Below are 60,948 nucleotides of genomic sequence, written 5' to 3'. Positions count from 1 at the left end.
ACCGACAATATACGTCATTATTTTAATAACAGTATAGATTTTATTATGCACATTAACTGTCGATCAAATTAATTTTTAATCGTTTTATGTTATCTCTCTCGTGTTATTACGCGTAATATAATCCACAATATATACGAATTCGAGGGTTTCCTGACTTTTTAGACGTGCGTTCGAAATGTATCCGGTCGTGTGTGTAAAATACAAAACGCGCGAAACCTCGGTCGTTTTGAGTATCTGCGATCAAAAAAAAAAAAAATAAAGCAAAATTTCTCGCGTCGGGCGAAGTTTCAGTGTGCTATTTAAACGGGTTCACGCGTCACTGGGGCAGTTCAACCCCTTCTATATGTTTTTTCTGCCGTCGGTACGTGTGCATAATATAATATTATCGTACGCAGCAGCAGTCATGATAACGATTTATTTAAGAACTAACGCAGTCGCTGTTTTTTTATTTATAATAAAATAATTAGATTTATAATTATTACGTTTGGGCAATCGAAAAACGCGTTGCGGTCAATCTCTGCCGTGTTATTACTCGTATTAGCAATTAGTAATTATATTGTTATCCGGATCGATCGACCACTCGGTATATATATATATACATAATTACTGTTCTCTGGTTCTGCGTTTGGTAGCTGTATGCGATTAAATTTGATTATACGTTTCGGTGCGAAGGAAAAAAGTACTTAAACTCCGCGCTTAGGCTGAGGATATATACACGGCGGTATTCGCTGCGAATATCGTTCCGTCCGGCTATACACAACGAATTTGCGTGACGAATTCGTTCAATATATTCGCCGCGATTTTCCAATGATGTTACCATGATTTTGATACAATAGGTTCCGAAACAGTTAAAATTTTATAAAATAACTCGCGGGGGTGAGTTCGAAAACATTCAAATTACATGGACATGCACGTGCAGTACTTACTCATTCTTCAGTCACTTTTGTTGTGTCTATCGCTCCAGTACAACCACCAGTTAAACCACCGAAAATATGACGTCTGATGAATTCGGTACAGCTGAACTTGTAGCTATTGCGTTAGCATTGGAAGAAGAGGAGGAAATAAAAAAAACTACCAAAAAAAAATATGCTGTACGTCCACTGAACGAGGAAAGAAGAACAAAAGGACAATTTCAACAAATTTACGGTGATTTACGTAAATTCCCAGAAAAGTTTTTTTCTTTCTATCGGATGTCTACGCGAACATTTGATGAAACGTTGAGTCTCGTCGAACCAAACTTATCAAAGTTAGATAATATAAAAAATGATACGATAACACCTGAAGAACGTTTGACGGTTACTTTGAAGTGAGTAGTATAGGTGTTTGTGTTATGTATTATATTTTAATTAGTAGTTATAATTTACTTTATTAATAGTAATAAAAAATAAAAATAAATTTTACACCTTGTAAGATCTGTTATCAAAAAATTATGATTATTACAAAAGAAATAAAAAATAACAATAAGTACCTAACCTAAACATTACACCTTGTAATCAAAATAGTACATATCGTAAACAAACAAAAAAAAAAAAAATACAAAAACATTCTTGAAATGTAATATAATTTTTTATAAATTAATGGTATACTCAAGACTATATATAGTTGGTATCGGTTCATTTTGTGTTGTAGATGACGGTGAAATATTTAAATAATTTGGTTGTAGATTTCGACTTGAAATATCTACTTGTGGTGGTGGAATAGCGTTTTGATATTGATACGGTAAAGAGTATAATTCACTAGGAACTTGATGATACGGTCTTTCTGATTGTGGAATGATGGAGGGCGCTGGGTAAGCGGTTTGAGGTTGACTAGCTGGTGTCTTATATTTTTTCATACATTCCATGACTTCAGTTCGAAATTGAAAATTTTTTTCGGTGTCCATCTTTATCATTGATGATAACAAGGAAAGTAAAAAATGTTTGTTTTCATCAAATTCTTCTCGTCTTGTTGTTTGAGTTCGATTTTTTTCGATGACGTTTAGTAAATTTTCTTGAAAAAATAAAGGTTTTCGTTTATTTTGTTTTGGCGTTACTTTAGTAGCATTTGTTATTGGTACTGTTTCTTGGCCTTCTGCAGAACCCGAGGAATCGATAACATTGATGTCCTCAATTTCGTTATAATTATCACGCAGTTATTATACGGTCGTGTATTTGCGCCTCCTTAGAGCGTCCTTACATTATAATATTACTGTGGATAACTGCAACGTGCTACACCTGTTGCTCGTACGACGATTTTATTATTTCGTCGCGCGTTGTATACGTATATTATTGCTCTGGCACAGTATATTTTAGTATCAATAGTATCATGTATACGACATGTATAAGTTAAACGTACGAATCGTACGATTCAATTTCGCTTTTATCTTCTCCGCGCGTCAATACGAATAATCACTTTATTACTATATTGCGGTGCACATATTATGTTAATACCGTAATTTTTTTTTTTTTTTTGTAATACTCAAGTGCGTTTTTTTCGCGTTAATATCTCGCGAGCGAAACGTCTGATAGTTTGTATTATTTATGCAAACTCTCTTGTAATAATAATATTTTAAGCTGACTGCGTACTGCGGTCAACTCACTGTAATATCAGACATATGATTATCCCCTGCAATAATGAGTAGGTACATAAGTTTGCACCGATAACCATAATACATCGTTATTTTCGTTCGTGTTTGATTCGTCTGTATACACACCGCTAATAAACGCGCACGTTCGTCCGAGACAGAACTCTATGTACCTGTTAAATATTATTATAAACACCGAAAACCGTAATAATATTATAGCGTGCACGCATGCGCATTACGGTGTAGGTACATTAAATTATGACGGATGCTAAATAAATCGTCTGGACGACAATATTCTGTTTGAAGATGTGCGTACAATACGATTGTGTGAAATAACTATTAAATCAAACGCGGACGAAGTGAGATTTGGAACGGGCCACGACCACGGGGTATCCTAAATGTAAGGGCTCGTTAGAAAATCACCAAACTATTTGTGTACCGAGTTGTCGTTTTTACTTTTTTTAGTATAGAAATACCTTAGTATAGAAAATTATAGTTTTTCGTGAGTCAAATATATTATTCGCTATTAATTAAGGTTTTCATAAAAAAAAAAAAAAATCGAAGTCTTTAAGTAGACAATTACTCAAAAATCAAAATTTGAATAAATTAATTTTATTAAAGGATAAAATGGAAATTATCATCATGCAGTATAGCCATTTACATTTCATGCACACTTTTACTTTTTCTGTATGCGTATTTATTTACATGTTTATATTTTAATATATTATATTATATGATATAATACGAATATTATAATATTATTGCATTTAATGGTGTTTTAAAATATTGTTATTGAATTTTGTAACCAAAATGCAAAATTTAAATGTCCGTTTGTACATAACTATTATATTATTGATTAAATCACGAGATTGAGTCAATTTTATTTTTTTTTAAATTTTTATTATATTATTTTATATTACGTAGCAACACTCTACCTATTATATATGCGTTTATTTGTTATAGTTAACGGGCTTTTATGAGTTCGTTTTGCAAGAGACGGACGTTCGGTGGTTTCTTGTGTTTCGATAAATTGTTTAATAATGTTTTAGACCGGCGGTTTCCAAACTTTTTTAGTTCACGCCACCCTAAAAATTAAAAAAAATAATTGCGCCTCCCATAAAAAATTTAATTACAAATTTATAGTATTTAAATATATAAACATTTTTATTTTTATGCCAATATAAGTTAACAGTAAATATTTACCACGTGGCTCGCGCCTCCCCTGCCAGAAGATCGCGCCTCCCTTGGGAGGCCCGCCTCACAGTTTGGGAACCGCTGTTTTAGACTATATCTAAGATATCGTCGTAATACACACACACACGCACACACTCAATTTGATATTTATTATTTGTAATCTTTTTTACTGACGTATTGATCATAATATTTTCTCTTTTTCTTAAGTGTTTACGTATATTAATACTAATATAGACTATACACATCCGATTGACGAGCATAACTAATAGGTACACATACAGATAATATAGTGAATATACTTCTAATAATCGAATATTTTTAGATTACCTACAACAGTTGTAATGGCGCAGTAGTCTCCGTTGTCATGATGAGTTTCGTAACGACGATACCCGATAACCACACGTAAACTTTCTTAATTCCTGTGCTTAATTTTTTTTATAGTATTTACTATTTACTTATAAAATGTATGTACTAATTGGAATTTAAGTACTCCGATAAATATTAAGTTATTAGTGTTACCTTTATAGGGTTATGCACGCACGTCTGTATTGTTATTGCACATAGGTCTATGCACGATATCGATGATAATAATAATAATACTAAGTTATTTCTTCGTTAAAATATACATTATATTCTTTTCAAATAATTTTTATTTTGTAATAATATGTAATCTGTACAATATTTGTACAATACGCATGTGTGAGATTATAAAGGTTTATGGCATGATTATCTATAAAAAGAAGATTAGTATACCTATTATTTTTCCATGAATGTTGTAGTTAATTTATTTAAATAGTGTAAGGATGTCATTGTCATTCCATTAGCGAATAAGCAGATAATTATTATAAGCGCGCGTGCGTGCGTGTGTGTGTGTGTATGTGTAATAACTTTAACTTATAAGGTGTTTTTTCTTTACGATGTACTTACATTATAACTGTGGTTAATAAAGAAATCCAAGTGACAAAGTCGTGATCTTTGATTAAAATTCAATTATACCTACAAAAAAATTGATTAGGATTGAATTAAGATCTGGATATACTTGGTGGTGTTTGGAAGTATTGTAGTTTGTGAGTATTATGACGATTCTAAGTACAAGAGTTTCTTGTAAATCACTTTAAATCAAAAGATTATTAACACAAGCCACGAACCTTTAATGAATTGAAATAAAGTTTCACGTGTATGTTGAGAACAGTTCCAATTCAGAAGCTGATCGCAGCAATGGGCTCGTTTTACGAGCACCTGGACTCCTGCATTGTAGCTTAAAGGTGCTATGCAACTGACATTATTTTTAGAAACTAATTTTATAATTTATTAAAATACTGCGTAAGATTTGAATTTCTTGGTATAATAAAACGTTGAGACCAGCGCGGTTGGGCCATGTTAAGTGATTGCTCATAAAAATCGAAATTAGTTCAAAAATAAAATTATAATATCAAAAAAGTCAACAAAAACGCTTTCTGCACGAAATTTTATATTTTTTTCAAAAAAATGTAATTTGTAAACAAACATCAAGATAATGAGAAAAATATTTAAAAAAAATATTAAAGTGAAAATCTATTGATTAAGGGTTAGTTTGGGTACAAAATTAGTTTATGAAATATTTCAATAAAATATATTATACTTAAATATCTATACACATTTTTAAAATATTCCGGACAAAATGTACTATATGCAAGGTAGTATTTTTTTTTTACCTAAGATCGATAGTATCATTAGTATTAAATTTTCATTGAGTTAATAACATAAAGTGGGTAGTTTTTCACTTTGCACAACAATAATATTTTCAATTGTTTATTTGTAAATTTTTTAGCACAAAAATTCAAGGAGCTGTGAAAATATTGGTTAAAACCTTTATTAAAACAATATTACAACAGCCACAGAATCTTTATGATTAGATTGAAGGTTTTATAGATGTGTCTATCTCTGCAGAATTAACTGCGGAGAAAATAAAGACTTTTATGCGGTAAATATATCAACGAGATTTTTATATATTAGAATGTAGTTGATTATCGTTCTGAATACCTGACAATTGTTATCTGTTATTAATAATTGTTTTATTTATTGTATTTAAAAAAAATGCAAATTGCTAGAAAGCCAACGGCACATTTTGTCAATGATAATATCGCAGTAAGTATTCATAAATAAATATATATGAATTGTACATAACTCAGTGAATAATAATAATAATGTTAGATGGACACTGAAAAACCTTGTTCAGAACATAACGGTCGAGAATGATAAATGATAATGATAACGTGGACGACAAAGTGGAAAAAAATCCACCAAAATAGATAAAGCACAAAAAATATTGATTTAAACTGTTTTAAAATTGTCTATTTAGCGGTGGCGGTTTTGGGGGTGAGGCAAGTGAGGCGGCGCCTCACCTAAAACTTTGTGGTAGACAATACTCAAAATGTGAACTTCTTGATCCACTAATAGCACATATTTGGCTAATGATTTTTAACGTATTTATGACTTTATTTGAGAAAAAATGCTTCTTCGTCTCACTTCAATTTGAATTATTATCTATTATTTTATTGTACCTATCGTTCCGTGTATATTATCAGAAATATCGATAAACCGATAGGGAATGCACGTACGTAAACGTCGTAAACGAACGCCGGTATTTCAGCGTATTTCCAATGACGTCAGAGAGGCACCGTTTTACGCCGCCTCTGATTTTGTACTTGTGTACACAAATTACACACACAACGCGTATGTACGCGATTGGTTAATTAAGTAGAATTACGCATGCTCAACAATCATAGTGAGGCACGTTTTGTCATCGCCTCTGCGTACTGAAAATAGATTTACTATTATAGTCGGCCCGCAGCCACGGGTAAGGGCACTGCGGCAGTACGGCACGTTCAACAAAAAAATGAACAATCAATTGTTATTATTGTAATATATATAATTAAAATTATATTATATTATAACTATTTTTATATTTTTAAATTTCATTCGTACTGTTTAGTTTTTGTTATGATAGGGGTGGGGGTGGGGGGTACATGATTCGCCTCACTAAAAAAATACAACCAAAACCGCCACTGCTATTTAGAAAAGAAATATACATAGGTAACATAAAAATAATTGAACTATTTTTCTTCTTATAAACTGACATTACAATAACTAATTTTGTAAAAAATAAGTTTGGTACAAAATCTAAACTTATACTGACGAAAATTTGGTATGTTATTTGCAATCGGACCAACGACAGTCGTGTTATAAATATTAGAGCCAATACCTTTATCTTCTTAACAACAACAAACAAAATTCAATATGATAACTAATAAGTCTTTTAGCCGGTTTTTTATTTATTATTTTTTTTTTTTTACTTATACGATTGCGGATATTGATAAGCTTAATTTTGTATTTACACTTTAACTTTTTAAATTATTTTTATTAATACCCAGCTCTGTGATAAGAAAAAAAAATAGGTAGGAATAAAATGGATTTAAAATTTAAATCTACTTTAGTACCTTGATAGTAATCTTTAAACACAAAGCAACAATTTAAATAATAAAATTGTATACCTATTTAATTTTTAAAATAAAAAATAAAAGTAATATTAATACAAATGTTTAATACAATTTATATCGACAGATCGAAAATCGTTTAATTTTAAACATATTCGACATGCAATCACGCGGACAGCGGTATGTGTATTATGTTTACTAACATGCACGTTCAAAACGGAAGACCACCAACACGAAAAAAAACCTACGCACCTTTTCACGGTAGCCAAATATGATATAAGTGATGCTGTGGCTTAATGTAGCAGACATGACGGGATTTACTGATAATTGATGGCAAAAATAATGATGTAATGTATAAACAACATATTATGTATCAAAACATTCAAAACCGTGGTTTGTATAAATATATATTAATCTATTATACAGGGTAATTTATTCGACAAGTACGCAATGTGCTCGCCCACGTTTATGTATCCTGTCAAATGTGAATTTATATAAGCTCTAATTTAAGGATTTTTTTTTTTTTAATATGCTATTAATGATAATATTGATTTTTTATCACGACTTTTTCGTGTGTCGTGAAAATGTTAATGTGTACCCAAATCAAAATTCGAACGAGTATCTAAGTATAGGAATTTGTTGAGCATTTAATATAATAATATTATGTGATAATAGGCTTAGGATGACAATAATATATGATAATTTTAAGTTTTAGGGCCGGGAAACTAAATAATCAACAATAATAATAATAATGATAGAAACAGTAATAATAATAGCAATAATAATTCCATCCATTGTACATCGTAGGTATTTAAAAAAATTATAATATCCTATTGTGCAAAAAGATAAAAAAAAACCTACACAGATGCCATTGGTGGTGGTGAAGCACCGTTGTTGACTGGACGGTTTAAGTTTATTATAGGTATCATCGTGGCCAGCATACTATGCTAGTTGTCATATTACCTGCGTTTTCGGAGTGCTAAGATAGGATTCAGGTTTTTAATTAAATTACATCGAGAGCCGCAACCGAGAAAAATTAAATGTACTTACTTTGTTTGTTTTTCCATAACAATCGTTTTACTTATTCTTTTAGCTGGGTAGCTGTATTACTTACTTACTCAACATATCTCACGATAGAAAAAAAATGTTGATACGAGAACAAAACCGAGGGAAGTAGCTATAGTAGTATATGATATAATTTAATATTTTAATCGCAACATTGAGTCACAGTCTACATTTTGGGAAATACAGATCTACATCATATGATAGAAAAATTATTTTCAAAATCTCGAAATTTACCTATCAATAATGTCGTACGTTTATACCAGCAACACGTACTGGCGGGGCGACGACTTAAACTCAAAGGGTTACTATTTCTCATCTGCTGCGGAGCACCTTCGACAATGAAACTGTCGGGAAATGTTCGCCAACGCACACGCCAATAATAATATACGACCATTATTGATATGTGCGCGTTGTGTGCGTATATCGAAACCAAAAGCGAACACATTTTCGACGTTCAGTTGTCTCGGAAAACATTAATCGTAACAATAACGGGAGCGGCGGCCTGAGAACCAGGAGAACAGAGACGTAAATACAACTAGTCGTATTATGTGTAATGCGGCGTGTTTAATATTATAAAATAATAGTATTACACAATGTCATATATTTACCTATAACCGGAGTCGAGCCGATGAAATCCGGCAGCGAACCGCGGGCCGCGGGGGCAAGGGTTTTGAATCAAATAGATATTATGGTGTATTTGGCTTTATTACAATGTGCGTGCTGGTGGGTACCTGCAATAATATGTTCGCGTTTAACAAAATGATATTATGATGTGATATTGACGGGGGGCAATTAAAATTTGATCCAATTTTTCGGTCAGTGCTTTCTGCCGGGGAAAGCTATTACGACACTACGCCGAGTGGCCGAGTCTGTGCGAACGGATGATACAATCGATACAACAAAGAGGAAAAAAAAAACATTAAAAACCACACAACACAATCGCAGGATATTGAGTAGGTTTACGACCCGTCGACGGCGTCCCTCATCGGGCAGCGCGCGCGCAGTACCTTATAATCACTAGAGGTAATCGGTTTTTTTCTGGTTTTAAAAAAAAAATTAAATATAATATATTGTATATACGCACACGTCGAAGAACAGGTGGCAAAAGTTCTCACGAAAAACGTGAGTACCAGCTACTCTGTGATCGCATTTCGCACGCTTATATTTTTATATAAAAATTAAGAACCCAACCGTGTATAAACTATAAAATATCGTACACTATTACTTAACTCTATAATATTTATAATTAATGCATTCGATAGAACGGGTTAATATTCGATATTGAACCTTTTGGTATGTAATCTTCAGAAATCGCGTGATGTCATCCGTGACGGAAAATTGTCGTCTTAGGGGGTTCCACCGCAGTTTCATGAACAATACATAATTTGTTTCTGTTTTACAGGTGAAACACGCGCATATGCACTAAACCACTAAAATACGAGACACAGTATATGTAATAGGTACTGTTTTTCTACCGGACAGTGTTAAATTTGCTTACGCCGTGGCGTTGTAAAAACTAAAAACGCTCGTTTTTTTTTTCTCTCATGAATATTGTAAAAGTGTTAAACCGTATACCGCAGGGACGATTTAAATTTTTTGCTCTCCTTCGACGTGTAACGGGAGAGTATCTCGCCAACAGAGAGGTTAGGTCTACCGACATTATATGTAACAAACGGATCGGTTATCCGCCCATAATGAAACAGTATATTATTATATGTCGCGCACAATGGAAACGTCGAAACGTATAGGTAAAACGCAGGTATGCGCGCGTGAGTCACAACAATAAAATATCTAATAATAATTATTGCCGTTTTGTCGGTGCAGCGATATTATAATAACATTATTAGCATATTATTATTATACAGCATTAAACGCCGCGGTGGCGGTTTACGACCCGGCCAGTTATTTCTTCAATATTTTTATTGCGATATGTGAATCGCGTGGAGGCTGCAGCAGTATTGACGCGGCGCACTGCAGACGAGAGACGATGCGATAATAACAGCGTACGATATTACACGACATATCGTGGACCGCGGGTAGACCATATTATTATATCTGATGCTGTGAACACTCCAATAAAATATGATGTTCTAGCCCAATGTTTATTCGTTGTGATATCTCTCATTCGCCGTTAAAACGATTAATACACTACGATAGTTATTGTGAACGCACTATAGCGTGTAACAGAGATAACTGAAAAACACGCAATCATTTGAAGACTTTAATAAAAACAAATAAAAAATTGCGGAATACATAAATATTTACTCAAAACCTGCCTTTTTCGACAACATTGACCTTGTTTTCTCATAATATACGTATATTGTGTTATTATGGTGCTGAGCGCAGTAATTTTTAAATGGCCGATTTCGTGACGTCATCTAAATTCGATATATTTAGACGACATGCACTGTAATTATTTTTTTTGATCGAAATTCTCGTAAAGCTTACCTAGAAACACCTAGAATATAATTACTATTATATTTAATCATAATTTTAATAACATAACATATGATATAATATACAATATACATGCATGATTCAATGTTTTTGCGAACGGTGGAGAAAGCCTCATATTATTTTTGTTTTAATTCATAAATTAACAATAATTCAATTAATTTAACTCAATTTAAAACTTACACTTGGAGCTGTATGCACTATTTAAAGACATTTAACTTTTTTGTATTTAAGTAAAACATTTTTAAAAATGTCTAAAAGGTTATTACCATTTTTTTAAATATTAAAATTACCTTAGCACAATTTTCTTTTACAGTTGTTTGAAATTTAAAAGTCTATCACACGCTGTAACATGATATATTATATTATATTATACATAAAGAAACGACTAAAATACATAACAAGTGCAACGTAGATAATTAGATACATACATAGTCAATTGATTATAGACATACATAAAAAAAAATTATAAAGTATCAAATACATAAATAAATTGTTAGTTCACGTGAATGTGCTATATTATATTTACATTAAAATACACAATCGAGATATTTATTTAATTTAAAAAACCTTTGAAAATACATTACTTATACTTTGTACGGATCACAATCAGTAGTCACCTAGGAAAACCATGAGATCTCCGAACTTTTGTTTAATATTCAAAACGATTGAAAAATAACCGATAGATACCTATAATATTACAATAACATATTGCAATATATTCAAATAAAATTTAAATCATTACAGATTTATTATTAACTAATAATGGTATAGGTACTCGTAATTTTATAACAATTTGATAACATTTCATATAGTAATGTAAAAATTTAAACTTATAATTCACATTAGCATATATAATAAAAATAAAAATTAGTACACCGTACACCGTTTTATTTATATCGTACTTTCTCGACTATTTCGAGATCTGCATGAAAAATAATATCATATACTAAAATTGCCATAATCAATTATTATGATATTAATAGATAATATAATATATCGATAAATAATAGTGTTCAGAAAAATAAACAGTCCCGCAGAATGTCGACCGCGATCAGAATTGATGAATATACAGGTATTTGCTGGCTTGTAATAAACAACGCTGTTCTCGTCGTCAGGGCGATTTTGCCATGGTGGTGACCGACGATATTCTAAACAAGTTATAAAATCAATCATAACCCCAAGACGTGTATACACAACTGCACATTTGCTCATTAAAAATGGATTCTCAAACAACCAATATCAACGCGGTCACACTGCTATTGGACTACATGTTCCAGGACCTACAAACAATCCTGAACCGGATAATACAAATCGAGAACATCATAATTGAAGCCGATAAGTCCACTAACGAGTCCGTTGATGAATCAGCCGTTAAGTCCACTAACGAGTCCGTTGATGAATCAGCCGTTAAGTCCACTAACGAGTCCGTTGATGAATCAGCCGTTAAGTCCACTAACGAGTCCGTTGATGAATCTGCCGACAAATCCGCCGACGAGTCCGCCGACGAGTCCGCCGACGAGTCCGCCGACGAGTCCGCCGACGAGTCCGCCGACGAGTCCGTTGATGAATCTGCCGAAAAATCCGCCGACGAGTCCGCCGACGAGTCCGCCGACAAGGCCACAGATTTATTGATTGACAATTTATTGTATATTGACAATATCATCGAAAATTTGTTGTCGTTGGTGAATGAACCGTCGGCCGGTGGTGACGCGCCGCCCGATGTCGCGCTGCTGCAGGACGTCGTCGATACCTCCTGCACACCAGGAACGCCTGCTGCCGTCGACGACGGGAAACTCGCGGAGGACCGCCCAGTGATCTCGGAGCCGGCCAAAGGACCGGAAGTGGAAAGCGAGATCGTGGCATGCCTTGGCCTGGATGAGTCGCCGCCCCCACAAAGCGTTCCGCGCCGTCCGCGCCGTTTCGCCACGGCGTGGCGGAGCGTCAAGCGCTTTGTGTTGGGAGCGTGCTGCATCCGGCGTAGATAGCGTCCCGGAAAAATTGCCCCCTAGGCTGGATACATCGGTCGCAGGATGACGGCGATGAAGGATTTGGGGGGGTGGGATGGTACGAGAAAGTGCACGGACGGTGCTGGCGGTATGTCGCCCGAGCACATTCTTCGCGGTCACCTGCGGGCGCGGCGGTTTCGCGGTGGTCGTGCGTTCGCGGTTGCTGTGATGCGGTTGACCCTCTGGCGGTTGTGCGGGCGCCCGGACGCTCGGGACGCGCGGAACGACGGACGACGGCGACGTGGTGGCTAGTGGTGGTACCGACGACGGCGGCGGCGGCGGTGATGATGACGACTCGGTTCACGGGGTGAGTTTATACAGAGGGGTTAGGAATGAGGACGTCAGCGGCGCCGGACCCGCGGAAATCAATGTGGTTTCAGGGTTCGGCGGCGCGTGTGACTCCGACGGCGGCGATCGCCGGACGCGGCCGACGAGATCCTGCAGGAGGAAATCTGAGGAGAGTATCGGGTCTGCGGCGCAGTCCACCGGCTCTCCTTTTCGTCCTGCGGAGCGATCCCGTCGGCCGAGTCCCGCCGCCGGTTCCGTAAACGCCGACTTATAAGCTCGCCCCGTGTTCCGGTCGCCGGAATCGTCATTCATCGCCACTGCAGTGTATGTCGTAGCGCACGACATCGCGCACTTCCACCATAATCGCCGTTAACCGTCGCTCTCGCGCGCCCTGAGCAGCCGAGCCTCGCCCTCCGCAATGGTTGACGCACCGCACGCCCGAGCAAACGATCCCGCGACACTTGCCGTTTTCCCGCAGGACCGGTCGCGAGAATGTGCAGAGGCGACCAGTGGCCTTCAACTCGTGACTTTTTGCACCGATTACGCCATCTCGTACCCTCCCCCCCCCAAAATCCTCGTTTTTTTGTGTCGTTCAGTCGTCCGATGTGTTTTTTTTTATTGCTTTTTTGTTGTGTTTCTTTAAGCTATTAGCGACTTTTTTCTGATTCATGTGTTTATATTTTGTTTGTTTTGTTCATTTTTTGTAATAAGCCACTTTTATTGGCGACTTTTTTCAACATTCACTTTATATTTTTCTACACCTTTAAATTGTTTTTTTTTTCTTAAAGCTTAGCTTTATCAATTTTTTCCGATTTAAATGCCTATATTTTCTTTTTTTTTCTTTTTTTGTACTAAATTTTGTGCCACTTTGAGCCGCCTGGTGTTTTTTCATTTATATAATTATTTTGAAATTTAAAATGTATTTATCTGCGTGAGTCAATTGACCACATTTATTCTATTTATTAAAAATGTTAATAAAATTTCTCTGTTGATATAAAAATTATCGTTTCTTCTTTTTTATATAGTCAAGGATATAATATTATATTTTATCTAATTAACGAAATAATGGCTAATAAAATCGTTCATATTTATTTATACTTAACTATGTTCATGGTTGATGTATGGAACTGCATGCGATATAAATACGTATTAAATAATATTTCAAAAATAGTTGATACACCGTAAACATTAAACACACGCAGTGAATTGTAAATACAACACCGACAGATACAGCAAGTATAGGTATATAAACTAGGTATAACTGTATATGGATTGTAAATTTGTTATATGTGTTACGTGGAAAATTAATTTCGTTAGTCAGATCTTACATAATATGATTAATAAAACAAATTAAAAATTGTATTTTACTTTTACATATAGCTATGTCGAAAAATATATATTGTTTGAAAGCATTTCGTAAGAGGTTTGAATCCTCAAACCTTCGTGTATACGTGCCTGTAATAATACTATATTTTCTAAAATTATTTTCAGTTATATTCTAATCAGAAAAAAATGTATAAAAAGTTTTGTACTTGGGAATCGCTTTTTATCGAGATGCGAATTGCGACAGTGTGACACATGTTATAGTCCGTAGGTATGTATACTATATAGGACTTGGGTAAATACTTCTATGCCAAGTGAAAAAAGTAATAAATTTGTGTAGCGTTCACAAATTATTATCGTACATTCTGTGGAGTCTGTGGACTGGACGGTTCGTTTACCTCGACATTTTGGTATTCTACGTGTACTAGCTATGTGTGTGTGTTATCATATGTTTGAATTTTTTTTTAGAAATAATAAATAAAATTGAAACGCACTGCTACGCGAACGCCATGCGGCGTGTGCACATAATTATTTGTGTCACTACTCGAATGAAATTGTTATAAGGCTTTGGACATCAAAAGAGAGATGGCCGGCGATAACATACTAAGCGGCGGCAGCAGCAGCAGCAACGACGGCAGCTCGCAGCTATAAAACGTATACGTATTATATTATATTGTAGCTGGTCTGTACAATGTTTATTATAGTCTGATCCAGACTTACTCATCTCGTCTTATCATCTTTCACATTTTTACACTCTCCGGTGTCACACACGCGTTGCTGTATCTTTATTCATTCCGTGTATTAATATATCATAATATATAATTATACACACACGTTCCGCACGATTATATATTCTTATAATACGTTACGGACAATGTGACACATTGCTTTGTCGAAGTATGTGCTTTACATCTAGTGAATTAGACATAGTGACTTAACGTACTGGCACCTAAAAAAAAAAATATTGAAATAAATTGCTGTTCGATCAAATAGCTAGGAAAACTTTAAAAATATGTGTTACAATAATAAACTGCAATGATTTCTGACGATTTAATACGCATCGACTAGAGTTGCTTAAAATTTATATAAATCAATAATACCTTTAATATCTATACACGACTAAATAATAAATACGCAATAATAATATAAATAAATAAATGAGACTGACTATTTTTAATATTTTCTGTTTATTTTTCAAATACACGTACCAGTATCAAATTCGTTGATAATTTGAAACTTGACTGATAATTAACACTGTTTCAAGATTATTTATATGTTAATTAATATGGTTCATCTAATTACAGAAATCATCCATCCAATGATGAGTAAATTTTTTTAAACTTTTAAGGTTTAACATATTACATGACTATTATATTATGCAATTTAAAAAATTGTACAATTTCATATTATAAGAATCATAACATATAACATTCGAGTTATTTTTAATTATTATTTGGGCAGTGCACTAGTTCAGTCGTTTTATAGTGTTTTATACAAGTTAATTGTAATGGTTAGATTAAATTAAAAAAGAAAAACAATATTTAAAAAATGAATTAAATACATTAAAAAAAATTATATACATTACTTTTGACTAAACCATATTAAAACAAATATTTTAAACAATATTACTTATTAAATAAAATTAAACACCATTGTAATTTAAATTATCAGAGTTAGACTGGGCAATTCTATTAAGTCCGAGCAATGAATTATTTTTATTTGATTGTCCAATTGACCCGTAACATAAATATGTGATGCGTGTATTAACTATATAAAGTATTTATCTAATATATTATATGTATTATAATAAATGATTGGACTTGAAATTTATATTATTTAATATGATTTCTTAAACTAGTTTGAGAGATATGTCTAATGGAAAATTATTTTTTAAACCAGTTTTATATATTAGTTTCAGGAAAAATAATTATTAAAACCATGCGTGGGCATCAGTTTCAAATACAAAATTTATTTATTATTTGAAACTGATTTCTCAAACTAAATTATAAAATAATTTTATAAATTAATTTTATTGCAGTAGTACTCTGAAGTTTCAAACTAAATTCAATACATTTCAATACATGTAAGGATAATTACTTAAAACATTTTAAAAATTAATACCTATGGAAATATCTAGTTCAATTGTTAGTAAAATTTCTAATTTAAATAGTATACATGTAATAAATGCAAATTAATTAAAACTTATGATAGTATAACTTCACAATAATGATCACAGATCTTTATGGCTTTACTACTCAGTAATCTTTATCATTATAGATAAAAATATTACAGTTCTTGAAACTGTAATATTGTAACTGTACTTTATAATTTGAATGTTTTAAATATTATGTGGATAATTTATTTAGTATATTATGATATCTACTTAAATAAAAAAATGACATAAACTAACTTGAGATATTTAGATCCTTATCTACTAGTTTTCAAACGGATCGTTATTGAAAATTAGTTATATTTTTAAAATAAGCTGATAAATGAGTATTTATAATTCATCCTATTATTGTTAATATATATATTTATATTGTGAGCACTGCTTGAAGCCCTTCAATTTAGGTAATAGGTAAATAGGTAAATATATTTTTAAATACTTATTGTATAGGGAATTCCTTAGGTTTCAAATGAATCCCTATACGATTTCTGCATATTATTATTATTAGATATCACGAGTATTTTATACATGAATGATTTTAACAGATATTATATTATCCGCAAATTATTATTTCATACGAAGCAGAAATCAACGAATGCCGAGTAAACCAAATTTAAATAATTACATAAGGCGACGGCAACGGCGAGAGCGGGTCGGCCGAGCATTCACAAGGGGTAACCACAGGTAATTTTATATTAACTGTTTTGTTTTGATTGTAAAATCAAATTTATAATATTTCAGTTTTTTTTAACAAAGAATTAAAATTACTTGTTTTCTTTTTTAAATACGTAATATTTTTATTTTTTTGTAGGGGAGGAGGATACCAATCTCAAATGTGCGTATAATAATATGATATTCAATACCATTTCTGTAGGGCTGCATAAAATACCAGAACCGATTCTTAACTTTTATTTCAAAGGATATGGTCGGCTAGAGTCTACAATAAGTCATTTGTCGTTTACTACAACGTAGTCCTTGACTTTATTGTTCATTTTTATGATTGTGATATACTTGTGTCCCTATTTGTTTCGGTAGTACCTGATTGTGGACCGAACTGAGGTTGTCCTATTCCTATTGTGACCCAAATATAAGGAGATATCCTAATTGAGTTCAAATACACATTGGTTCCCAAATTAACATATGTAAGGATAACTAAAATAGATATAATAAAAATAAAAATATAGTAAAATTATTAATACAGTCAACTTATAATGGTATAATTATTATTTTTAAATGTATTTTTTATGGAGTGTTATAATCATCGATATATTAAAATGTCTTAATGGTATATATATATCCATATATGGACATATAGTAAAATTACTAAAATGCATTACAAGAAAAGTACACACTATATAATCAAATAAAAAGCATAAAAGGCATAAGATACAGAAACAAAAATTATAACATCATTATAATTCAAAGTTAAATTTTATTTTGTTTACAATGTTGCAGTTTATTGGTTTTCATATCTTTAATAGTCTAGAAAGCACTATTCGTATCGAAAATTGTTAACTCTAATGAGTGCTCTGTATTATATTTACATCAAAATACATTAGACACACTTAAGATATTTATTTAGTTTTAATAACCACTGGAAACATTATTTTTTACCTATTTTGTACGGGTCTCAATCGAATATCACCTAATATTTTGAATCACAAATTATTAGTCTTATTCCGATTTCGTTTAGACTCATAATCAATGGTTATTATATAACCAACAAGAATATAGAATATAATATTATGATAAAGAAGTTCTATTCCATTTAATTTTGGCCAAAAAATGTGCGCGTCTTAATGTATTTAATTCAACCCGACGCATGCTATATGGAATCTTATATTTTTTATAAAGGATATCAACCAAAAAAGTTTGATTAAGAATCCAAAGACGTATTTAGAATTCTCGGGTCTTGATCCTACTTCATTTATGTCCTCCCTTATTTATAATTCTCAAAATTTTATTATCGGAAATCATATTATTATGATCAAAGCACTTAACATTTTTTTTAACAGGATTCAATAATAAAGACAAATATTTCTGTGTATAAAAGTTCGGGCATCCAGGACAATTGTATTTTTTTTTCTTAAACGTATAATAATACGTCATACATTTGTCTATATTGTTGTTCAATTCAGCCATCTGCAAATTATCTTAGTAATATATTAATATGATACAAATATATAATATCCCGTTGATCTCGCAGATAACCTATAACTTGACCTTTGAATGACATTCCGTTGTTCGTGCCCACGGTCCGTTTCAACTATAGGAATTTATAAAAATTTCGCACCACATATTAATATCATACTGACGGTTTTCGAGCATTTCAGCTATTATCAATTCTACCGTTGTGGCCGACTGTGAAAGACGTGTTATTGTACAACCACGTGCTTTAGTAATGTACTTAGCTATAATAATGTTTGTTTTATATATTATTGTGTAACGAATTTCTCAAATAAAATATAGAAATTTTATAATTTAATATCAATTCACTAGGGTACATTATCATCAACAAGTAATGATCAAACTAATTGCCTATTTCGTATGTGATTAGTTGTATTTTATCTTTGAGCCACCAAATGAACCTTGACGAAGATAATTGCTAACTAACGTGGCCGGTCGAAAAAAAAAGTTTGGGCACCACTGCTATAACCTATTGATTTTTCTTAGAAACGCTAAATGCGGATCTCCGGCCACAAACGGTCGTTGTTTGAATTGTATGACATTATTATAACATCGTTTCCGCCGAGAATTCGGACCTACGAGTACATATTGAATTCGTTTAGTGTTCTCGTGCGACAGACGAGTCACTGCGATTTGCTGCGAATAAAATAAAATATTTTTTTTTTTTTTTTAGGACAGTAAATTCGTTATGGCAGTTCCTTAAAGACCTCGGGGCAAACTCGTTAAATCAAATTCATTAACCTTTATTATTATATTATTATAGTTTGTACAGTGTAATATGTATATATTAGGTAGATGCCTATAACACACTATGTATACATAACACATTTATTAATACAAACACGAGATAGATGCGTTTCGGTCGATTGGTTTGGTAGGTACACGATACTATAGTCGGTCGGTATATAATGATAATGTCCATTAATTATTACACGTCGCTTAAGTGTGAACGTTTTGTACACACACACACACACACACACACACACACGCGCGCGCACACATTATATTATATATGAACCCTTAGGACGTACACACTACATACCTAAAACGCGAGTCAACGTCACGATATATAATATTTAAAATACGATTTACGAATATTGATGTAATATGATGGTATATTTAATATTATTGCGATATGCGCCTACGATAAAAGCGCGAATGTGTGATTTTCGGCACGTATATACGACGTGACGTGCAGTATTGTCGCAGAGTTGCACGCGAGCGATAATTAATTGGGAAAAAAAAACCATAAATGTCCTTGATAGAGGATACATTATAAAGAAGAAGAAGAAGAAGAAGTAATTTCTGGTTGTCCACCCGTGCGGTGGAATGCATGATTTGTTGTAGGTTGTTTAAACTTTCAATATACATATTACATAGTATATACATTATACTTATTATTATCCGGTACGCTATATTATTATTATACACATACACGTTTGGTCGCTGCTCTCTGGTAATAATTATTTTTCTGGCATAAATTACGACGCTATTATGATTATTTTATTTCATTTTGCATACAATGTAACCATGTGAGATAATTAAATGAAAAAAAAAAACATATTTAATATTTTTACGAACAGTTTAACAAATGAAAATTTGACACACGATCGTTTTTCGAAAAGAGTTTGTTATTCGATCCATTAAAATTCTGTTCATCTTTCAACAATACATCACTAAAAAATTAATACATACACACACACACACACAAACACCTGCAATATGCAGTGTATACTATGTGCAAGTGGAAAAAAAAAACAATAGAAATTCTTTGTCAACCGATGCCCTCTCTATGAATTGAATATGTGAAAATTTCGTCATGTGAACTCTATTATTTCGTTTTTTAAATACACACTCACGCACAACATAACACGTAAGTATACGCGCTGCTTTAAAGCGTTCCGTGTGATATTGTATAATGTGTCGGAAAGACTACGGAAACCGAAAACGGATGTGATGGTAAACGGACAGTTTGTACAGTGATAATAAATAGGTAAAATTCGATCGCGGACGTTTTGTACGGTATGTAAACGGTGGTTTTTATTTTGCATGTTTTTGCATATTTTGGATAAAATGCATATTATTGCGAATAATGCATGTTTTATAGTATATTTCGCTATTAATATTTATAATTTAATATTAATATTACGTATCCTAGCCAGACTGATTAAAGTATAAAACTTGGTTTTTTTTGTCAAACATAAATTTTGAAATTTTTCAAACATAAAATTAAAAATATTTCCACTATTGAATGTGAATTATAAATTTTATTTCTAAATTATAATTATAATAATAATCTTAGTAATATTAAGACAAACAGCCAATCATTGTTGTATTTTAATAAATAAATACTTTTTTTGTAACTACATTTTTGTGTTTATCTCATAACAATTTAAATGCATATTTTATAATCTTTTATTGCATACAAATCTTAGCCCTGACTATTATTATTATTATTATTATTATTATTTATGTATGTTAACGTTGTTAACTACCTGTGTTTTGTAATAGAAAATTATGTCTAACATTTCATGTCTCAACATTTTTTTTTCACCTGTAAAATAGTACAAACTGTCCGCCATATACATTTTATTACTTTCTGAAACAGTACAAACTGTCCGCCATGTAAATTTTATTACTTTCTGAAATAGTACGAACTATCCGCGGTTTTCAATTTTTCCGGGTGACCGTACATAGTGTCCTACAACCGGTTGTGATACCGATAAACCACGTGTTTTCGGCCGAACGTTTGGGAAATCGATTGGAAAATAAAATCCGATAATATTATTATTGAAATATAATAACAATGATAATAAATAATACCTGCCGATAATGATTTGTGCTTGTTCGAATCGCTGTTATGACACCTATATGCCACGGAGATTGCGCATAAATTATTATCCGTTCGTGATAATTTATGCGATTATGGTGTACGGCAAAATCGTATTAATTATAATGTTTGCACGAAACTGATCTATGCCCGACGGACACCGTCATTGGCTTAGGTCGTGGAAAGGGTTAAGGTTCAGATAATTATTTTACGTTGTGTACACTTGAACCAGGTATAAACCCGTATACGTTTCTTGCTACAGGTAGGTACAATAAAATTATACGCTTTAATAATACTCGTTCGGAATAAATATTATTTAATAATAATTAATAATAATAATGGGATATCGAAGCGACGCAGTTATGTACATGTTCACGTACATGGAGAAACAGTTATGATATTCAACATATTTCCTCGGAGGTTTTGCATTTATAAAAATATTATCATATTTTAAATTCTGAGCGGAGCGATGACACTATACATTGGTATTACAATACGATTCGTGGTATTATTTTTTTCCCTGTATTTGTAATCACCAGCCAAAACAGACAGTAAAAATGCTGTGATTTTCAACTCTTTGAAAAGTGTCTGGTAACAAATGTACTTTTGGTTAAAAGCAAAAAAAACGCTTAGGAATTTATTATTTATTTATTTTAGAAAATAAAAAAAATATTTTTTTTGGAAAATGGGAATTCTTACGCGAATCCAATTTTGATTTTGCTTTAATTGAAAATTGAATAGTTGTAATGACAAAATATACATTTAAAATTACTCGACATGATATGTTATTTTCAAAATATACACGCTATTTTATCAATATTTGAACATTTTACTGTTTTGGGTTTATTTTCGATTGATATATTGTAATTTTATTTAGTTTTGAACAGTGTTTGGAACGTTAATACAAGGTTTAAAATGTATTAATATACGATATTATGATAGACGATGATTTGCAAATTATTTATGTAGCTAAAAATTCATACCATTTTTAGCCTTAAAACTTAACGTTCGAACATTTTCATACAAGATTTTTAGTATACGAAGTAGACTTAATGATATATAAGTGGAGTTTGTCATCGCGCATATTAAATTATATTATAATACAGACGATTTTTTTTTCTTTGTTTAAATAAATATTACTGAATAATATTGTTATATTCTAATACACACACGTGATGCGTATAATATTTACGAAGTTTATCGATTTGACAGTTTCAAAAAGATTGCGTTGTTTGCCCGCCGCGCTTAGGTGTATATAATATACTCGCGTGTACACACATTATAATCTATATTATGTGTCTATATATAGAGGTAAATATAATATTATTATATGTATAATAAACGGGAGACCACGTTACGTAGGTGTATATATATACATCCAAATGTATTACAGTATTCCTATATTATAATGATCACGAAACGTCGAGATATAATCGTCGAGTGGTTAGTTTTCGTAAAACGCGTAAGTTATACCCAAAACGGCGGGCACCTATGATATTATATTATTATATATCAGCCATAAGCGTTTTACGGCGCGTGTACAGTGTATAATGTTTAAAAAACGCTGCACAAATCTAACGTCATGATAATATGCGTATATTATGCTGTACCTATTCCGTATTATTATTATTATTACTTATGTTAACGAATACGAAACCTACGCTACGTGTGTGCGACTATAATACGCGTTTAGTGGTGGCGATGGTCGTTGCGATGGTCGTGGTGGTGGTGGTTGGTGTTGCGGCGATGTCGGTGGTGATGGTAGGGAAACGCTTCGGTGTATATATGAGATTTTTATCCGGATATGTAAAATTATGTAAAACGGCATTTGCATAATTATTGTATTCGGGAGTCGCAGCAAATCATTTACGTATCACGAAGTCGTAAGGAATATGATATTATTATAATAACAACGATAATAACGCGTCGAATAAAAACATGGATATTTACATATTATTATTATTATATTATGTAGGTACTATACACACAACTATCGTGATACGCAACGGTCTTCGCAACCCTCGACACCTCGCACTACCTGAAATCATTTTTACTTCTATTCCTCTTATCTAATAATTATGTATAAAATATTTATATTTTTCAATTACCTACCACGTGTTGTTGCATACACTTACAATGTATATCATACGAGTTATGTGTGGTAGCCGTCGTCGACGCTACTTATTACACCGTAACATCTGTTATCGATCAATACGCCACGCATATATTATTATAATAATCTAATTATATTATAATATTACGTGCGTTTTATTAAAGTGCTCGTTGATAATAAAATAATAATATATTAGATCGCATCGGTGCGCTGTACCTACCGTTTTTGTTTACAGTGTAAGTATGACCGATGTGTGACGCTCGATTATTATTTTAGAACAGCGAATCGTATACTATTGCGTCTCGGGAGATGCGCAATACGACATTGACGTATATAGTATACCTAAATCCAAGGCTTGGTCAGTTAATGATATTTTATACACTTATTTTATCTGAAATAGAACTGTTGTTAGAAACAATTAAAACCGAATTAAAGCCAATATAGTTTACACGACTATTTTTTTTTAACTCAGACGAGTTGGGAAATAGAAACCAATAATCAACTTATACCAACTCAGGTCCAATTAATTTTTTTCAACAGATATCTACAATACGTCAAACATAGATAGTTCGGAATAAAAACGGTAACAACGATAAATTATGTTATTGAACAATTCTTGTCCGCGACAAGAGGGTATTATAAAAATTACATTTCTAATGAATTTATAGTTACAACGCAATCGTTTCATATTATTTATTATACTTACCATCTAATTATTTGTAAATAAACGTGAATTGGATTCGATCGAAAGTGAGTTTAATAGTTATTAGTGTAATGTTAATATCAATTAGTCGAATGTTTACACGAGTTAAATGCAAAAAAAAAGTTAAAAAGTCAAAACTGACTTGCCATTAAGTATTGACAATAAATCATATACCTAGTTTTGTCGAGCGATACTTAAATGCGGTCGTACGGTAATAATTTTATGCAAACGAAACGTAACGATCGATTTCGCACCGTTGCAAACGCGATGTTTGTTCCGTCAACAGGAGTCTTAATATATTGGATACGACGCGCGAGTATCTCGGATTGCCGTGTAATGGTGCACTCGTGCATTATACGTAGATATATCGTATTACTGTAGTATACAACTGCAGCAATGCACTATTGCCTGGATCCGTGCGAGATCTATTTATCGGGGTCGTTCTTCGGGACAGCTAAATTATCTATACGAAATTGCGGTGAAAAAAAATTGAAAATATATTATTAATCATTCGTCGTTTTCTACGTATATTACGAATCAGAATATAAAATTATCGGACGACGATAATCAATTGATATCGCACGTTGATATTATTATAATTAACGATTTCACTGCGAATAGCAGAAAACCATTCCATTGAAAGTCGATATCGTAAAAATTGTTTATTACGAGCACTTTTTAAAAAAGAAAAAAAAATTAAGAACATTATTCTGGTTCTTCGGAGTATATTATTATAACGGACTTTGAATAGTAATATTGCAATTTTTTTTTTTTTAAATCTTAAAAACACACTTAAATCGCTCGAGTTAAAAATAAATGACAACAACAATCACCTCGTATAACGACACATCGTACGTCATACGTGATACGTAGACATGTGGTACAGCGGCCATAGTCCTTGATGGGTAATAATATATATATATACATATAATATTTTATTATGGAATAGGTACGTGTCGTAATTTATTCATAACGTTATGATATTCCGTCGTTTTATTTTGTCCGCTGAATTTATTGCGGCCTAAATGGCTGTACGTTAGGATCCTTGGCATTTTGTACAACGAAACTATATATTATATAATATACTTGGAGCACCGTGCGGACCTTATACGTATACTTATATAGGCCTTGCGCGGATAGTGATCTAGTAAAAATAAAAATTCCAGTCGCCAAACCGTGGGCAGGGATTTGTCGACAGAAAAAAAAAAAAAACTCCATCCGACGATTAAAATTTTAAATGTCAATGCAACAGATGAAAGCAACGGCAAGCAGTCCGCTAGCACAATAATACGTGTGTATCACAGAGATCGAATTTAGGACACCTCGCGTGATGATATTATTAAAGCAGTTATCTAGCTATTATATAATATTATATTTTATTGCTATTGGTATCAAAATACGACGCAATACGAGGTCCGGTAGTGAAACCGAACGATATCAGGATTTTTTGTTATTTTTTAGAGAATGAGTTTATTTTTATTTTAACAGACGTACCTAATTATGGAGTACTTTAGATCAAGTGTTAGAAGGAAATCTGGCGACAACCGTTTAAATATTAAAAGGACTGTCTGCAGAGGAAAATATAATAGTGCTCTTCACACACGAATAAGTACATAATAATAAGTAGCTTCTCATGGGTGGACTTAATATCGCAGTAGGTAACGATGAAGTAGCGCAATGCCCAAATATTAAACAGTAATGAAATAAAGATAGGTATAGATCCTTGTAGAAAATATCTTCGCGACGTCCTTTTTAATAATTATAGGTAGTATAATAATATTATTATAATATTTTACTCGCAAAGCAAGATAAATTACATTATTATATTAATCTATTTTTTTTTTCATTCTAATGATAAATTGTTTTCCCCGTGACATTCGCGTACAATATATCTGGATTAAAATGGATTAAAATGGATTTATATACTATGTACTTTTCAATTCTGGAACATGATTTCGTTTTCTGAAACGAGTTGTGCGCATTTTGTCATGTGCGTATAATATAATATTAGCATTAAACATTCATATTTTTATACATTAAATTTCAACTGTACATTACATTTTAAGGATATATTTTATAATTAATTTTTTTTATAATTTTGCACTCGACTGTATACAGTAGGTTTATACGACCCGTTATAGGGACACTGCACATTATAATATATTATACATTTTTGACCTAATATAAGTTGCTATTCAATTTCTTTGATTATATACTTAAACAGGTTTTAAATAATGTAATATGTATTATGTTGCAACGATTATAACGTTTATGTACAAAATCTAGAAATTTGTATATTTTTATTTGAAGAAAAAACGTATTCTTGTAATACTGTAATCGACAAAATACCATCAGTTTTAATGCGTGTACGCGTTGACATATAAATTATTTGAGTTATCCAATTTTAAATTAAATATAATGTATAATGTAGGCACCTGCTGTTATTTTATTTTTAATATAATATATTTCTATGTAGTATAAATACAATTAAAAACTATCTAGTTCATTATGTATTTTACTAATTAACTTTTTATTGCTAGCAACTGCAGGCATAGAATTTCTCAAATATTTTTGTTTAAATTTATATTAATAAATTGTAAGGAATTTCCATACAAAACTGTAATCCATGGAACTTTAAAATTTGTATTACCTAAATATCCAAACTACACGTAAACATAAATCGTTATAATTCATTTTTCATGAAGTTCTACGTTTTCCAGCTGGATAATATCTTCAAACTCTAATGTCCAGTTGCACCAATAGCGTATTTACAAAAGATTTTTTAACGCCCATAAAAACAGTATCTGCACTTATTCCAAAATAATATTTACATTTTGCTGCTTTAGTTTCAGAAATTACTTAATCTTGTATTACACTAGCTGTCTTTTAATCGGAAACAAATAAGGTAATCCCACATCTTAACGCGAATATTTTAAATATTGCTATTATACAATAGTTGTTTATACTGTTTTTCACGATTATTTTAAAAAGTACTAAGAATTTTCTTTCTTAGGTCAAAAACCTCGCGATATACCGACCAGATCGAATTTTATACCAAAACTCACCATCAAATTGGTAGATTGAAATATTTTTATAGCTCTAGAACTTGATGACAGATTCGAAAACTAATTAAATAATAAAAAAAACAAACCCTCATCATTGTAACGCGAATAATTTTTTAGAATTTTAAAACAAGTATCCTATCGATTTTTCTACTAAAAAACCGGTTTCCAAATTTACGAATAACCTATTTTTGCAAATTGTATTTATTTATTTTTAAGACGTTTCCACTGAATAGGGTCTGGGAATCATATTACATTACTCAAATAAAGTTAAGCAGTACAATCAAAACCATGACAGACACATATGAAGTATAATATCAAACAGTTTAATCGGTAACTTTTTAGACTTTGTTGAATTTTATTTTGGCCAGTAGAGCATTTTTAATTTTGTGCCATCGGCAGCTCAAATTTTATCTTTACAAACTTTTATCTGAGTATAAAATACCAAGATTGATTTGTTGGACATTTTTAGACAACTCCAAGATTCCGTTGTATTATATTCTCGTAGTGGTCTAGCGATGTGCAGCAAAATATGATGGTGCGTAGTTTCGGGTGTTCAATCGATTTTATACGATCGCCTAGTATACAGATTTGATAATTGGCCAGTAAACAATGTGTATCAATAAGTTACGTATCCTAGTTAATTTTGTAACTTGTAAATTGTAAATTGTAATCAGCTACTTACTTTTTGAGTTATTTTAAAATATCGCTTGTTACAATTCGTATTGTAACTTAAAAAAAAAAAAACACTTTTATCTAAAACTACATTTAAATATAATTAATAATTCAATGACATCAATATCGTTTATGTTGTAATTTTTAAATATATAATTATTTGATGTGACGAAAACGATATGAAAACGGGGTTTTGAATTAGTCGATGTAATCATTGTTTATTTTGTTCTAAAAGTTCTTAATCTTCAGTCTTCGTGTTTTGTATTAGTAATTTAATAATTTATAAATTTGCAAACATACATATCAAATACATAGCCAAATTGTATTATTTTCTTTTATAACAACAGTTATAATTAGTAGTATGAAGTGCCCTGATCAGGTGACTGTGGGTAAGTGTGTTATACATATTTTGTGTTGACATAAAGAAATGAAAGCATATTACAATTTAACATTTGATGTTTTTATATTTTATATATTAAATAGGTACCTATATTCTAACCATGTATTAGAATATAATCGTTATTACATTTTGTAATATTTTTTAACCATTATTTTAATTAATGTTCATGTTAATATTCTTCTTGCTGTCATAATTTATAAGAAGAAATAAAATAAATAATTAAGTAACATGTAACTTTTAAGTGTAACTAATTTATCTTAACAGAAATTAGTTACAAACCATCAAAACGTAATTTATCTTATATTCTTATGAATACGAGTAAAAACAACATTTTAGTATAACTTTTAATCTGCAGTTGACATTATACTAATCGAATAACTTGTCCATCCCTGCGCTTATATGCATAAATAATAATAAAGTAATTGAATACAGTTACATACATCATCAGTTACACTTATACGGTTGACCCATTTTTAACCCACAAAATAACCTGTATTACCTACGTTTTTTTTTATTAAACTTAACGTTATCCTAATTTTATAGAAAAATATGTCTATAAAATATAAATAAAAGCAACTGTTAAAATCTAAACGTATTATTATTGTTTTTTTTTTTTCAGTACAATAAAAGTAGTTAGTATTCACTTTCAATGTTGATGATATAATACAATATCGGTTTGTCGGAAAAAAACTGTTTCTCACTGCATTCTTAACTAATAGATTCTTACATTATGCGTACGCGTGTCAGTCGTATTACGAATTTTCGAAAAGCGTTTAGAAAACGTTCCCGGTACTCGCGAACCGTTATAATTATCCGATCTGCAAACCGTAAATATACGTGGTTTGTACTACGGTAAAATACGATAAAATAACCATACGGGAAGTATAGGCATCAAAATATAAATAATAAACGGAATATGCAGTTCTTGAACTCTATACATATTGTATATACGCGCGTGACGTAGAGGAGCCACAGGCAGTCGTGGACAACGCAGTAAATAACGGCCGGCGCCTGCCTACACGGGTCGTGTAGGACACTGAAAATTCACTTCGCTAAAAATATCGTATTATTATATTGTACGTACGCGTACTTTCGTTTTAACGTCGTCGTTTTTATTACTTTTGCGTACAAAAAAATACCGCGCATAACGCAACGACGGTTATACATATACCTTGTTAAACGGTTTTGCGTATATCGTTAATACGATTTATAATAATATAGTTTACATAATATCGTAGACCACCGGTGCAACACAAATACATAAATATAATAATAATAATAATAAATAAAAATCGTGTTTATTTTAGGTACGCATTATATACAATATGATATACTACCACCTGCCCATGATACGTGCCGTACACACCACGATATTATTACTATATCGTGTGCCCAATATATACAATATACATACATAGTAATATGTGTATATTATGTAGGTGTACTCTCGCGCGAGAGTCCATTAATTACGTTATTTATTGGCTCGTTGAAACGCGCAAACCCATTTCCATATGTTTAATAATTTATTTTTTTCGACTTACTACGCGAATAATACCTAATTGTACTCATACGAGAAACAACTCTCACTGCGTTATGATTGTACCGCAGAGGCATTGTGCAGGCAGCACTATTGACGGCTGCAGTGTGCGTTCGGTCTATAGTAATGCGTTATCTAATCGGGCGGTGCTCGGCCGCGCTGGAGGACTTGTGTCGAATTCCGCGATCGCGGATAAGAAGTATAAAAACCGCGAGCTACCTGCAGATTACGACCCACAAAATAAAAAAAAAATAAAAAAATCCATAACCATTACGATATCGTTGAACTCGTTTTGTTCGTTGTACTGGGTAATAAATCAAATGCCACGCAGTGCACTATCATGTTATATCATTGATTAGTGTGCTATTTATAACCAATGGCTATGTGTGCACGCGCACCTACCTCCTGAATTCGACCACTCGGAATAATTTAAATCTCGCACGAATCCCGTGTTCGATGATCAATTGCCGTTTATAAGCTTGATACTAGGTATGGTAGTTATTCTTAGAAATAGACCAAGCTTGCACCTAAAAACTAGCAAAACAATTCTAAAGTAAATTAAAAAAAAAAAAAAAATTGTTTATGTGCGCCTTGAACTGGTTCTAAAAGTGTAACGGGAGGAACATATATTTTTTTAATTAACTATGCAATAAACTTTATCCTGATAAATAAAAAATATATTTATTACAATTGTCAATTTATATAATTACCTATTTTAAAACTGGTTGTTAATATTTCTGTTAAAGAAAATTTCAAGATTGATTTCATCAATAAATCTTACTATATTACTTAAAAAAAAAAAAAAAAAAAAAACATTTAGAGATTAAGAAACGGGAAAGTATTCATTCAATATAATAAATAGAATAAAACCCACTTGTGCATCAGTTTTCTCTAGAATCGTTTTAATCCATTTAGCTGTATAATATATGGCTATTAGGGTAGTCCCTTAAAATTATTCATACTCTAAAACTGGCCTTACCAATGAACAACGAACTGCACAAAATATTGTCGATGTCTACAGATGATGAATGCACTCCGCTAGAGCCCTATAACGTGTCCTCGAGATGAAAATCAAAATAATATCTTATAGTTTACAGTACAAGTTACTTTAATGTACCCGCAGAAACGTGTTTGGAAAAATTAAATCCAATAACATTGATAAAATTGGCAATTTTATCGGAGTTAAAGTCACTAAAACTTAAGCAGTTAGTCTTTAACGAGGAATGAAGCTATCGACTGCTCTGAATTATTACAAAAAATCCATTTGATTACTCGGTTACTCTTTGATTTCAGGCATAGCCCGTCATGTGTTTTAAACTATTTATCTATTAATCCGATGTGCCACGTACTTAATATTGTGTAACACGACAATGGTAAGTTTTGATTTTCGCATATATTTTAAACGATTAATATATTTTTTTCTTTACATATAGGACATAGGTACTGAAATATTCTATTGTACTGCCGCACTTATACATACCCCTCGGGATGACATTATTTATTTATTTATTTATTTATTATTATTGTTATTATTATTATTATTTGTGATGCCTCCGACCAATGGAATGGCAGCAGGAGGACAATTTTTTTTAATAGTATAGGTACTTAGTATCTACATTAAACCGTTTTAGACTTGCGATCGTGCATGTTGATGGCGGTGACGCGCACCTGCGCCGCAAGACGAACGCGCGTTGTTCTAATATCAATGTTTTACAGTTATATATCGTTGATTGACATCTATATTGTAATGTGGCGTTCTGCAAAACTACGTCGTAAAATGTGCACGCACAAGTCGCTTAAACGCGATTTGAAGTGTTTTTTTTTTCACGCAAACCGACGAAACGTCACATAAACATAATATTATAATACGTATTTAACACAGGTATTACGATGATATTATACGACGCGCGGCAACTACTGAACTCGGACAATACCGTATAATATACGTGTAAGTCGATACTCGCTGCAGGACAACGACACTTAATAACATAATGTTACACGCGCAATATTTTACCGAAACTACTTATGATATTATACGAAAAGAGGCAGCTTATTGGAGCAGAATAGGTTGTTGTCGCATTATTATACGATACAATATAATATGTATGAAAAAAAAATCGTACTCGGTAAGCGCGATATATATATATATATCTACATATATATGCAAATCGAGCGTTTATGTTATTTTTATGTAATCTATTCGTTTCATCTACCCAGTAATAATATTGTGATATTATTACAGTACGGTCTTACTGTACGCCCGTACGGTCGCGAGTCTCTTTTAACGCGCTCGGGAAACCTTTCGGGCGGATAAAATGTAATATACCGACTACTCGGTGTGCGTGTGTGTTATTATGTTATCACCGATGAGGTGACACACACACACACAATCATAATAATATATTTATATCGCGAGTCGTCGTGGGCAACTCGACTTTGTGTTCGTCGTTTCGTTACATTGTAATATTGTATTATTGCTGCGCGTGCGGATATTTACCTAAGAGAGAGTGAGACAGTGTGTGAGAGAGACGTCTGTTTCGCCCACTAAAATATTATATTGTATACCTGCCAATAGTCGCAAACGGTACCAATCGTCCTTCGCCCCGACCGAAGGTATAATGGTCAATACATAGTATCATATCGGTGTACAGAGTGATTATTTTATCGTTGTTTTATACGTATTCGACAACGTCTCAGCTCATAAAAAAGTGTATCGAAACGACGCGTTTTAAAATCTTAAAAACGACAACCGATAATCGTCTTTGTTAACCGTCCGACAACCACATAATCGAAAACGCCCTTTTATAGTTCCCGAGATGTTGCCAGCTGGTCTCGATCGGCTAATCGCAATGTATAAATCGAAAAACGTCGTGTGCATGCGTGTTACGAGAAACGTGATTAGTTCTCGGCATTAATGAAATTTAATTACCGCAAACGTGTTATAATATTAATTATCATATAGAAGGCAACACTCCGCACACCCGATAATAACACGGGCCGTCCGTATAATATTATATCACGTACCATCATGTAATATTTATAACGGCCTGATATTATTCGTTAACTGTTTTTCTCACCTAAACCCACTTATTGATATTTTTCATTTCTAGGTACGGCATTATGATTTTCGCCACTATAGATGACTGTTTTACCTACTATAGTAAGTATTATTACACCGGTGCTCGCAACAATCCATAGGCCAGTAGGCCACTTGAGTGTGAGCCGGTTCAGGTACGAATAAGACTTTAAGGTTTATAGTTTTTGTGGTTTTTCTAATACATAATATGTGTACTATATGCATAAATTACAAAAGATACGGGACCCCGGATGCTGGGAACACCCGTCTGTAATGTATAATACAAACCTCGTGGCCCAAAGTGACCTTTTTATTCCTTTTTCATAGCGCCCCATACAAAGTAGGTAGGAAATACTGATTGCAGTATTTGTGCTTTTATTCGGTGCTTTCTAGTCCATTGCAGATAAGATATTTAATGCACATAGTCAGTGGCGTACATAAACATTACCGTTCTTGAATTCCAATTAATTATACAATCAAGATCAATGCCCGTACCAACCATACATTTCGGAGGGAGAGGGATGAACCCCTACCCACCTATATACCCACTGCATATAGTTATGAGTATAATATATTTTCCTTATTTAACACTTGTCAGGGGTATATTAAATCTATTTTAGTATTTTGAAATACTATAAATCTTTTGTTTTAGAATTTTTTTTTTCTATGAATTTAATCAATTAAATATTTACAAATATATAATTTTAATGTAATAACATAAATTAGATAAAATTTAATCTGTTCTTTGGCAATACGCTATAAGTTCGTTCTCAGAAGGGTTTCATACACACATAATATTATATTGTCTTCGTTTTACTAATGTACAACTTAACAAATTTGCGTTTAGTAGGATTTATTTTATGTTAGTTTTAGCATTAAGTGTAAATTTACCTGTTATTAAGCTTCAAGGTAGGAATACAATCTAGGTCCGTGGACATTTCATAGGATTTTGTTGAAACCATCATTTTCAAGTTGTAATATTTTACATATAGCTATCTTATTTTAAAATGGCAACATAAACTAAATCCTATGAGAAGGCCTGGATAATATTCTTACCTTTAAGATTGATAATAGATACATTTACTCTAATATTAGCAAATTTGCTGTGCTATGCCCTATACGTTAGTAAAATAGAAAAACCCATGTGGATATGATACATTATCTTCTTATTATTTCAATAATTATTAGGTGTTTCTGTTTTTTTGCCAATGATATTATAAAAAATTAGGTTTTTTAGAGACACTTTGTAAGAAGATGAAAGATTTTTTATTCTGTATAGATTAATTCTTTTTCAAAAGAATTATTTATTCTCATCAATATTCCTTGAAATTAGAAAGACTTATGTAAGCTTACGCATAATATTGAATGAATTGGAAACAAATACCATTTGTCACTACTCTGTGAACATTTGCAAACTGATAGAACTCGTTCATCCAAGAAACGTCAAGATTTCTTTTTATGTGTGTTTTTAGCTTTTATAATTCACTAGAACAATTTCTATCCATGTTAATATACTCTAATTGAATTTAAACAACTAAGAGTTAAAACTCAGATAGAGTATATACTGATGAATTAAAACTATTAATATAACTATGTATTTTTTTTTACTTTTTATACATACAACATAAGTCATCGTCGTCGTAACCATTCTGCTCCCACAGTACCATTTATGATTCTGCGATCACTGATCACAATTTAGTGTGACTTGCATTGTATCTTGTGCATACGTTATTCCATTTGTCTAATCTGATAGTGACTGACACTAGCCGTTGAGTCATAACACCAATATCAAGTATGCACCATTGAGGAGAAAACAATTCAAAAAATCATTTATCAAATCCACACGTAGTGGGAATTTGTGGTAAGTATTTCGTTATAATCCTGACATAAAGCAATGGTAACAATTGATTATTTTTTTTTTTAATGCATAACCTGCTGGTGATTGTAGGTATATGTAATAAATATGTAATAATAAACACAGTATGATCAAATCTTCGGTGTAGTAATTTCCATTTTGATTTATTCTATTAGATGATGCAAACATTTCTTTAATTATTATTATAATAAAATATAATATAGTTTTATTATAATTATTTGGTTTTGTGGAATTTTGGAATCTACATTGTTTATTAAAACAGAACCATCTACATTTTCGAATTCCTTTTGTAATTTTGTACTTGTAATTTTAATTTTTGAAACTGAGTTTTTGTTCTTTGTTTTATTTGTCTAATGTTATTTAGATTTTTCCTTTAAAGTTCAAATTTATTGTGTTTATTAGGTGTTATCATAGTACATTCGATTAAATTTTCTCGTATTTGTTTCCCTTTTTTTTTATTAATATAATCTAATATAGAAAGACATAAATTACTATTCTGTTGGAATAAAAGTACCAGTACAAATAGAAGATTTAGAACATTTTAAAATAATATCTTCTGCTTAGTTCAAGTTTCAAGGGGATTTCAATGTAGTTCCAGATAACAACATTCGACATAATAAGAATCTACTGTATTATTATTAATTTGTAGCTTCTATCGCCGACCACATTGTCCTCTATAATTTTTTTTTTTTAATATTATTTCACCACCAAAAAAAAATATATAGAATAAGAACAAACACAGAAAATGTATAGACGTCCATACATTTTTACTGCATCGGCAACAATTGCAAGTATTGACTATTGACCATCGTTCTGTTAATGGTCCATTTATTACTAAAGAAATAATACCGGACGTGTTACTAACAATGTAATATAACATAAAGCTTATTCATGTACCTACATATTACTATATTGCACGATCCTGTGCTGGAAAGGACACATTAATGGTTTATTATATTCCAGTAAGGACTTTCTTCCGAACGTTGTTAAATATTGTATCTAATTTATAAAGAAATAAAATCCTCTTTAACGAAAATATAGAGGTATAGAGATGGACCATCCGGTTATATTTATTCAATTTACCTGAACTGCCAATTGTCATTTGAAAGGTCTTAATTCATTCGCACACTGCGTATGGTTTATAAAAGAATTTACCACCACTGGAGTGAGATACTCCTGACTGTAAAAGCCAAAATCATTTAGTACGTTTTTAGTAGTATGTTAACATAAACAATGTATAGAATCCCCGTATGACAGATCACATCCGCTAACACAAACATTATATATTCAGGTAGATCATCCGGTTATATTTATACAATATACCTGAACTGCCAATTGTCCAATTATAATTGAAAAATCTCAATTCATAGGCATACTGAATATAGAATAAGAATTTAACACCTTAGTGAGACACTCCGGACTGTAAGATCAAAATTAATTTAGTACGTTTTAGTATTAACTGTTGAACATACATATTTTTTGATCCACCAGCCTTTAAAAGTATTTAATGATTTAGTCTTCGAGTTTATTACAATTTTTAGACAAGTATTTACTTTTTAAAATGGCATCATTATTATCAGACTGTTTTGTGTGATTAATGATTGTAAGATTTTTATTTAGTGGGGAGTAAAAAAAAGCGAACAGTCACTTTTCAGTACAAATGATTTAATTAACATACATAGAGTAAATCTGTTTTTATTTATTTATATGTTTTTTTTTCAAATATATATTTTTTTTAATTCAGTCTTTTATTTCTAAGTGATGGAAAACGTGCTGAAGAAGAAACTGAAACCTTCCGTTTCAAGATCAGGAAGTTGTGGCTCGGTCGAATGAATTTTACGAGGAAAGTACATCGAATAAGTCACCCAATGAAGAATATCATTGATCGATGACATCGAAATTGGTGATAAATTGAATTTATTAAACGAATTTTTATATAGATTTAGGCGGGAGGATACAGATTGTTATACCGATTGTATTTTATGTTGAGGTAATGGCGTATTTTTACAGATATATATTGGAAAATATTATGCATGCAGAGGTAAATTGGGTATTTTATACAAGCTGTTATAGCAATAGAAGACATTTTGGGGATGTAAAAATCCATAAAATGAACATAAACAATAAAGCTTTAATTTTATGTAATTAGAACTAATTTTTTTTTTTTTTTATTAAAAAGAGATGTTTTACATTTTAAAAATTGGATATATTCAAAAAGATCTAATTGTTTAAAAATAACTAATCTTTTTTATTGTAACTTTTTCTGTTATCAAAAATATGTAAAATTTAATGTAAAAGGGCTCAGCCCGTATGATTAATTAAAATAAAATACTTGTAGCTTGTAAATTTTTGTGATTTTGTATAAATTTATAATTCAAATGCATATAGAAATAATTTATGCATATGTATTTTCATAATTTTTACACAGATACAAGAAAAAGTGACCTGAGATTTTGTATTAAATTTTGACTCATTAAGTCTTAACTAAGTCTGTAAAAATGGAAAAGAAAATGTTTTTTTTTCAAGTTTAACGGTAGTTAGTTAATATTAAAACATGGAATCAATTAGTACCTAACATTTTAAGGGATTTATTAGGGAATTTTATATACCCTAAAACAACCTGGGGCTCAATTCATTATAAATGTTTATAATGGGACTCAGCTCATATGCAGCCTTTAACCAAAGCATTTCAAGAATTCTAATATTTTTAGTTTTTTATACTTACCTGTAGCAGCTGATATTTGCCGTTATTTTACGCTAGTGTATGGCTGAGGATTACAGTGGTTCCAGATTGTGGTCGGAATTCAGGTTCCAAATATAAGTAACTTGACTGAGTGTGAACACACATGGATTCCAAAAATAACGTATCTATGAATAGACAAAATAATTATAGTTAAAACAAAATTCATATAAGTATATAGTATAATTGAATTTGTTAACACATCATTTACACAAATATCAACTTTTAATTTAGAAAATTAGTAACACAGTCAACAATAATAACATGTATTCAAATACCTTAAAAGTATTACATATTAATATATTATACATAATTATTAAAATATATCATAACTACAATATGGATAGTTAAATTAATAAAAAGTGCACAATTAAATGTATAATGTTATAGGCTGATTTTTTTTAACTCAACATTAGATGTTTTTTATTTACAATCTGAACATTCTTATCTTTAATGGACTAGAAACCTAACCGTTCGGGTCAAATATTGCAATCAGCCAATCAGTATATCTACCTATTTTGTACAGGTCGATATGAAAAAGGAAAAAAGGTCACTTTGGGCCACAAGATTTATAATACATAGACCTGTTCTCTACATCCGGTGTCCCGTATCTAAACCACAAACTAAAACCTTAAATTCTTATCTGTACCTGAACCCCACACGGCCACACTCGAGTGGCCTACAGATTGTTGCGAGAACCAATGTAATAATATTTACCACAGTAATCTGTAGTGGCGAAAATCTTACACATACTTTTTATAATGTCGTAAAAATGAAAAATAACAATTACTCGACGTGGGTTTAAGTGAGAAAAACAGTTAACGAATAATATCAGGCCGTTATAAATATAACTGTATAGTACATGATATTATAATAGTACGCGGACGACCCGTTATCATCGGGTTTACGGAGTGTTGCCTCCTACATAATACTATAACACGTTTGCGGTAATTAAATTTGATTAACGCCTAGAAAACTTAATCCGGTTAATGTGTTGACATAGTCCGTAACACATAGCTATAAGCAGCAATAACTAATAAGCCAAAAAAGCAGCCTCATGTGATGTAGGTATTCTGGCGCGAACGCAAGAAAAAATTTTAGGAGAGGGGGGTGTTTTTAAAAAAATTTACATAAATATCATACTATTCAGGTTAGGTAGGTCAGGTAATTTAGTTTTTGTTCTTGATATTTCGGAGGGGGTTTAAACACCCCCCCTGCGTTGGCGCCTGTCGGTATGGGATATTGATGTATTATATTATTATGGCGTATATAGCGTGTGGTTTAATGATAATTATTATTATTTAGAGTTCGGTTCGCTGTATATTCTATAAAATTATCATAAATTAAAATATGTATGTTCTATAATATTCGTGTGTTATATTTGTATAGTCAAATGTTTGGTGTACCGTATTTTTTTCCGTACGTGGTCAATTCGTCGGTATAATAATATATTTTAATACTGTAACGTACAAAATATATCACGTTTTTCTATAGATATATTATAATTTATAGACACGAAACGAATGTACATATAATATTTAGTGTTATTTAGATCACCAATAATCGGGCGTGAACATTTTGTCCGGCGGCGGTAAAGCGGAAATGGAATTTCGGCTACCGATGCAATCCACACACATATTATACCTATTACACAATATAATAAACATACATTATACATTCGGTACAGATACAAATAGCCAACGATCGCGGTAATGCGCCTTCGGATAGTAATAACTATACCGATAAATTAACCCGCGCGCGTTTGGTTGTTCTGAATCGGAACGCCATCGCTGAGTGCATATTTTCTGGTTATTTGATTGACTAATTTTATTGATGTTCTATTTTCACTCGTCGTAGATTTCCTCGATATGCAATAATAATTACAATTCCAAGCATGATATTATTACTTATCACACCAAACGTCTGCGTCGTAACCACTGAGGTAATCAGTCAATAAAAACGTAAACAATTTAAAAATAAAACAACAACAAAACAATAGTAAACAATCGTCCGTTAATTTAATTTGCAAAATATTTTACAAATCAATTAATTAATTTTTAAGTGCTTCGTTTAACATTTAAATACATATTTAATGAATTTTAAAATTATAGGAAGACTTTTTTTGCCAAATTCGTGAATTCAGCAACACATCGTTTAACGACATATTTATATAATACATAAGTATAAATAAGCTTATACATTTATTATTTTCAATTTTTTTTTTTACATTTAACATATAAATATTTAAGATAAATAAAAAATGTATAATACGAAAATAACGTTAGTGGTGCACAATAAAAATGAAATTCTTATAAACTTTGAATTCCTCTCAAACATAGAGTTTAGCAATTTTTAAAATGTTTATATTTCATGTAAACAAACAAAAAAAAAAATTTGAATCCTATTTGAATTTCGAAAGACGACTCGTAAAACTCTCATAAAGTATTATAAAACATATTAAATTTACAAAACATTTTAAATTTCAATAATCAAAATAATTTCGTATCATACATTTTCCTTTATTTTAAATATTCTTATGACAAATGGCTGTTACACACTAACACACATTCTGAACCAGCCTGTATACGACTTGTATTATTACGGCGCATACATCAAATATTGAAAAAAAAAAACAATAATAGGTACCTTACCGTACACTATTTGTATATAAAATACCGCCTATACACTCGACGCGTCTTATTAGTTATTCCTTTTAACGGGGGTCCGAAAACCTGTATACCTAAATGGACACTTTGGCGTCTTATCTGTTTAAAAAAGGATAACTGCCAATAAATCGTACGCGGCATCACATATAACACGTATCACTTACCTATACCGTATTCATACATATACACATATAACTGCGTCCTTAATCTATGCATATATATTATATCGGTACGTTGTACATTTCGAATAATTCTAAAGACATATCGGTATACTCATCCATTTTATAATAATATAAAAGACGCTAACCTAGCCGAACCGTATCCCGCCGATTCTCGATTTATATAATATGTGACATTGTAGAATGTTTTAATAAAGGTGTAATGCTGATAAATAGGTATTATACTGTTTTAACACTGGTAGTTGGTAGGCATCAAAAACCACAATATAATATTATATTTCCGACGAAGTCAGCGTTCCCGAAGATGATGGAAACGATCAACGAGAGTGGCCATTGGAAATGGATATATTATACGATCCACAGTTTTATAATAATAATAATACTTGTCAAAATCAATACCTATTTTTAGTTATTATAATATTGTGTCAAGAAATGAGGATAATATATTTTTTTCAATCTATTGGCCATCTAAACAAATAGACAGATGGACAAAATCATATTATCATATTGTTGTTCATTTACTTATTTATACTAAAATAGTATGATTGTGGCGTGCTTGAATTATACAAAAAATATTATAATTGACAGAAAGTACCTTCCGACGCAGCTTTTATTGTATACATCACAATTATCTTTGTGGCAAAAAAATATAGTTTTATTTAATTTGATCACAATTACAGTACTTTGTCGTACACAAAAAAAATTAAAATCCCAAAATAAAATATTATTCGCTGTCGCACACAAAGGAAATTTATAACAAGAGTTCTGTATGTTATACTAGCTGATATAATATTATTATAATATACCTATTACCTATGAAGAATAATACTTCAAAATAGACTGCGTGAAGGTTACAGCTAATAAATAGGTATATTAAATAACACTAACGCAAATCCATTTTGTATGTTTTCTGAAATTTGCATATTATGTTGTAGACAACAGGTATAATGTGCTCAAAATTTACAACATAATATTATTCGGATATCTATTGCAGGTATATTAGGTTATAATATGTGTAACAAATAACAATAATACTTATAAACTGCAGTAGTTAGAGCCGTAGGGGTATTGAAATACGCGTAAACTAATATGTTACATTTAGAAGGTAACCGAGTCAGTAGAATTAGTAAAATTGTACTGTTTCGTTATTTATAATGTAAGTAACAAAACTACTTTTTTAGAATATTATATATATACGTATATGCCTACATTTTTTATAGCTTCTACTAAAAAAAGTAAAACTAATTAGATAAGAACAAAATTCTAATATTTAAAATAATTATATGAAGTTAACATTCATCGTGTGACGTAATCTCAAAAAAGCAATTTGGTCCTTGACTTGTTAGACACCGTTGGTCTTTGTTGGCCACCTGTTGAACTTCGCCGGACACTACTTGTTCGGGCTAGTATTTTCTTGAGCTATCTATTTAGGTACTTTACTCGTCGATTGAGTTTTTAAGGTTGGAAGTATTTTAATACAAGTCTCGTGAACTCGGAATCATAAAGTCCAATGTTGGGTAGCATAAAACAACGCTCGTCCAATATAAAGCTCAACAGGCAAATTGCAATATATTTTCAAAAACGATTGATGTGCGGTTTTGCTAGTGATATTCATGAATGTACGCTTGACACGAGCAACTACAATATTTTATATTGTTCCGAATTCAGCATTCAATCGCGTTCAATAATCTAATAATTGTGTTTTATAATATTCGTAAATCATATTTTATTCAAAATTGAAAATACTATCATGTACCTACATATTTATTATGATAAATTAAATGATTAACAGATAACCGAACCACCGCAAATAAAAAATTACAATAGTATATTATGGTAACAACAATGACTTCAACTCTGCAGATCGAATGACGCATCCTGCTATATGTAGATATATACATAGTATAATAATAATATGTGCAGTGCAATGCGGTGCACCCGACGTTGTTCTCGCGGTCTGTCGGACTGCAACTGCAGCGACGGATGGACGGAAAACCGAATTTCGCAACAGTTGTTATGTTGCTCCGCGGGCGGAGTTTCGCAATTAGATTATTTTTTTTCTCGCGTACCTCGCGTATATTATTTACAATGCGATGTTTTCGCGTAACAAATAGTATAATAATAATAATAATAATTTAAATAGAATATTACATGTCATCTGGCCGTCGTGTCCTATACTAATACATATATACCCATCGCACTGTACGCCATAGAAATAATAGTCGGTCGTATTCTTAAATCACAACGCAAGGACAAACTCGCGTACGCAAAACTTTGCAAATCACTCTGTCGCGCCGATATCCGGTGTTTTCTATTGCGATTGCAATAACAGTGTATAGACAAAGTACAATGCAAATGACGGTTGCAGTGGACGGGACGTACAAATATTTTTGTCTAGCGATAAATCAATCGTATTCCTCGTTATGGATATACCTAAAAACGAGTAAAATATCGATAAAAACATTATTTTTTTGTTTTATAAATTAAAATACTTCTCGTCCGCAGTTATAATAATTGACACGTGAATAATATTAGCATTTTTTTTTTTTTCGTAAATTATTAACGTACTATGTATTTGAAATTTTTTATTTTCCTTTTCGAACGGTTTTACAGCAGTAACAGGTCGCTGTATGAGCGTGTATAGGACATCGAATATTGTTCGTCCAATATTCTAACTAGCGTTGCGAATTGATTGGAACCATATATTATCGTAAATACGAGGAAAACGAAACGTTAATCGTAAACAAAATAATATTCTCTACATTATGTACCTACAGGTTCTGCACGTTTAAAAAATTATTATCATTAGCTATACGCACGCATAACCTGTTTGTGGAAATAAACATATACATTATTTATTATAGTTTTTATTTTTAGACTTATGAAAATAAAACTGTTTTGAAACCCCAATACATAAATGATTATTTTCTGTATGGGTATACTATATATATATATATATATATGTACAACAGGTATATAATATAGTAATGTAATTTATTGTCGTAGTACTACGCGGGTGACATTGGCCAACGGAAATCGAAACGGAACACATTAATGTGTCCGTTATTGTAATATTAATAGCTCGCCGTGTAGGTATATTATAGCAAAATAGTATGATAATATGTTGTGTTGATTTTTTACTTGAAAACAATCAAATCGTTTTCACATTATATCGAACACCGACGGATTTTTTGTTTTAATTATATTGCAGAGTTTACACGGCATTTGATAAAAACTAATCCTCCAGATCCAGACCGTTTTTTCAACACACGTATAATATTCGTATAACGCACAATGATTTATTTATTGTTTGATATTAATTATTATTATACGTCTTATACGTGTACACGCGTTAGTCGGTAACGAATAATAAAATATGATGCACACACAGTGTCATTAATAACTCTTGTAACCGTCGTTAGTGTATATAGAAACGGGCCGAAATGCACTAAAGTCAGCTAGAATACTTAAGATGCGCACGTGTAGACACGCGTGATTATCCGCTATCGCGGCGCATAGAAACAGCTTATCGTAGGTAATATTATTTAGGCGATATAAATAATAAGTATACGTTAAACTCGATTTTTTTATTTCTTATCCCTTACTCCAGCGAAATCGGTTTCTGTTTGGATTTATATTTATGTATTGTATAGTGTGCTCCATCCACACTTTTTATGGTCCCAAGTTAAAAAACGTGCTATATTTGACTTGGGTCATTTGGACTTGGTTTTTAATTCTATATTCTATTTGATTTTTATTGAAAAATATCTATAGTTATGCTTATTAAAAAAAATTGTTGAATTATCTATTATAAATAATGTCGATCGTAAACTAGATAATAAATTAGTGTGAATTGGAACGATGATAAATAAGACACGACTTTTGTACAGTTATAAACTTTTGAGCAAAGTAAACAACATTTGCACTATTCATAAATCATAATGAACCGAATTCAATTTTGTGGAAATATTTAAATCAATTAGCTTTATTTTGATTTATTTAAATTTTAACGATGAACCTGACCTATTCAACCTATTTCGATAATTATAATTGAATCCTAATCTAATAATTTTAGCATATTATTTATTCATATTTCGATTTTTAATTTATTTAATTTTATACAAGAACGATTAAAGTTCTTATAAATCCGAACAGCTGTATAATTTTAGCCGTGGTCTTATTCTGTATAGCTATTATAGATACATGTTGCACACACACACAGGTCCTATGACCGAGTATATACCTGTGTTATATGCATGTATAATATGATTTACGGGAAGAGTTGGCAGTGGTATCACTCGTTCGCGCATACGTCGAGTACGGAAATCAACACCGTTTATATTATGTCTTACAGTGATATTTTATTATGTATAGAGAAATATTGTATTTATGTATTACGGAGAATAATGCGTTGTAATTATTATTATTTATTATTTGTTATGTAAATGAAAAATAAAAATCAGTATTGCCGATTGCGCGCGCCGCATATGCAGTGGGTAAATTAATTAATCGTTTCCACGGCAAAATAATATCCCGTTTTTTTTTTTCCATATCATTTATACATAAAATCATACACCTGCGCCGCCACCGAGCGTAATAAACTTTTTTTTCCAGACATCCGCTCCGTCGGCCGCGAAGTGTGTAAATACGTCTTAAGCCACTATATGCGCGCGCGCACGCACACACATATAAATATAAATATAAATAATATTAAAACACACACATAGAATACGCATGCGTGTGCCGACTTTTGCACGTGTGTGTGTGTGTGTGTGTGTATAACATTATGTATATGCGTTACGTTTCAATAGAGACGTAGGTACGTAGGTTTACATGTTATAGTATAATTATTATTTTAATGGTTATTAGAAAATGTGTATGGATCCATAAATTAAAACTGTTTCGTTTATAGATTATCGTAATATCTCGCGCACATCAACCTTGATTTCTATCTCTCGGGATCGACCGCTGTTAATATTTTTTTCCGACGATAAATCGTTATAATATTTCTTTGAATAGCGTTTTTATAAACATTTTTTTTTTTTTTTTTTTTTTTTAATCGATTCCGCGCGTTCAATGCACATGTATACGTATACGTATAAGCGTTTCTGCAGTATTTATATAATGTACCAGCTGTAGTATACCTACTTATTGATGCAAATTGCATATATGCAATACGAAAAAAAAAACACACACACACGTTTCGATCTCGCGCGTTTTTACAATGTCAAAGTAACATTATTGTCATTTAAATATTATTGTATTATATCGTCCGCATAGACACGGTCGAGTCTTACGTTTCTTCGAGGTTATATCGACGCAATAAATTAAAATAAACAAAATAAATACGGTTTCCATTGTTGACTGTTCAAGCGTGCACGGCGGCGGATATTAATAGTGGTTAATTGCGCGCGTTCATAATCAGACTGCCGTACACAAAGCTTACACACGCGCACGCACACACACACATATATATATACGCGCGTGTGTGTGTGTATAGAGGTATTAACCTATCATTTGTTAAAAAATAAATTGGGTTTAATGTCCTGTGAATCGATCGGAATAATATATATATTGTATGATTCCGTTTTAGATCCTTCGCACAAGATTAACAAAATATAATAATTTTACGCTTGTTAGTTTTTGTTCTTATCTGATTGTTGATTCGACTCGTATACGCCGTCACTCGGAAAATGTCCTTTGTCTATATTATATTATTCACCGTCTGTTCGTGGGTTGACAAATTAAATTTACCCAAACGCAATCGTAACATTATCAATAATTATATTATTACGCCCCCATTTATAATATTAATTCATTTTCGATTGGTATGTGTGTAATACAATTTATCACGCGCGCTTACGGGTTAACGGGTCAAAATTGACAAACTGGTGGATAAAGGGGGGCGATTGAACGATAATAGGCGCGGGCGAATGAGCACGGCTATGTGTATAGTTAATAGACTGATAATATGCTATACGAGAACGGCCGAGTAGAAGCGCCTTCCGCTCAAAATTAACACCTTTGTAATAATTATCTTGGATAGGTATACCTACTATTATTCATTGAATGCTTTTGCAGCGGTGATCTTTTGTAGATGTTCTGATCTGACATTCTAATATATGTATATATAATTTTGGTTTTTATAGTTGTAGTATAAAATTCATGGTATTATACAAAATAAAATGTATAATATTGACAAATAAACCATCAGAGAATTTCTTACGAAATTATAGAAACAATTAAGAAATTGTACTTTTGTAATTTTAGTGTAATAAGAGAATGTCAAAAATGCTCATAGCAAAAAATCGTATTAATCTAATGAAAGAAAAACATCTGATGTTCAGAGATAGAAAATAAAAAGTGTGCAATTATATCTTCTTAAGATTTTTTATAAATATAAAGTACCAACGTATGCATACTTCCTATATGAGATATTTTAATACTAAATTTCGTTTAAGTATAATTCAATTTTTTTTTTATTAATAATCGGTAGTTATAAAGTTTATGACTCGTCTTGTAAAACTTTATATTATATCGATTATTGATATGCAAAATCTAACATGGTGCCTCGATCAATATTTCATTTTATTAATTATTATTTATAAAATATTGTATAATGCGTGGGAGTATGTTAATCACAAGTTATTGCAAGCTATTCTGCAACACATGTCTTAATCTATTAATTTATTTTAAATTGTTTTACCAGTAGTAGGTAATGAATAATAGAAACGTTCATAATAATTAGTCACGACGTTAATATCGTTATTTGTAAAATAGTAATCAATACATTTATTTGCATAAAATATATTTAAATGATAATTATTACAATAACTATTATTATTTATTCATATTAAATCAATAATGTTATTAACTTTAATAACTTTTACCACACACGTGAATATATTTTAGTGTGCAGTACTTAATGCTATTAGTCATACCAGTCATACCTATTGCAAAAATTGTCAAATTAATCACCACAAAAACCATTACAATTTTAAACCGTAAGCATATTTTCTAATTTACTGAGAAAATATAATAATTTTAAAGAAATTGGATGTTTGAAAAATATCTTTGTATAATAAATATTTAAACGCGAACCTTGAAAACTGAAGTTTCTTTTAATAAAAACATTAGAAATCTGCTATTCTTCTGATAAACGGTTACACGTAGTTTTTATTCGAATGCTTTTTTAAAATCCGGACTACTTGATGGCTATATAGTACTGAAAATAAATAGATAAATCAGAACGATCAATAATTACCCTTGACAAATGTTTATGTTTAAATTATCTATATAGAACTGAAATTCTGGGGGATTCAATCCGTGACATTATATACCTATATTTATTGTGCTATCTACTTGATTCGTATAATAATATGCTGTAGTTTATAGACTTTTCATGCTGATTTTCTCAATAATAATAATATTGGTAAAACGATTTGATTGTAATTTAATATTTATTATTTAATTTTACGTTTAAATTAACTGATGGTGGAAACATCAATACAGCGGGTTTGTAGTGAGTGAACGCGTTTGATATGTTTCATTGGATAAAAAAAATAATTTGGTTAACAAAAATATTCTAATTTTCAATTTAGTACTTATAACACTGAACGACGTACCTAAATAATATGATATTATCAACAACGAATCTATCGACATGACGAGCTTCTCAGTAAACGGGCAAACGGAAGAGACAAAACCATGTATTATATGAAATGCAATCGAAAATCAATTAAGAATGAATTAAAAATAACTGTATTCTATGGACTATTTTCGAAGCAACGACTATATTATACGATTCCGATTTTTGAATACCGCTACGGCAATGCGGCATGACGATAAAAATACATCTTATATAACAGCTACCTATATAGCTACCCATAAAATTCGGTTGAAGTTTTTTTTTTTTTTTGTCTATCAGTCCGCCGAGACCGTTTAATCTACGCTGTTCAGATGTTATATAATATACCACTATTATATTGACAACGTATTCGAAGACACACGAGGTATCAGAGAGAACGAATGTATACAATTTAAATGCGGTTTGACTGGTCATACCAAAATGTTGAACGCTTTTAGATAATATGTTTATTGGATGGACATACTAATATACAATACACTTATGCCTCCACATTTATGCATATAAATAATAGTATAATTTGTGTGTATATAAAAAATAATTGAATATACCAAACGATACGATTCGAAACTAACGTAAGTGTTACGAGGTTTTTCAAAAGATTATCGGGAATTTATTTTTAAAGGACAGAAAAATGTGTTATAGATATTATGTTACGTACTATTTGAAAATATTCATCACTCTAAGAAAAATTGGGACGTTCATCAAAGATTCCAGAAATCCATAAAGTATTCTATCAAAAAAAAAAAAAAAACTAATCGATAAGCAAAATCGTAATTAAAATCGGTAATAACGTAATTTTAATTTAAAGCTCTGCGGCTTCTTATAACATGAAGTTATGTGAATCGCTAAACAATTACTCTGTACTCGATCGCCCGATGTGCTGTATGTTATATACAAAACGTTCCTCAGTGCTGAGTAATATTTTTTTTTGATATTGTAATGCGAAGTTATCACGGAACCGTTAATAGTGGATGATACATATCCATAAATAAAAATACTAGAAAAAAAATAATAATAACTAAAAAAACTTCAAATAAACTTAGCTAGTACATTATTTGATACGGCTCGCCGGCGAGGAAAGGGACCTAGCTAGACCCACACAGTTCGTGCCACTGATATGGGCATAAAAGCTGGTATCGTTTTAGACTATTCATACATCATATTATTATATAGCTAAAATCAGTTATCTACACATACACACGCCTTCTAAAATATTATACGTCTAATTGAATGTGCACTACAATATGCGTGTAAATCCTTGTAAATAATAACCATATATATGCACACAGAAAAGACGTGTTCTTATACATTTTATGGTAATAATGTAATATATTAAATTATAGTTCAGATGTTTTACACTAAACACGCATTAGTTAAGTGGTATTTTATACCAGATAAATAAAAACCGTTCAGTGAGTTGTATTTTTTGTGCATTTTTTTTTTTTTTTTGGTGATGGTGAAATTGATTTGTACCAATATTTTTGTAAATTATATAACATAATATATTTCTTAACTTCTAAACTAAGAATAACGTATTTATTATAACTTTTTATTAAATTCCGTTTTCGGCACACGTTGTTCGTTCAGTCGTTATTTCCGGTCTGCAAACGCGCGTTCAGAACGTACAATTCACGTCGTTTGACATCATTCTGTCGAAAGACGTTTCCCGGTATTTCTCTCTATACGCGGGGGGCTTAAGCACTACCTATTCGAGAAATTCAGTCGTAATTGAAATTTGATAATTTGTTTTCGATGTTATCGAATTATGTCAGATACTTGCTTAAACGGCAACGGATACTACTCAACTGGTCGTCATCGCGGGTGGTGGATTAGGCGGCGAAGGAAGCGGCTATTATATAGCAAATGACACGGGTTGCGTTTGATCAAAAATAAATGCTGGCCGAACGATAGGTTTTCGATAATCATTCGATGGACTTTTGGCGTAAAATTATCTCATAAATGGTGAAGGGGTATCTGCGTCTATGTACGTCAGAACATCATAAATATTTTATATGCAAAATTCGTCTAGACTGATTTTAGATTATGCTGTGGCAATGTTATTCCAACTGAAATATTATTCGTAGTAAAACGCGAAACAAAATTTAAAAAACATATTTGCTTATTAATTATAGTCCATAGCGGTTTGTACCAATCTATTTATTATATCATTACGTTGCTTATGAGTTTTATTAAAATCATATTGCCTACGTATATTACTTGTATTTATGTTATCGAAAAGACTATTTAAACTTTTTTTTGGTTTTCGAACCGAACGATGAACTTAACGACGGTCTTACAACGATATATATTTTTTCTATCTGCCATCTTGTCATCACCTTTTGGGATAATAAAAGTTGATTTTCAAATTGGGGCGTGGTTTTGGGCAGTAAATTATATCTATTTGGTTATTATGGTTGCATTAATGAAAAATAAAAAGAAGCTGACCATATACTTGGCTGATCACTTTGTATTAATTTATTTATGTATAATCTACAAACAGTAAGTTACCACATTACAGTTTACGATCAATATATGAATATAAAAAACTAAAAAAATGTTAACCAAAAAGTTTGGCAATGTAATTTCGACTGTCCGAATTCTTCGAACAGCGGCCGCAGAGCTTGAATTTGCCCGTAAAGTAGATTTCACGTGTAGTTATACATCAAGTATAAGTCTCGGGCGACAAACACGAGAGGAATGTACTATCTCGTTATGTACATTTTTTTATTACAAAAACCTGTGTAATTATACGGTACAAATAGTGTACACTTACGCCGTTGACCGTACGCATAATAAAACGCGCGCGCGCGGTGTGTCGTCGCCGTTCGTGTGGGCATAATTAAAAACGTCGACAGACACTGGCGGACAAGCCGATGGAAATCAACGATAATCAGTCGCCGACCCGTTCGTACTACTCGTTCTATCGTTCGTTATAGTCGTCTGAAAAACGAAAATAAATAAATACTCATCCGAACGGGGGACGTGGGCGGCGGCGGCGGCGGCGGCGGCGGACCGTCAATCATATCGCGTTCCTATACACGACAATAGTTATATCACATATACCTGTACGCGCGTTATACACGTTATTATTAACATGATATTATACGCACGTACACACTGTAGTCGTTGCGTTGTATACGTTTCACGTCGTTATCGTCACATTATTCACCGGCTCGCACGCACTCCAATGATTTTTGAAATACGTGGACCGGACGACGTATCCGTATTACATATTTTTTCGCTTCCCTCCGTCCGCCGATGCCGCGAATTCGCTGCTCTAACGGCGGGTGCCGAACTCGTACATAATATATTATATCCGTCGTGCACGCACCGCCGCAGCCGTCCTCGCGGGAGCCCGACGTAGTGTACGTATACATATATGTACAAACTAAATACGTACATGATATAATATGAATATTATAATATATATATATTACTGCGCGGTAAACCGTGTGTTTATGATAGTAACTACAACTATTATTATGTCTGTAAGATAATATAAGGCCTATAGCTGGTATATACTCCACACGACATACTACGGACAGTATTATTCGTAGTATAAACTTATGTGAAAACAGTGATAAGTCCAGTTAATTAAATCGACGCAGACATTACGGACAACAAACGACAGTATCGATTTGCTGTTTCTTTTCTGCACATAGGCGGGTAGCTACTTCCAAATAGTTCCGACCACGACGACATGTATTGAATATATCGGTCTCTATTTTTGTGTTCAATAGCAAGAAAGTTAATGTTTACTAGTTACGGCCCTTAAAGATGTTTGTCTAGACATGCTGAAAAAAAAACGGTTGAGCGTGTAGTAGCAAAATTTACAAAAAATATAGACTGGTATATGTGTATACATATTATAGATATAGGTAAATGTATTAAACAATGTGCTTCACATTTACGTACGTAACACGCGTGGCTACTATTTAATACCAATCTAATATTTATAATAACAACTTGTCGGTCGATTAATAAAAATAGTTTAGAATTGTTAATATTTAAGAACTATTCTTCGAGTATTTCATGCGACAACTATAATATAGTTAGCTTCTAACGATAAGGAAATCTTTTCGATTATTTCGTATCTAAATATATTAATACTTTTTCACTCCGCATCACGACACAAACTACAAAAAAAAAAAAAAAAGTATTTGCTTTAGAATCCGCACTGGATCATTTCTACGTTTTTAGGGCAATTATCAACGCAGTTTTTATAGACGAGTTTTGAAAACTTTTTCTAGTGCCCCGTAAGTATCGGATGACTCTGTAGCGTAATAACGCTCGGACGTATATTCGTAGTGCAGTGGTGTCATTTCAGTTCTTGTTTGACTAGGGAAACTACTCATTGATTTGTCGACTCAAAATATTTTCAATGCAGATTCACATAGGATAGTTCCTTAGTAGGCGAGAGGGAGGGTAAATTTTCAGGTATATGAACGTCACAGACAGGATTTTAAAATCTTAAATATAAACAATTTTGTCAAATATTTATTAGACTTAGAAAGTCAAATAGAATAATTGAATGTGTAAATAAATAAAAAATAGGTAAATAGGTACCTTTTAATTCTGATCTACAATTAGTTAGCAGTATATTTACAGTTACGTAACGTAAATATACTATAAACATCTTGATTAATAATATAATATATTTCTTTAAAAAATTAACAATAAATAAAATATCAATGTTCAAAATTATGATTTATGACAATGGCTTTAGTAGTTTAAAAAATAAGACTTCTTAACTTAACTTTGAACCGACTTGAGGTTGATGTAAATGTTAGACTAGGGAAAATGCCCGAGTTGCCTCCCTCCCCCCTCCAAAAAAAAAATGACGCCAACACTGCCGTAGTGAACAAAAAACGCCTAAAGGAAAACAGATCTCGCGATCCGCGTTGCCGGCTCCCGACTACCCATAAGCGCGGCGAGTGTGTACCCATACACGTGTAGTAACAGTAATAATAATAATGTAATGGCCGCGGTATCGGTATGCACGTGCGAGTGTATTATAAATAAGGTACGTAGGTACTACTACGCGTATATATAGTCGGACCGTCTCGTATTATGCGCGGCGGACGAGCGTCGTCGGAGGCGTCAGAGGACTGGGGCCGGGCAGGAACGGGTGGAATATTTATGTTTGTAATTAACATTAGTCGTGTTATAATTATTAGTAGGCCCGTAAGACAGCAGCAGCCCGCGTGTCAGTCAGTCGCGGTCGAGTTTCGGTCGGTCGGTCGGCCGTCCGTCCGTCCGCGCGGCATGCGAACACACACACACACACACACACGCCGAATCTGTACCGACAAACGCGTATCATACAGGTAGTATAGTATGTATACAGGTATACATATATATATATATATAAATGTACACTGTATAATAATATATGTGTATATGTATATTTTATAAATTATAATATACCTGTATATACGCGACGGATATGGCTGACGTCTTGCGGTCGGCTCCATCCTCTCTAATCCCATTAAATATACATATTCGCTGCCATACGTTCGCTCTTAATGGACACATCGCTCATACATGATTTGAATATACGCTGTATAAATATATATTAATAAACCAGTGAGTATATCGCGCGTGGTAAACGATTCGATCGCGATTTTTTTCATCCCGATGCGTTATGTATATGTACGAGATAATATACGCGTACACACTGTACGGTAAAATATCGATAAGACGGAATCGCCAGGGACCATGCAATTTTTCCGTGTTAACAGGGTTACCGTTTTGACGGGGTTCAAAAAAATGAAATTTGAAAAAAAAGCACCAAAGAAACTTTCCGTATTACCAGGGTTTTTGTTTTGCCGAAGTTCCGTCTTATCGAGGTTTTGCTGTTAATGTTTTACAATTTGCATCGGTTTTTTATGCATACGATTTTGTGAGTGCGAAAAATTGAAAGATTAATACCCATTAAAGAGCGAAATCAAAATTGAATAATAATTTACTAGGACAAATAATATGTGCATTGCGCGCCGCGTATAATTGCCAACGCAATTAACGATCGCTATAAGCTCTATAAGCTTAAAGCATATTATTAATTATTATTTTTATATAAAAAAAAAAAATACACATAATGCATTATTAATAGTTTTTTTTTCAAATAACAGATAATGCTATATGTGTTTTTTACATTGACAGAGTGTTGTATTCATTATGTTTTTAGAACTTTAACAACGTTCAAAATAACGTATTATGTATAAGAAATATACACAACATTAGAAAATTGAAATCTCACCCCAAAGAATTTAGACTTTTTACTTTGACTTTCGCAATTGATTTCCATAAAAACTTATATTTGAAAAAATATTATTAGTGCCATAATCTAACAGGGACTGACTGCACCGTGGCAATAATAGCAAAATGGAGTTCTGATTAATGAATATATGCGTCATCAGCATTGGAACGACGTTATGTAAACACTTTAATGCCTCTAACGTGTCGCCGGTGAGTATAAATGTCGTGTTTCGTTATTCTATATTATACAGAGGAAAAAGTAGCTTATATTGTATATGAAAACCATTGTCGGGCCGTCATTATTTGACCAATAAACCTATGTCATTTAATTTTAAATTATTCTACCAACATTAATCACGACAATGGGTTAATCATTTAACCATTCATTCTATAGCGAATTGTTTGGAAAATGCATCGTACCTACCGAGTTTATGTTTTATTGCATAATCATATGTTTGTTTGAGTTTTATAGATTTACAGCAAAATTAATTCCATCTGGCGTTTATAAAAAGACCATTGTGACATAAATAATATGTATAATAATAGGTATTATACGTGAATTATTATATGATTTTTGTCTGAATTATATTTTAATTGTATAATTAATACTATCATATTGCCTAATCTATGTGATATATTATTATTAGGAACGCTACAAATGAAATTACCTTAATAATTATGATTGTGACAAAACAAATTTGTGTAGTGTTAATATGTATTTAGTAAATGTTTTAGTTTAAAAATATATTACGTATAAATGTATGATATATCAATATTTTGCTTAAAAATAAATTTTTGTTTTAATAAACGAGTATATTCTCGTAATATTCTATGCAGTATGCATAGGCAAATTGAGTTAATTCAGTAGCATAATTATTATAAGCCATCGGTTAACAAATTGTTTTTTATAACATAATATTTTGAATATTGTAACGATCAAAACATTAATTTGTAAAAAACATAAATTTCAATAGAACTCGTGAAACTATTAAATTAGATAGGTACGTATTTACGTGATAATACAGCATGATATATTGTAACACGTTTGATTTACGACTGAAGTGGATTTTTACAGTTTTGGTTGATTCGAATCCTATCTAATATCATCGGCGAAATGACAAGAAGCTAACCGAGAGAAGGACACGCATATCGTACTCATAAATAATATCTATTTTGATTGCAAATTAAAAATAAATTACATTAATTTAATAAAACATGTTGGTGATTTCGTCGTTTCGCCACAAAGACGCCTACTTTCAATGCATGTACATATTATTATAACATACCTACATACAACATAATATGCACAAGAAAGAAAAATCTATTAAATATCTAAGTACATACGAATGGTAATGGGTTTAAGATAAATTATTGTCGATAACACACTCAAGGCACGCTGAGGAAAACACGTCGGAGATAGGCGGTAACTATACCTACACTCTATAGCTGTCCATTATTATTATTATTATTATTATTATTCACATACTTAAATATATATACGTAGTTGAATATGAATTATGAAAAATGAACATAATTTCCAGCATAGGTTTTGATGTTTATCGAAACAAGTAAAATTCAATTAGCGTCGGTTCGGTGAATAAAATAAATATATTTGCATCAAAATATAAGATGTTTAAAAACATAATTTACAATACATTTATTTTAAATTATTATACATAAAGATACGCAATTAATATTTGTAAATAATTTATTCTCAAAAGTCGTCTATTCATAAATCCACGTAATGTTATGCTCAGTGACATTATAATATGATATTGGTTGTAAATTGTTTATTTCATGTTATTTAAAAGGTAAACGGTATGAGAGGTTGCATTTACAATTATTTGCATAATATCCCGATCGCAGTAAAGAATTACATTAACGATACATTTAACAATATTATTATGTGTTGTACAATATATAATATCTATTTGTTATACGATATATATGTACATATGTCCAGTATACATTTCATAAAATAGTCGTTACTATAAGGTTTGTAGAACAAAATATGATTTGGAAATATTTTTAAAATAAATAAATGTAACTTGACATTGATATAAATACGTAAAAATAGGTAAATAAATATTATTACAACGATAATATAATGTTTGTATTAAATATAATGTATTATATGTCGAGTATAGTCACTACTGTATGAAGTTAAATTTAAACCGCGAATCCCTTATAAGTTATAGTGAATATAGTAAAAAAATGTTAGGATCACGCAGGCTTCCCACTGAACCATTGCCAATCTAGAGTTATGTTTATAACTTTTCAATTACTTAAACTTTAAAGTTAGAATTTTCGAAAAAATGGATAAGAATGTAGTTAAAGTATTTTGAGAGTATTACAATAGTTTCAAATTATCTTAACAATAAATTGTATTTCTTATCGGTAGATAATATTACACTAGTATGCTAATCGAAAACAATTGAAAAACAATTTTGAAAAAACTAAAATTTCGCATAAATTGCTCTAAAAATAAAAGAAAATATTTTGAACATTTTGTTTTTAAAATTCTGATATACATATTTGGAGCAAGTTTTAGGTACCTAAGCATAATAGTTTCTAAGTTAGAAACAAAAAAAAAAAAAACGAAAATTAATTTCGGGATTGAACCGAACGAGGTTGATATTTGAATGTAAACAATAAACATTTATACACATACATTTTTTAGTAATCGTTTAATCATTTTTAATGCACTCTTCTAACGTATTATGCGATATTTCCATACGATATAATATTATTCCACCACAAAAAACACAAATAATTTAACAAAAAAATAATTACGATTTTTCGATGGATAAGATTGTTCCAACTCCTACTTTATTTATTAGTGAATTCGTTTATAGTGTGTTTTTTCGTGTTATACTGTTATTAACATTATTAACTGACAACCGAACGGAAGCCGTTCTAATCAACGAGTGTCCAATTTTATGCTTTTAATATTAATGCGGTAATCATCTTGTATATTAGTAGATAATATACTAACGAAAATCATATAACATGTATCTCTTAGACTGATAAAAATCCTTAGGACAAATACTGAACTTATAATATTATATTATGCGAATACATGTTAAAGTATTAAATTGGTTTTTAGTGTAACTGAATAAATTAGCATTTAATTATAAATATATATATTGCGTATTTATTTAAATTTATATTAATACTAATGCAAGTCTATGTATAACTACTGTTTATAATAGATTTCGCTTCTAGTCTCCGAAATAGATGTATATTATATTGTAATGAGCTATAATTATAATGTACTGTATAGGATTTTAAATGATTTAATACATTGTTATTATTAGTAACTTTGTGACCATGTATCTAGATTTAAAAAACGTATTAATTGTCTATATTTTATACTTTACACTTGTAATGAATTTGTTAATTTATTATACTTAGATAAATTTAAAAAAATAATAATAATAAACTGGTGAATGAATAAGGTCGTTCTACAACTATTGGTCTGATAGCCTGATCATATTATAACAATGTACAAAGTATTAAATTATAAAACTTACAAAAAAATATCCAACAACAAAGTGTAAACTATTAACAGTTAACAAAAGAAAAAAAAAGAGTGTTCAGAATTAATAATAAGTCACAATACCTTATATAATATGCACAAATTTCAAGACGTAACTACACTACCCATATTTGCACATAACCTATTTAGTAGATATTTTAGTTATGAATAAGTTTATATTTCAAAAAGACCATATGACGTATAGAAGCTAATATTTTAATTTATAATCGTGTTTTTTTAAAAAATTTTTCTTACGCTAATATTATAATTGAATCTATAAATATGTAAACATTGTTGAATTATAGCTCAACTTTTCACGGAAAAAAATTAACAAACATAAATACGGTGCCATATGGCCACTTCGGTCTATCTCATTTGTAGTGTATTTCAGTTTACGACAAATCGACTTTGCGTTCCTCACTTTATAAACTAATCTTACCTATAGGCAATCCAACACTGTATATTTTTTAAACGTGATTCAGACCTTTTTTTAAACTTTCCTGATATTTCTAAAGGAAATCTCTGAAATTTTCGTCAACACCAGTAAAGTAGTTTTTGAGTCTATACTCTATAAGTCACAACAAACATTCAGAGATTACCGTTTGTTGTACGTTTGAATAACAAACTATAAATTAAATATTATTTTCTTTCATTAAAAAAAATATATATTCCAAGCAACTCATAATGAATCGGCTAATCGCTGATTTATACCAATTATTTTTTTTTTATATATATTTCTATGGTAACTAATATACCAATATACTATAACCTTATAATAAAATATAATAGTTATTGATTCTGAGCGGAGCGATGAATATATTGACTTTACAATGATGTGTGTAGTGTGGTTTTGGATAGCAAATTGGATCTAATTTGTATTTTGGAGGGGTAAATATTCAAAATTCCCAGTACTTTTTTTTTATAACCGAGAAAAAAAACTAAAAATTAAGGAAGCGCGAGACTCCATTATATTATTATTAAAATAATTGTTATGTAACTATTGTTACCAAAATTGAAACAGTCTTCGCTAAAAAACGTTTTAATCTTATACAATAGACTATCGTTGAATTCAAATTTAACAAAATCCATTATAATCATGACTAAATATTATTAATACTATTTAGTCATGATTATAATGATTTACTCAACAACGAATTCCACTCGTCGCCTAATGTACAACAAATCGGTACCCACTTGCCTGTCATTTTTTGTTTATATACGGTATACGTTTTGTATGGGAAAACGTTAAAATATTACATTAGCTACTGGCTAATCCGTTATTACCCGCCAGTGCAGGAATAAAGACGTCGGTATTTCACAACACGGTTTGGACTTTGGGTAATTAAGTAGCGGACTGACGTCTTTGGGCGCAGCAATAAAATCATATACTTAGGTATATTAAGTGTATAACAATATGGTAGTATAATATTGGCGAGTTTATTATTTATACAACAATGTTTACATTTTAAATACTTAACCTATATTATACCTATACCAATCTCAATAGCTAATTTGTACTTATATGACAATGAAAAGAGAAGGTCCTCGCGTAAAGTGTGTTATTAGGTAATAGATTAATGTACAGATATAATAACGCGCGTAACACATAGTGCGACCAAAATATAGGTCAATGCGTCTAAAAATACTTGTTAGAAATTACTTTTGAGCAATATTTTGATGTGACATTAGTGTCTGAATGCAAATTAAATCAACATAATAAATTATAAAAGTGTACCCATCGACAGTATTTTAGTTTGCATTATAAATGCAATGCGGTGCATACGGTGCTGTCGTAGTATTTGTACACTTATTCACAGCCTTAAGGTTTTGGAAAATTAGCGTTTTAATTTTTTTTTTTTTTTTTTGAATTGTTATTTGTGTTTTAAATTTATTAAACAAATAAAACGATATACCTTTAAATTATTATTCAACGTTCGGAATATACGTATTATACTTGTATAATGTACCTATATAGTACTATAATATTGATAAAGTACATTTCAAACAGGTATTTTTCATGCGACGAAAAACGTGCACGGTCATGGTTGTGTTCCGAACTATGTGTACCACATGACGGGTAAAATTATACAAGCGATGTCCTTAAAAATGCAATTTCCTCAAAAACCGCCTACTCTGTCATTACATTGGGTAATGAGTGTCGAAAAAACGCACGGTAATAATTTATTGTTCAGCGTTGGTGTCACCATTATGATATTATATTACCTATGTACAATATACAATATATGTGCACCTATATTATTATTATATTACGCGCATTTCAGTATTTCTCCCTTTAATATCGCGTGTTAGGCCCAATGGCTTTAATACATAATAAACAAATAAATACCTATATTATATTATAATAGTGCATTATACAAAGACTATTAGATGATGTACTACATAGTGAATTGCTACATTTTGCGACAAATAAAGTTTATTTTAATTTTTTTTTAGATTTGGCTTAATGACTTGAACCATATATAATATCATAGTTTTAAAAAAAAGTAACAATTTAACGACGTACAATAATACAGTTAACTTTCCGTATTATAAGATACAACAACAGGATGCATTTTATATTATTATAGAACGTTAAAGAATATAAATAATAGTAATATTATTTACAATATCGATTATATAACATAAGTTATATAATTATGATTTATGATCATTCACACGATTACAAAAAAACAAATTTGTAGAAATTCTATTTTAACTTTTATTGACCGATGACCACGTCTTGTTCACATTGTATCATAGCTGCAGAAAACAAGAAATGAGGTGTAACAATATTATATAGTACGTATATAATATACCGTACTTATGTAATGTTTGTTATACTTAAAGTTAAAAATAAATGTCTTATAACATTTACAATTATATTATATCTTACACATTTGTATATGATTAGATTACTGATT

The 60,948-nt window shown here is 31.2% G+C and overlaps 1 long non-coding RNA gene across 1 annotated transcript; it reads left to right on the top strand.

Annotated features, from left to right (window-relative positions):
* Positions 1 to 20,623: 20,623 nt before the first annotated feature.
* On the top strand, positions 20,624 to 37,074 carry LOC113554466. The gene is made up of 4 exons (XR_003405266.1): positions 20,624 to 20,748; positions 33,157 to 33,277; positions 34,752 to 34,983; positions 36,758 to 37,074. It is a non-coding gene; the product is annotated as an uncharacterized LOC113554466 (long non-coding RNA).
* Positions 37,075 to 60,948: the final 23,874 nt, after the last annotated feature.

The sequence above is a fragment of the Rhopalosiphum maidis genome, chromosome 2 (genome assembly GCF_003676215.2).
Source record: "Rhopalosiphum maidis isolate BTI-1 chromosome 2, ASM367621v3, whole genome shotgun sequence".
NCBI lineage: Eukaryota > Metazoa > Arthropoda > Insecta > Hemiptera > Aphididae > Rhopalosiphum > Rhopalosiphum maidis.
This window is presented reverse-complemented; position numbering and strand designations above follow the sequence as displayed.